Genomic DNA, 71,818 nt, shown 5'->3' with positions numbered 1-71,818 from the left:
ATATTAGTAATTTCGTAATCAGCAATCATAACGATCAATTCAGAAGAAGAATATGCCGTTTGGAAGGGGGATCAATTGTACCCAACTACCCATAATCAACATTTTAGAAAACTTTTTCTGAAAAAAGTTGAGTGTTTTCCATTACTTTGAAAATATGGCATTATGAAGTTCATTTTACGCTCGAACGATTGATACATTGGACGAATATATTTTTCATAATTTTCCCATGTAAGGAACATTTTAAAGTGATGAAAAAAGATCTTCAAGTTACATTTTGTGAAATTTTTCAAACAAAGTTCAATTACTCAAACAATTATTTGTTAAGATTTTTTAAACTACAAGCATTGTTATTTTGCTCATTTTGGCACATTTTTCTAGAACATTTGATCTTTGTAAGACATTCCAGTTTCGAGATATAGCTAAGGAATCAAGTATCCCCAGGGATCAAATAATCTCATTCTCCCCTACTTAAAAAATTTAACCACAAAAAATTAACCTTTGCCTTCATTCAATTCCCTAGGCCCTAGGCACTATTCCCCTTTAATTTTTTCCTTCAAGCTTCACCATGTGAAAGAGTTTCTAGCCTGGCTTACTCTTGGAAAATGTCACTATTTTTTAAATATCGAAAATTTACCTCAAAATACAACAAAAACTACAACAAAACTATACATTTACTTAGGAAAAAGTTGAACTCTCATCCCCCGCTATGAGGAAATTTCCGCGATAAAAACTGGGAGCATCCAAGGAATATTTAAATAAGGTAGTGCTGAGAGCCATATTGGATTTTTTATGTGACGTCACAAAAACGAATGTATCAAAAATTGATATGCGAATGGCAGAAATTTTAAAGAAGAACACGTTTTACAACAAAAATGTATTCCAATTTCATTTTGATTGTGTTGTAAGGCCTCTTTTTCACTATGTTATGAAATTTTTTGGTCCTATGACGATTGCATTATGTTTTTTTTCTCATTTTATTAATGAATGTAATGTTATCATGATTTTTATCCAACCGGTTTACCATATTCAATTCTTATGTAGAACAATTAGCACCAATTAATAATTGTCAACACGATTTACTAAAATGCCAACAAATAATTGTGGTTTTGTATAAAAGTTTGTGTTTTGATTTTGATTACTTTATTGTAATAAGGATCTCATACTACACCGACTTGAATATTTTCATGGAAGACTTTGAACTAATTTAAAAGTTTTGCAAATTTGAGTAGGAAAAATTCACCATTTTTTTCAAACTTTAATGGCCTATTCTATTTGAAAATTTCTCGAAAATCCCACTTTTTTAATGAACAAGTCCGGCTGGAAATTCATCTTTCAACCATTCCTTATCGATTCCACCATGTTACCCATGCTAGTTATGTTGCGTTTTTTGAGTTATTGATAAAATCAGATATTTTCACGTTCATTTTCACTCGAACTGTAAACCGGGTTTTAATGGGATTCGACGAATACCTCATTGTGCGAAAATTCACTTGATTAACGTGAATCACATAAAGCAAACGGAAAATCGCTAAAATTCACATAATTGTTTGTGCTCCAACAAAATACATGTTTGATTAACGTTAAAATACAGTAAACTGCTTAGCAGTGGATGTTTTGGTGCTCTCTAGCTGGTGTTTTAGTAATTCAAAACTGGTGACTGGCTCGCTAAAGTAACAATTTAACTTTAAAACTTCGTTATAATTCGAAATCTAGTTGTATAAACTTCTGAAAAACATCAGAATGTTTTATTCAGCAAAATCTAAGTCTATAATAGAACCTTAGAGTTTCAAAAGGAATTTACCGAAAGGTATTCTAAATAATATCCTTCATGTATTCTTTTTGTGCCTTTTCTATTCCATCAAATTATTTTGAAGTGTAATTTTTCTAAAACGAAAAATGGAGACGATGTGGAAAAAGGAGACGATTCGGCTTTCCAAGTTTGTTATTAAATTCGTCAGAGTCAGTGTTATTCAGGTTAATTATTCCCCAAATGCTCAACTTGACATAGGGCTAAGTGGGGTAATTATGAACAAAATTACTTAGTTGGGATAATCATGAACACTGTAACGATTCCTGTTATGTGATGAATTTGATTCCTACTTTGAAACCACATTTAAACACTGCATTTTAGTGAAATTAGTTGAATATCAAAATTTACTGGGAAGCTATGGGTTATTTTCTGTTTAACATAGGTGTAAGGCATTTTTTCATATAATCACAGATGCACAATTCTAAGAAACTTAAAAAGTAATGACAATAGGCTTATTTTCAAGATTTGATAAGTTGTCGTAAATTTGACTGTTAAAAGTAAATTTTATAATTCAACCAATGCTTGGAAAACGACAGTTCATATTTCGAAAAAAAAAATGGTCCAATTAAACTGCTTTGTGCGTTAATGAAATTATTTTTTAACAGAAAATCATATTACACCTCATGGAGCATCAATTACTGAACGTTTATCTTTCAAAAGCAACACTTTATCTTTATTCACATTGAGGAAGGAGTCAATTGATCAGACAAGCCTTAAAACGATTTTCGTTTCTCAAAGACATAAGTTTTATTGTTGGCTGTAACTTCAAAATTTATATATTTAGGTTTGCAAGTTATACCTGTAGCTTATCAATACAATGATTAAACATTCATTTGAAAGTTTATCGCTTTTTCATTCAAGCTATAAGTGCTGAATTCTGAACAATGGGATGCTAAAGTGATACTTGAAAGTAACCCGCTTTCGAATGTCTAGAATCAGTTCTGATGGGTAAGACTGATCGTCAAGAATGTTCCTAATTGACTAGAAATAGCCGATACATCTTTTGACGATAACCAGTCAAGAAGTGCAAAAATTTATTCCAAACCTTTTATTTATTTTGACTGCCTCAGTAGTGCAAAAATAAAGGGAGTGAAATTCTGTCCAATCAAAAGTAACTCTTCTAGCAATAAATTGAACCCGTCTATTTTAGAGCGGCATTTGTTTAATTATCAATGAGTTCATTTACGATTACGCCTTTTCGAAAACTAGGCACTTGAAGATTTGATCTATAACTTTTGAACGGCGCAATAGATGGCACTGTTTCGAGTTAATTTTCAACGTATTTTTTGGATGTCAGCAATTGAAATTTTACACACTTTTTTGAGGGTTTTTTGTTCGAGCTTGTACGTCTGTTCTCTGTGGTAAAGGTTGAATTTCGGATGTAGAACATCTTAGGGTTGACAATACTTCTCCGTTGTCAAACGAGTAATCGTTTCACTTCAAATTAACACTAAACATACCGACACTTTGTAAATACCTATATATACAGACGGGGTTCAAATGACCCCTAATACTTTTCCGCTAAAACTCTCTTGTTTCTGAACCAGTTTTCTCAAAATTCATAGTTTAGGAAAGCTTGTAATGTGTCTCAAATGTGAATTTTTGACAATATACGGCTACAATAATTTATTTTAAAGTTATCAAAACGAAGAATTTGTTTTACAGGAAATCTTCGGAAAAAACTGTAAGTCAGTTATTACGTGCTTGAAAAAAAAATCAAATGCCTCAGAAAGCAGAAGTTAGATGTTACACATATTGAAATTTTTTTTTTTAATTTCTTAAGATCAAGGTCACAAAAATGTAAAAACGTGGTGTAAAAACTGTTGTCATGATCGTAAAAAATTATAAAAATATGATTCTATATAATCAACATATAGCTTCAAACTTCAGCTTTCTCAGGCACTAATTGAATTTTTTTTTCGAGCACTTAATTACTGACTTTCAAACTTTTTCCCGAAGCGTGGTTTTTCAAAAAAAATCGACTTTGAATAACTTTAAAATAAATTATTGTAGCTGAATATTGCTTAAGAATCATATTCGAATCACGTTACAAGCTTTCCAAAACTATGAATTTTGTAAAAACCAGTTGAAAAACAAGAAAGTTTTAATGGAACAAGTGTTAGAGGTCATTTGAACCCCAGCGGTATAAATAGGTATACCTAAGGTTGCCAGAATTTTTTCCACTCCCATCCGGGCCTAGCAATTCCGGGCTTTTTTTTCCAAAAAAAAACCTGGCAAAATCCGGGCATGGATTTCAATTTTTCAAATCCAATAACCGGGCAAAATTTAGGTGTTAATATATTAAAAAGCACAGAAAAAAATGCAAAAAAAATTAAATTAAATTAATGTAATTGCAGGCTTCCAAAAACTTTTTGGAACACTTAACTATTTAAAGGTTTATAAAAGTAAATCAGCGAAATTATTTGAAACAACAGTTGAAAATTCCCATACCGTTAATCGATTTTGCTGAAACTTACTCAAAAACTTTGATTTTTTATGGTTTCTTTGTGAAAATTGTGAAGAAATCCGGGCAATATCCGGACTTTTTTCACGATATCCGGGCAACCGGGCCGGACCGAACTTTCTCGAAATTTTGTATCAAATATCCGGGCAAACCCGGATAAAACCGGGCAATCTGGCAAGCTTAGGTATACCACATACGTTTTTTCGAAATATACAAATACGTGCATTTTGAAAATAAATATAGTCATGAAGAAAAATTTGCGAAAAAAACTATTATAATAGGAGTTATAGTCGTTTGAAGTTCAAAAAATGTCACTCTGCCCTCTCCAGTACGTTTAGTGTTAAGGATGATGCTAATCAGTAGCAGTTCCCGAAATTGCGGCCCTAAAGTTGTGCACGTTCGCTAGCAAGTTCAGGTATCACGAACCAAAAAAAAAAGCATCGGATTCCAACTGTGGGAACGAGATAGACATTACCCGGTTAGAGGGAAACAAATCAGAAAGAATTGAGGAGGTGAATAGCCCAATTTAGAAGAACCCCTTGCGCCATCTAATAGCCTCGCACCTAAAAGAAGGAACATCAGCGCCAACCATCATCCCCCCATTCCCCGTGGAGAAGCCTTTTTTTTGTTCTTCTCTTATGTAGGTTCAATGTGTGCTCGCGGGCACGCAAAACTCGCGCAAATAAGTCATTATAAATTCTAAAATGCAGTTGTTCCCTCTTCTGTGCCCGTTTGGTTCGTGTTCTGGTTGTTTCTATTCTACTTTGTTCATTTATTCGCTTTAACCCTGATTTCGCTTTTGTCCTGCCTTGATCAGATTGCAAGAAGGAGGAAGTTGGCGGCGAGAAGAGCAGATGGAAACTGAGCGGGGCAAGTGAGTTGATTTTGTGTTCTTTGCCGCCACGCAAAATGCATTTCCAATTTTGGGAGAAATACATATTTCACATTAATTTTAATTTAGATCCCTATCTCATCTCCCGGCACGAACAAATTATATTCCTCTTCTGGGCAACGTCAGCCATAACAAAAGTAGCTCGACAAGCCGTCCCGAAGGAGCTAGTGAGAGGTCCCAGGAGGAGGAGGATCTGATGACATGCGACCGATCGGACAGTTTCAACTGTAATAACTTATCGCGCAAGAATTTCGTCACCTCATGAGATGAGAACAGACACGAGCTGCCGCCATTAAAAAAATCCGGTCCATCATTTGAGGTCCATTCGCGTTTTTTTTCTTTCTTATGCATCTATCAGAAACTTCCCTGGTAAGTATTTGCCGAATGACAGCTGCTAAACATGCGAAAAAAGAAGCGTCCCGCTGCCAGAGGATCACTTTTCTTTTAAATTGCATGAAATCGCTGTTCTGGTGAAAATAATTTTATTGCGGAAATGGTGCGTTTACCTATATACTTCAAATCAAGTGCAAAGCTGAAAATAAGTGTTAGAAAATCTGAGGAATTGTAAATTGACAAAAATTGCATAATACAGCTACCTTTAATAATTTGTCAAAAATTTGGTGTTAAGAACCAATGCCAAAATGGGTCAAATTACAAAGTTTTTCTACTGTAAGTGAAATAACTTTGACGGTTCATTGATTGAAAAGTATGGGAGAGTGGGGAATCATGGGCCACTTTTTTTCGTTGTTCCATAACTTCTTTATTATAAATGATAAAACGAAAATAAAAAATGGTATGGTTTTCTACATTTTCAAGGCATCATAAGGTTTTTTTTTTAAAATTTAATAAGTTATTTTCCTCGAATGCTAACTGTTTGAAAAAAAGCAATATTACTTGGATTTTGAAAAATGGTGGGGAATCGTGGGCCACCAAATCCAAATTGACCAAATAACATGCAAAGTTTATGAGTTGACCCAAAACTGTAATTCCCTAATTCATTTCGTTATTTAAAAGCAATTTCAGATGATAAAATAAAAAAGAGAGCTGTGTATGATCGCATAGATTCCAAAACCTGGCTCGCGAACTTTTTGACAAAATTTCGTATAAAGGATGGACAAAATATTTTTCATTACTCTTCATTTGGCATAAGAAAACTTTGCAGATAGGTAAAACGTATTTTATGTTCTGAATGTGTATAAAAACATTAAAAATATTGGTGATTTAAGATGTGTGGCCCACGATTCCCCACAAGCTATGGTTTGCAAATTGGTTGCATTTGTGTGACTTATTGAAGTTTCATCAAAAATTCCTTTTCCGCGTGAAAGATCATGACAAAATTAAGATCATAAGCGTATGAGCATATTTTTGTTATGCACTTTAGGTTCCTCATCGATGAAATAAGCGGGTGTTTTTTTTTTAATTTTGTAAGTAAATTTTTCTAACTTTTTTTAGCTTGATAAATAAAAGAAGCATATGATGCGTATTTCAGTCAACAACATATAGGAATATATGCTCACGCAAAGCGACGACGATGACAGTTGGTTTGAGTTTTTTATCTCTACACACATCTGAGATATTAAAAGTGGCCCACGTTTCCCCATGGCCCACGATACCCCACTCTCCCCTACGATTTTTACACCACCTTTTTACATTTCTAGTGATCATGATGTTAGCAAAAAATTTTAAAAAAAAATTTGTGCGTAGCACATAGCGCCTAACTTCAGCTTTCTTAGGCACTTAGTGAAATTTTTGTTGTCATTTATTAGGTGGTCTATACTCTATAATCTATCTTCCGAAGCATGTCTTCAGGATAATTTTTTCTTAGACTTTGAGTATTGTAAAAATAAATAGTCTCTACATTTTCAATACAGTTCAGAAAAAGCATGGTCGGACCTAAAAATTTAGATTTAGATTTAGATTTTTTTCCGAGAAATCGAATAAGCCACCCGCATTGTAAAAATGGAATTATGGCTATGTTATCCTCAATTCCCCTACATTTTTCAATGAATCAGAAAATCGCATGTTCGGACTTGAAAAATTAGAACCAAATCTGACCTGACTTATGTGATTTTTCCGGGAAATCGAATGAAGGCTATTTGAGCCACGGCACGCATCGGAGACTGAAGTTATTGCTGTTTTACCCCCAATTTCCCTACATTTTCAATATAGTTCAGATAAAGCATTCTCGGACTGAAAAATTTTAAGCAAAAGAGACCTATCTAGTGTGATTTTTCTGAGGAATCGAATGAAAGATTTGGGAGCCACCGCTCACATCGGAAAATGGAGCTATGGTTGTTTAAACCTCAATTTCCCTACATTTTTTCAAATATTGCAGAAAAGCATGTTCGGACTAGAAAAATCAGCAATAACTCTATTTTCTGTTGCGTGGAAGCTCAAATAGTCTTTATTCGATTCCTTAAAAAATCACACATGATAGGTTTGTTTTTGCTAAAAACTTTGTAGTCCAAACCAGTGTTTTTCTGGATTGTTTGCAAAATATAGGGGAATTAGGGGTTAAAAGATACTATGGGCCCTATTACATAAGACGAGTCACGAGCAGGCTTGGCAAAAGTCATCGTCATGAGGCGTGAAGCTGTGACTGTGAAGCCTCTTGGTCCGTCAAACTCAATTGACTGTTTCTTAACGACCAGTCACTTCGTTTGCCAGTCATTTGAAGCTAAAAGAATGACCTATTCAAGCAATCGCATTCAAACGACCGATGACGAAAAAGAAACGCATTTATTATTATTGTTGCTCCTGCCAGCAAGCCCGTTTTCGGTTTTTTATTGCTATTGTTGCTCTCTGCCAGCAAGTCGTTCAATTAGTTGTACCTGCCGTCAGCAGCCGATCGAAGTGTGAAGAGATTTGCCAGTCACTTTCAGGAGAAATTTTGACCTTGTGTAGTAGCTTCGCCAGTCGATGATGGAGAAATGTTGATTGTTGTCGTGCTTTATCCGTCAAGCGAGTAGTGAGGCTCCGTCAATTGAGAACAGTGCCAGTCGTTTGATGAAACAAAACTAGTCGGGTCAAGCGTGACGGGCGAAATTTACCATCACTGGTCACGAGTCATTTTACCGACTACCGTAATACGACATTTCGCTCGACTCGACAGTGACTGGAGTCGAGTCGAGTTACTCGACTCGTTTTATGTGCCTATATCTCCGTTTCTAAGCTCGTGCAGCATCTGGCCCAATGGATTTTCTGAACATTGTCACCCTATAAGTGAGATTCGTTTTTCAACATTTTTCTAATTTTATTTCAACATTTTTCTGTTGATGATTATAATTTTGATAATAGAAACAAATTGCCAAGAAACGTTAAAACAAAACAAAATTAGTAGGGGAGATGAGGGCATAACGAGCACCCAGGGCATAATGAGCACTACTCTTTTCTACGAAAGTACGTATTTTCTTATATAAATTTTCATGAGGATTTGTTTCGTACTTCCTATAGTATTAATTTTTCACAAAAAAAGGAATCTCCTTATCATCTTTACAGAGATATTTAAAAAAAACTAGCTTGGTTTTCAAGTTACGAAAATATTATAATTTTTGAGCACCACGAAATAAGCTCTTATGATCTTAAAATAACCTTGATCTATAATGTACGCACTGCAACATGATGTACACATTGTTTCTCATTTTTTACCATCATAAAATTTTTGATTTTTCACATTTATCAATTTTAAAACACGTTTTTACTTAAATTTGTTGACTAGGGGCATATAGAGCACCATATTATCGAGGCATAATGAGCATTTTCTGCCGTAGAATCTAGCAGCGAATTAAAATTGATTTATAGCGCCACACCTTGATTAGTTTTCATCCGACGATTTAGCCTATTGGTAAGGTGTCGGAGAGGTAATCAAAAGACTAACGTTAGATTTCTGTTCGAGGTGATTTTTTTCCATTTACAATTCATGATCGATTTTTTATTGTTACATTATACGGCTAGTAGTATCATCCTCCGAACAAAGCACATAATGTATGAGCGTGCGTGAATTGTTTGTATTCTACAAACAGACCTAGATTATATTGTTATTGCTTTTTTTGATGAATCTACGACTCACCTGACTTCATCGAATTGAATTCGCTGCTAGATGCCCCGGCAGAAAACGCACATCTTGCCCAGATTAATGGTGCTCATACTGCCTCAGGGGGGGTTCTCATTATGCCTCCACAGTGGCTGGTTTTCAGCTTTTGGCAAAAATTTTTAAAAGGCATTTTTTAACGTTTTCATCTAGTTTTTCACGTTTCAGCCCGTTGGGGAACAGGCTTTTCAAGTGTCTGAACACGAAACAATAATGTAACGTCCATATTATAGCTATTTTCTATGGTTAAATAACCGCTTTCCTTAAGGTGGCCATTATGCCCCCATCTCCCCTAAGTTTATCATGTGCAGTAGCCAATAAAAGTGGAAAGTAATTTTCCGGCTCTGAAAAAAGCATTCATGAATTAAGACGGATCAGAGGAATACGACGGACGTAAAAAAAAAAAATTTGGAAAAGCAAAGCAGGCGATTAAAATAAAATATGCGTTTTCCATGGTTCGAAATTGATGCTGTAGAAAAGTTGAAAGTTAAATAACGGTTGAATGAAAAAGCACCTCGACTGGACGACTGTGACGAAGGCACTTAAAACGCACACTTGTTGCTATTTCGCCAGTTTTGAACTTTTAAAGTCCGTACAGAGTTCAGAACTAGTTTAAATTGGAATATAGGGTGTCCATTATGTCTAAGCACGATTTTGATACAACCCTGTGCATTGTTGTTTACAGTTCAACTTAAAACTCTGTGTATCGGGCGGGAACTCCAGTGTTCATAATTTCCCTGAAAATAAGAAGCATTTTCCCGGAAAAGCGTTAAAGTATCGTGCACAAATGGTGTACTTTCCCCAACATTTCGCTGTATCAGTTGGCGAAAATGGAAGAAGTAAGCATTGGAGCATTTCGAAATGCGATTTGGAAGTAATGGAGCCTCGTGGAAATAAAAATCTAGACGGAAACCGGATCCGGTGGACAAAACTTTGGACCGGAAAATCATGCGTGCTTACGCTAAAGGGTGGTACGGTCAAAATTTGGTCAATATCAACTTGACGTATTTCTTTCAATTTTGCATTTAAAATACTTGAACACCCCTCATTTTGAAGGTGTGTGTGTGTGTGTGTGTGTGTGTGTGTGTGTGTGTGTGTGTGTGTGTGTGTGTGTGTGTGTGTGTGTGTGTGTGTGTGTGTGTGTGTGTGTGTGTGTGTGTGTGTGTGTGTGTGTGTGTGTGTGTGTGTGTGTGTGTGTGTGTGTGTGTGTGTGTGTGTGTGTGTGTGTAGAATGTTGCTCCTTTTTTAATTTTGGAATTCACTCTTCAGTTGTCAAAATGCCGTCCAAGGAAGAAGAGCAGCGTATCAAAATTTTGCTCGCGCATCGCGAAAATCCGAGCTACTCCCACGCAAAGCTGGCAAAATCGCTAAAAGTAGCCAAATCAACCGTTACTAATGTAATTAAAGTGTTTAAGGAACGTTTGTTGACAGCCAGGAAGTCTGGATCGGGGGGAAATCGAAAACCGGAAGCCGCTGAGACGACAAAGAAAGTTGCCGGTAGTTTCAAGCGAAACCCTAACCTCTCTCTCCGAGATGCCACAAATAAGCTGGGTGTATCGTCTACAACCGTGCATCGAGCCAAAAAACGAGCCGGACTATCGACTTATAAGAAGGTAGTGACTCCAAATCGCGATGATAAACAAAATACGACGGCCAAAGCGCGATTCCGGAGGCTGTACACGACGATGCTGACGAAGTTTGACTGCGTGGTAATGGACGACGAAACCTACGTCAAAGCCAGCAGGCAAGCAGCTTCCGGGACAGGAGTTTTATACGGCAAAAGGAAGGGGAAAGGTAGCAGATATTTTCAAGCACATGAAACTGTCAAAGTTCGCGAATAAATATCTGGTTTGGCAAGCCATCTGTACCTGTGGCTTGAAAAGCAGCATTTTCATAGCTTCCGGGACTGTCAACCACGAAATTTACCTGAAAGAGTGTTTGAATAAACGTCTGCTGCCTTTCCTGAAGAAACACGGTTGTTCCGTACTGTTTAGACCGATTTACACGCGTTTTCCCTTGACCAAATTTTGAACGTATCACCCTTTAGTAGGAAGACTGCCTAAGTTCGGGATTTGGCCAAAACGCGGGATCTCTCCTCAGCTCCGAAGCAGAAGAAGCCGAAGTGGAGTCAAAAACAAGCTGCTTCTGTCAAACCATTAGTTCGTAAATTATATGATCAACTTCTGTGTGAAAAATCGTTGTGCGTTATCATCGACAACGAAACCTATTGCAAGTTTAATTACAAAACGCTTGCAATATTACACTGTTCGGGACAACACATATCTAAACTTATATCGCCTGCAGATTCTATCGGAAACTTTGCAAAAGACCAAAAAAAAAAAAAAAATCAAATCATCGTAAATTCTGTGCTGAAGGTAATGAGCTGTCTTCGATCACTGGCTTACGATTGACTGGAATCTAATTTTTTATTGATTCACTGTAGCAGAAGACAATAGAGAAGATACAAGTGAAAAAAAAATATTAGATTTGCTCCTAAGTTGTGTTTTTACTCTTCATTTTTTATCGTGCTTAGACATAATAAAACACCATATAATGAAATGAGCCAGATGTGAATTCTGAATGCTACTGTTTAAATTGTAAGGTTGGTTACTTGGGTTTCCGTTAGATTTCATTTTTTTCATAGCTTCACTTCGGGATTCTTTTACACGGCATCGGGAATGAACATTTACGTTTTGTTTTTTTAACACAACGTACATGTATATGCAAGTATATCTAGATTTAAAATCAGTTGATTAAAACAATGGATTTGCAATAAAATTTTGGTGTCTTCTATGAATCAGTTCCAGGTGAAGTTTTATAGATCCCTCATAATTTATAAAGAATTTACAGCTCCCTCTTTTGGTTCTCAGAAAACTTTTGTTTGCTTTAATTATTTTCCTTAACTTATCCATTCGTGTGAATTCATTGAAAATTCGAAATTGAAATCAAATGCAGATTATGTTTCGAGTAGCAAAATGATGCTTCTTCCGCTTAGCTTTCCTTTACTTTAATCAGTGGTCGATAGTTTTTCTTAAGATCGAATCCTTTCTGGATGCATATGTTACGTCATCAGCAACTGGCTGATATCGAAACGGCATTCCGCTACGGATTTAATCCCGAATCATCATCGTCACATGTTGTCGATATTGACGAAACGTTTATGCTAAACATCATTATGTGCCCGGCGGCATGGCAAAACACAAAACTGCCCAATATTATGACGAACGATGTGGCAATTAGAGTGCGGTCCTCGGCGCCAGAAGCGATTTTTTGACCGGGGTTATTCGGGAAGATTATTATCATTTCGGCGCAAACACATAAACACGACTGGGTGGTGTGAGCAGAGCATCGCTGCAAGTATTATTGGATCCTCACTTGGCTTTTCGACAACACTTCAACACAAACCTCCTCGTTTCTGATGAGCTGGGCAAAATTCGTCCTATGGGTGGGTGTGTGGGGAGTGTTTTGTTTTTGCTGTCCCCTTCCCATAAGAGGCTGTGTCATCATTTTAGAATTTCAGATAGCGCCTCGATTGCAATTATACTCAGAATTACTCAAGTTGATAATATCCGAGTTCTCGGATGCTTTCGAAATTCAGTAGCAGATTTCATTTAGATCATGAGATCATTTAATAACAAATAAATTACATTAAGTAGTGCATCATCGACTTTGTCTTCAAAAAACGAGACAGGTAGATTGACAAATGCTCAGCTGTTGACGTTTGACGAACATGATTAATCCTAACCGAACCAGGCGGCTTGCTCGCAACCTTACACCCGGAGACCACCTCAAATAAATTGCAACTGTTTATGGCGACAAATTCCCGGAATTGCCGCATACACATTATATTTACAACAACACACTTGGCGGTCTGATCGGAGTTTAGTCGTGTCGCCACCAGTCGATGATGGTAGCAGTTTGTGGCAGTAAAAATAAAGATAAATAAACGCTTAAAACGAAACCATGGACGGACAAACATTGAGCTGATGGCCGGAGCCGGAGTGCCTCCTCATTGCTTACCCCAATAATGGGCCCTACCGTTTGGCTGCCGGGGCCCCTACGAGTGACAAAACATCATCACGAATCGACTGCTCGTGGTCTTGCACCGACTTGCAGAAAGTTGCTAGTGAGAGAAAAAAAACAGCACTTCCTATAAAACGTCAGCCAATCGCTCCAGGAAAGGGGGGATGAATGTGGCATCGGATTCACTTTTTTCTCGGTTTGGTAAATAATAACTAGGCTTTCGTATATAAATCAAATGCGGCTGGCGTTTCGAAAGATAGACTTGAACTTTTCCCGGTTCTAGGAATGTATTTCATTTGCCCACACTCCAAATTTTTTGTTGTTGTTGTTACAAGTACTTTTCATCGTAAAAGCAGGAATCCATGCCGGGGAAAATCCGAACGCGGGCCCACTCACAAATCGGGTGGGGTGACATGTGTGACGGACTACATCATATGTACTAAGAAAAAAAAAATACACCTACGTTCACGTGGGATAAGGAAAATCAGGTGATTTCATGGAAACTTTCGATTCGTTAAATTGTTTTCTGGCGTCATGAGCAGCGTGGTTTCGTTTTCGTTTCAACTTTCAAACGTTCGACACGGAACGGAAGTATTGGAAGCAATTATAAAACATGGATATCGTCAAACTTTCAATCAGCAATTTCAACGTAGGGAGTACTAATTTTTCCGGCATAGGGCTGCTTCCCGTGGCGAAACTATTTAACTTTAAAAGACTTCTTAGGTAAAATACATCTTACGATAGTGATACCTTAGTCCGGTGGGCGATGACTGCTAATCGGTGATTGGCTCATCCGAGAATGAAGAAACTCGCGAGTGATCAGTTCTGTTAATAGAATTTCGATCTTTTTTCCTAACTGTGTATTCTTTTTTAATTATTTGTCAAGTTACTTTTGAATTGTAGAACAAAAATCATAAACATGCATTGTCAGTTTGAAAGTAAATTAGGCGAACCTCGCGCAGCGAAATGCATACCAAAAGAAAGCTACAAAACTCTAATCAAGCTGTAGAGAGCAACCTTGGGATATGTTTTGTTTAGCTTAATTTCTTCTCTGTCGCTTCCGAAATTCGTTGCTAATGAAACTGAGCAGGAACCCGAAACCCTTTCCAAAGTTGGACTCTCAGCTGAACGAAACACTTCCAAAGGACGGAGCCACTAGGTATCCAGAGACAAAAAAATTTGGCCGAACAGTCCGAAAGAGAACTTGGGAGAAACGACTAAATATGCAGTTTTTCATGATTGGCAAAGCTAGGAAGGAGGGGAGAAATAACATGTGCGTTCTGCTGTGTCGATGTTGTTCGTTCGGAGAGAGCCAGCCAGTTCTATGCAAACTTCGTTGCCGCAAAAGTTTGGAGTCGTAGGCCCCGTTCGCCGGCAACTGTCAAGGAAGGTGTGGTTGACCAGGAGATACACTGTATCAAAAAATTGTCCGTACAGCACGTACCTTGAAGTCCAAACAATCAAAAAGTGCACTTTTTCAGTCAATAAAAATACTACAAAAACATCATTTGCTGCAGAAATTAGTCCTTTTTGTAGATCAGTATTAAAAATGTTTATAAATTAAACCTTAAAAATAATCTAATTCATTTTGTATAGAAGGTCCCAAAAACGACGTCAAAAAATTGTCCGTACACTGAGGCCTTTGTCAAATATTAGTCAAGTAAACAGTTTTGTGTCAGTCTGTCAAACGAAGAAACGTGAATTGAATCTCAGCAAAGACAATTTCCAGTGGTCTGAGCGATAAATACGGTAAAATGAACTTTATTTAGCATAAATCAGTAGATTTAAACAATTTGTGGATTAAATTAACAGGAAAATGTCTGCTCTTCACAAAAAAAAACCCCGTCGACATCCGGAAACTGATTGTTGACCTGAAGAATGACGGTGAAAGCTTGTCCGAAATTCATTTATTTACTTGTCTTCGAATTACGCATAAAATAGTAAAACGGCCATGATCGTCGGTTCAGTATGTCCTTCAGAATTTTAAGAAGACTAACTCACTGGGGACTAATCGTATAAGCTGATGGTTGGTTTGATCGTATTTTCGGGTCAGAACCAAACAATCATATTTATATTCCTGTAGACGCGTAATATGACTGATAAATCTTTTTATTTTGCTCCGTAAATAAATGTCAAGTTTCCGGTGCAATTTGCGCTGAAAGCATACCACACCATTACATGGCCACCACCGTGCTTAACTGTCGGTCACAAATTTTTCGGATCCAATTCAGTATTTGGATTACGCCATACTCTTACATGTCCGTCAGACCCAAAAATTTTAAATTAGCTTTCGTCAGTGAATATGACGTTCTGCCAGAACTCTTCCGGTTCCAGGACATACTTTCGAGCGTATTCCAGCCGCCTTTTCTTTTTTTTAGCAGATATAAACGGCTTCTTCAGAGCAACACGACCTTGGTTTTTTTTTTCACATGAAGTATGTTCCGTACCGTTTGAGGATTAACCTGTATATTTTCAAAATTCTTCAGGCTGTCTGCTAGTTTCGGGGCTCTGATTTTAGGAATCTGACTGATTTCCCTGCTAATGATGCGATGGTGACGACCCGTAAGCTTCAGTTTGCGGCCTCTTCCTGGAGTGGTCTCCAGGGAGTTAGTCTTTTTAAAGTTCTGAAGGACATACTGAACCAACGATCGTGGCCGTTTTACTATACCTGCAATTTCGGACAAGCTTTTACCGTCATCCTTCAGGTCAGCAATCAGTTTCCGGATGTCAACGAGTTTTTTTTTGTGAGGAGCAGACATTTTCATGTTAATTTTTGTGGATTTAATTAACAGGAAAATGTCTGCTTTTCACAAAAAAATACCCGTTGACATCCGGATACACGAAAATCTACTGATTTATGCTAGATAAAGTTCATTTTACCGTATTTATCACTCAGACCACTGGAAATTGTCTTTGCTGAGATTTAATTCACGTTTCTTCGTTTGACAGACTGACACAAAACTGTTTACTTGACTAATATTTGACAAAGGCCTCAGTGTACGGACAATTTTTTGACGTCGTTTTTGGGACTTTCTATACAAAATGAATTAGATTATTTTTAAGGTTTAATTTATAAACGTTTTTAATACTGATCTACAAAAAGGACTAATTTCTGCAGCGAATGATGTTTTTGTAGTATTTTTATTGACTAAAAAAGTGCACTTTTTGATTGTTTGGACTTCAAGGAACGTGCTGTACGGACAATTTTTTGATACACTGTACATTTCAACGGTGCCAATCGTTATAAATATGACAGGGTGTAACGTCTACCCCGGCAGGGACAAACTTACTGGGAACATTACACACTTAGATTATTTTACTCTTTCTTATTAAAACAGCTCTTCGATTAACTGAAGCCGTACGAGTGCAATAGCAGTATACTATAGTATTTAAAATGAGCAATAGGGTGTTGAGAGACTGAGTATCGTCTACAGAAGTTCCGGCTCGGTTGGAGAATCTTGAAGTGCTATATAGGCGCACTTTAGCTAAACTCAGGCCGAATTAGAAGCCGAAGGTTGACGATCCGGAAGTCATTGATCTTCAAATCAAGTAGTGCGCTCAACGAAATGTTACCGTGCCTTGTCTGGGGATTGGGATTTTTGCCTTGTCTTTTAATGTAAACAACTCGCTATCGTGCACCCTACACAGAAAAAAAATCGGAATCCTTAACAACACTGAAATTGAAAACCTTTATCATTACATGACGTGTAACGCGATTTATAAATGTAAATTTACAAATTCAAAAAAGTTGAATCCTTAACAGCACTGAATTCGTATGACACAAATATTACTTGACACGGAACGCGATTATTTGATTTAAATTTACATCACATATGGTGTAAATAAAAAGAAGCATCACATATGACGGAATTTTCAGTGCGAATGAAATGTTACACGTCTTTAATATTTTACATGTCTTTCAATTTTACACGTCTTTCGAAGTTTACAGACGTGGAATAATCAACTCGCACTGAAAATTCCATCATATGTGATGCTTATTTTTCGTTACATCATATGTGATGTAATTTTACAATGTTTTTTGGTCGCGCAAAACTCTAAACAACACTGAAATAGAAATTTCTTAAAATTACACGACATGGAATGTTATAAGGACATTGAATTTTAATTTAATCAATATTACACTACACTGAACTGATAATGTCATGTAAAATTATAGACTGCCAAGAACTAGGAACAGACAAATGTAAACAACGTGTTAGTCAAATCGTGCACCAATGTATTTCGTTTGAGCAGTTTCCCCGCGAGTGAGTTTATCGGTTTTGTTGGTTCCCGGAGATCTTCGAGAAGCGCGGATGCGGTTCTGGAAGCAGCTCCACTTTACTCAACTTTAGATCCGGTACTACGGGGAAGAAAATAAAAGTAAATGAATGTGACTCCTAATAAAATTTGTGAAATAAAATGAATTATATTAAATATAGAAGGATTTTATTTTTACTAAGAGATGAGAAAATTCCCTTGTTGAATAATATTAGCAATAAATAAAACAAAACAAATTCCAATTGGAAAGTTTTACTTCCAATATTCAGTGATTTTATAATTTACATCATTTTTATTTTAAACGTTGCAAAATTTTACATCAATTTTTATTTTACACGTTGCAAAACTTTACTGGCGTGTAATCTCCAACTAGCACTGAAAATTCCGTCATATATGATGCTTCTTTTTATTTACATCACATGTGATGTGATTTTACAAATTTTTTTCGTAGTGTGTATGCTCTCAGTCCAGTACGAACTTCCCTGCTTCTTCTCAAATTCACCTTCCCGACTTCCTGTATTCAACAAAACACTCGAGCATAGACTGAACTTTCACGACCTGTTCAGTTTGTTAGTGCATTCTTCCAAGAAGATCCACTGAAGTTTATTCAAACGATTGCGGCTAGCACCAACAACTAACCTGTACCCTGGAATCAGCTTGAGGATCACTTCTAGAATCCGTGGTAGAAAAATTGGAAGCCAACGTCTGGATCCTTAAGCAGTAGGGTGAAAGGACAGAATACTGGGATGTTCTTATTATTGGCATGTTGAGTAGCATTTGCCTTGATGCCGAAAAACACGAAGAGATTGGGACGAATTTTCGTCAACGCATTAAGCAACTACGTTTCCGGATTTGGTACTGCTCCTCCAAAGAAAGGCTACGTTTCTGTGGAGTTTCAGCAATGGTAATCTAGACACTTCGTTGATCCCTGCGTCGGAAAAAAACCCGTTCAATGATCGTTAGTAGTCAGCACCATAGAGCCACTCAAGTTTCCTGTCGGATCATCATCCGCTTTACCAATGCTTTCGGAGAAGAACACCGAGGACAAGAAGAAGCTCGTACTTAGCCAACAGCTGTGTCGGAGTTTTCTACGAAAAGGTCATCGATCCAGAGTTTGTCAGTCTAAGAGCACCTGCTGCAAATGTAGAGGGAAGCACCACAGTCAACAATGCAGCCAGGACACCGTTCATTTTGAATCAAACCGATCTAAAGCATGGTGTCAACCAGTCTTGTAAGCGATAAGCGACATCGTAAACTGTCGGAAACTCTTGTCATTTGACCATCAAATCATCGCTTTCGTGTACCATGACACGAAATTTCGTTCGACAATCACTCATAGAAGCAGGGTTGCCGACATTTTTTTTTTTTAAATCAGGGACTGGTAAAATAAAAATCAGGATATGTCAAAGTTTGTTTTTGGCAGTCGATCCACATTTGCACTTCAGCAACGGTAACTAATGCAGTTCTTTACTACCCATTTGTTCATCACATTCTCAAAAAATCAGGCGAAATTCGGCTTATTTTCAAAAATCAGGGAAATCCAATGACTTATCAGGCTGTCAGGCTGAGTCTTCAAAAATCAGGCAAATCCTGAAAAATCAAGCACATTGGCATCTCTGATGACGTTTCGTCTGATAGTAGTCGACTATTCCGCAAATGTTTGGTCGCATTCGTTTGATGGCACGACTATGAAACTGATAAAAGCAGGCTGTGCGACTGTCAGAAAAAATTTCGATGGTTTCAAGTCTGATCTCAACACCTCAAAGGATCGCATTCTAACCGGTGAAGAATGTTCTTCGTTATTGTCCGCAGCAGTTCAAAAGCTTCCTAGTGGATCTCGTTCTCACAAGGCACACCTTGCAACGGCCTTGATTTATTTCGTCGATGAATACGGCAATACTCATCCAGCTAGAGCCTAGAGCACTGATCGATTCTGGGAGTGAGTGCAGATTTATCATCGCAACACTTTCTCAACGAATTAACACGTTCGTCGCCACGTTCATTTTGGTAGTTTTACTAGTCGGGCCCAAAGAAATTCTCGGAGCGAGACAGAAAAGAGGGAGAAATCCACCATTTGAAATGTGTGGCTAAACTGAGCGGCTAACTTGAGTAAGAGAGCGTCACACGTTTTTGATGTGACGGGGCCTCCCAGGAAATACACCCGTCACACGAATATGGGTCCCATGGCGACGAACGTGTTAAGGCTCAATGCAACAAAGTTGCATTCCGGGACCGACTGAACCCGCTTGTGCAGTAATAACAAGTTCACAATCGACGGCTACGAGCTGGAGATAGTCGGAGACTTTGTCTACCTCGGCTCACTGGTGACCGCAGACAATGACACCAGCCGTGAAACCCAGCGGCGAATGATCAGCGGAGTTCGTACCTACATGACACTCTTTAGACCGGTTGTTCTCTACGGGCACGAGACATGGATATTGCTCGAGGAGGATCTGCGTACACTCGGAGTATTCGAGCGAACCATCTTTGGCGGCGTGCAGGAAAACGGAGTGTGAAGGTGAAGGATGAACCACAAGCGACTCTACGGTAAACCCAGTATCCAGAAGGTGGTGAAGGCTGACCGGATACGCTGAGCAGGACATGATGCAAGAATAAGAAGGGGCGAGGTGGTTAGACCAAGTGGAGCGTGATCTGGTTAATGTGGGATGTCCGAGAAATTGTAGAAAGGTTGCCATGGACCGAGTGAATTTTAGGAATTATGTTCATTTGGTTAGGTAAATGCGATAAAGTTCATCTGGCGATCACTGGATATCGGTCAGACCTTACCGTCAACTCCGGTTTATCATGCATTCCCGAGTTACAGAATACTCTACTGTTGTTGAATTGTTTGTGTACCAAATTCAAACATTTGGGACATGCCAAAGGGAATTTAGATTGCCGACGTAGTTCTGGGGGTCGACATCTTCTTCGAACCCTCCAAAGCTCCCTTCGGAGCTGAAATGTCACAACTGTCGCAGATGTGTGCCGTTTTATGCATCGTTTTTGAGCCATCGAGGAGGATGATTCATCCGATTAATTTGTTTCAAGAAAAGTTTTAACGTAAAGTTGGTACTATCTTGCCCCACATTACGGTGGCTATATGTGGGGTGGCACGATTAAAACGCGAGCTAAATACATCAACAAGAAAACAAAATCAAAAGCTCAAACCGAAATATAAAAAAGAGCCATCGACAGTCCGTGTGCGGCAAACAGGCCAGAAGAGCCATCCACAAACCATTCGGTGGAAGACGGTGGTCATTCCATTGCCGAAACCGGTTGCGTGTGGACGCAAAAGCACCACATTCCTGGGGCTGCAAAACGGCCATTCGTCGGTCGGGGTCCTTCTTTGCTCGCGGGCGGTTACCGTGGTCCTGCTGCCTGATTTGCCCTTCGGGAGGAAGATCTCAGGTTGACGAAAGGACTCTCTGCCCTAGATGGACCTCTGGAGTTTCTCGCGAAGGTGCCTGAAGGTGGCACTGGAGGTGGTGGCGTTGTCGATGAGTGATAATTAGTGTGCTGCTGTTGCTGGTTTACGATTTCAAGTGCATTGGGGTAAGGAGCAGTAGAGGAAAGAAAAAAAAGCCCAACACATATGGAGTTGGGTTGTTCTGCAGGTTGCATTCATCAGAAGAGAGTGAGTTCAGTTGCAGTTTAAATCTCGTCCGGAATGGACGTGATTAGCCTTGGTCGTGCGTGCGTGGGGGATTCAACTCAAGCAAAAAGTGTGATTCCGTTCTGCAATGTTTATAAACGGAACCGCTGATCGAGTTACGAGTGCCAAGTTGCTATTAGTCATATGGAGGGATTTGCAATCTTTAAATAGATCTTGCATCCCATCTTAATGATCATTAAGAACGAAGCTAAAAGCTTTAAAGTTTAAAATATCGTAGTTTAAATTAAAACCTGTCATAATAAAAAAAAGTTATTTCAATTCACAGACTCGGGGAAACGGCATAAAACCCCTAAATAGGTGGACCAGCTTTTTGCAAAAAGAAACTTGATTCACCAATGATCGAAGGAAAAAAAATCCGAACAGCAAGGAAATGCAATTAACGAAGAATTTCGGTGCATATATAAAGTGAAAACGCGTGTTTCAGTCGGATCGATTGATTTATGAGGTTTTTTGGGTATTGGCTAAGCGAAGGATCGAAATATTCGGTTAAAAAAATAGTGCAACGTTATCGCGTTGCTCAAGTAGCGGTGTTGAATCCGATTTTGTAGCTCAGCTTACTTTCAGCGGATATTTCTTTCGTCAAGTGAAATATTGTGATTTTTCAACAGAAAAAGACCAACGATATAAACGAAATCGGTAAAGAAAAAAAAAACTAGAAAATGATTGTATCAACTCAATGTGTTAACTCAAGTTTGGGTGTTTTGAAGTAATTATTTGAAGAACACCGTCCATGTGCTACGATTTCAACGGTTTATGATACAACAAAAACGGTATGTATAACGCTATAAATATTTCCTTACTTAATAATGGAGGTCTTCTTTTCAAAATTGAAATAATAATGACAAGTCAACAATATTGAAGGCTCATTTTGACTTACTTGAGGACGTGCATCAAAACAGGAAATTATTTAGTTTAGTACTATCAGCTCCAGTTTTCGAGATTGGATGGTGCAATTCTGAAAGCAAGAATGGAAGAATTTTTACATTTAGAGATTTCAATTTTGACTTCAAAGAAAATAGTAACAAAAGTTTTCTGTTGATCCTATAAATATTATATTTTAATCAAGTGGACCTTTGTTACATAGGTCAGAACATTTTGAAGTCTTCAACAAAATGGAATTAAGAAATAGTACCGTAAACTGGGGGAACTTTGATCACTTTTTTAATTCATTTTCGAATATTTTGGAAGGAGTTGCTTTTTTATAACACTAAAAAGTTTTAAAATAGTTACTGAGGTAAGGAGTATGAAACATGATCATTGATAGCAGAATGTTCAAACAACATTAGTGACTATAACTTATTTTTTGTTACAAAACCAGATTTTATGTTTCGGTGTAACTTTGATCACTATGATTTTAACGTATCTCAACATCTTCAAAATTATTCGTTTGATGCCAATTAGCAGTACATTTTTGTTTGAACTCAATTGAAATTTTTCATCGTTTTCTTTCAAAAACAAATATACTCAAAAGATGGACAATGTTGCTCCATACATTCAGGGGCAAAAGTTATAAACATTTCTCAATATTTTTTGGCCTAAAAAACAAATGAAATTGTACCTTCATGCAACTCCCTAGGTCCTCCCTCTGTTCTTATGTTCTTTTTTATTCAAACTTAACTATTTGATAGGGTTTTCAGCCATTTGTTCTATACAGGCTTCCTCAAACAAAATGTCCTTTTTTTTCAAATATTCAAAAATTATCATAGAATAACCATAAAATAACTCTATAACTAAACCTATACAAAGGAAAAAAGTCAAACTTTCATATAATATAACCCATTTGCTTCAAAATGCTATCATTTTATCAGGAGAGGTGTTTGTTTGTGAGTCTCCGAATAAACAGATATTTAAGAACTTTAAAACTACATTTTAGGTAATATAAAAAAATCTCCAACTACAAACCAAATTTTGCAACTCAATTTATAGACTTTCAAACGTGGAAAACAGTTTTCAGACATTTTTATTTCAGACTTAGTTAATAATGATTATCTGCAAAAAATTCATGTTGGTCAAAGCTACCCCGCTGATCAAAGTTCCCCCAATTTACGGTATGTCAAAAACCTAGAAATAGTAAAGACCCTTTTAACAGAAATGTCTAAAAATTGCAGAATTTTTCAAAGCATTGTATGTAAATCTCAAAACGTAAATCTTTAATTGAATCTATATTCATACATTGGGGTGGCAGCCAAATGGGTCATGTCGAATTTCGAGAGCCGACCATATACTTTTTCGTAGATTGACCTAAAAAACTGACCTGTGCAATATTCAGCTCAATCGAAATTGTATTTTATTTTAATTTATTTTTTTTATGTACACATCATTTGCAACTGTTTGAAATGATTTTTGATGAAAAATAAAAAAAAATCATGAAATGGAGGGTTAAGGAGGGACCAAAGTAAAACGGAAAATCGAAATTTTAATGCCAAATGACCTTAAAAATGCATGAAACTTCGCAATCTGGTGTTATCTTGAAAAAAAAATTTGTCGACTTAAAAATCACCAAAGGGGAGAAGGACAAAGCAAATTCGGAATATCAAAATTTGATTTTTATGCCAAATTACTTAGAATGCATGAAACGTCAAGATCTAATGTTATCCTGAAAAAAATTTTTTGGTCAAAAATAGAATTTTTGGAACTAAGTCAGTCTTCCGAAAAACGGCCGTTTATGCTTTTCTTAGTCATTTGGCTTTAAAATTAAAATTTGATTTTACATTTTACACTTCCTTTGATGATTTTTCAATTTTAAATCAATTTCGACAAATATTTTTTTCAAGAGAACACCAGATTTAGACGTTCAAAGTCAGTTGGCATCAAAATTAAAATTTTGATTTTTCCGATTTACTTTGGTCCCTAGATTTTCGGGGATTTTCGAGGGACGAAAAACCGAAACTTTGAGGACTTTCAGGAACCCCTAAATCAGTCCGCAATCAAGCAGAAATTTTATACAGGGCTGTTTTTTGAACCTATTAACAAAATGTATAGGGGAGAGTGGGGATACTTGATCCCCTTTTCTTATTTTCACCATATCTTTTTGGAAAAATTTAGCAACTCGCCGTCTTTGACATTTTCTGACAGCTTGTAACTTCAAGTTTCTATGCTCCAAAAATTAGAACGATACTTGAACCCGTTGATGAACTAGAAGCATTTTCGTGGGAGTAAAAAAAAATGCTATTTTTCTGAAGTTATGGGAGACTTGATCCCTTATGAAGGAGACTTGATCTTTTATTCAGGAAGCCCTAATATTTGTATAAAAATCAAACAAAACCCCAAGATAGAATGTTAATTGATTATTTTGGTCATGTCTGTTCTCATTTCACAATTTATAGCAGACATAAGAAGAAAATTTTATAACTTTGTCACAACGCTAATAACATTGCATACTTAAAGGCGCTATTTTTTATAAGTAAAAGAAAATTAATTATTTTTGCTCTTTTCTTCAGACAATTGTTTGATAAATATTAGTTTTTGGATCAATATTAGTAATTTCGTAATCAGCAATCATAACGATCAATTCAGAAGAAGAATATGCCGTTTGGAAGGGGGATCAACTGTACCCAACTCTAGGGGATCAATTGTACCCATAATCAACATTTTAGAAAAAAAATTCTGAAAAAAGTTGAGAGTTTTCCATTACTTTGAAAATATGGCATTGCGAACTTCATTTTACGCTCAAACGATTGATACGTTGGAAAAAATATTTTTTTCATAATTTTCCCATGTAAGGAACATTTTAAAGTGATGAAAAAAGATCTTCAAGTTACATTTTGTGAAATTTTTCAAACAAAGTTCAATTACTCAAACAATTATTTTGTTAAAAATGTTTAAACTACAAGCATTGTTATTTTGCTCATTTTGGCACATTTTTCTAGAACATTTGATCTTTGTAAGGCATACCAGTTTCGAGATATAGCTAAGGAATCAAGTATCCCCAGGGATCAAGTATCCTCATTCTCCCCTACCTATCGCCAGTTTCCAAAATTGGATCATGAAACTTTTTGGATACATCCATTGTCACCCTAATACATATGTGTATAAAAATAATTTTTGTCTGTTTGTCTGCCTGTCTTTTGAGTGAAACTTGACAGGAGTGGTCTTTGAAGGCCGTGAATGGTTTCTATAATGGTTTGAGATCCCTCCCACTCTCTGGAAAGGGAGAGGGGGTCTTCAAAACAAAGCAACATGTTAGCAAAACTCAAGAATTAATCTACCAATTGAAGCTAAATTTGTCAGGGAAGATATTTGGGAACGGAAAATGCTTTTATGAAGGAAGGGGGGGAGGGGGCATGCGATTTGTTTAATAACTACATAACGAATCGAGATAATTTAACAGAATTTGGCATGGGAGGGTATTTGGATACGAATGTTTCTTCCATACAATATGTTTTGGATAACTCGAGGACCAATCGAGAAAATGGAATCAATCTAGACATGGGAGCGAATATGTGTACAAGAAATGTTTCTCTGATTTTTTGAGACTCCCTTCTTTCTTCAGTGGGGAGGAGGTCACCTACATAATTTTTTTTAATAATTCCAGAACTTTTCAAAGAAATGGAAACAAATGGGCACTGCATCGTATTTGTAAACAAGAAATGTTTCAATGATGTTTTGAGATTTCCCTCCTTCAATTAATCAATTAGGAAGATAGAAAGGGGAGGGAAGTCTCCCATATGATTTTGGGATAACTTGAGGAATTATCGAAAAAAAAACCAAATTTCGCATGAGAGGGACTTTATTTTAATACGAAAAATATTACACGATCGAAAAATAAAAATATTGCGACACGAACGTTGCGTATCGACCCCGCACCGGAAGCGGAGGAAACAAGTAAGTTAAAAATCTTTCAACTATTTAGCGGAGGGCACCGGGGACCACGCATCCTGAAAAGGCAAACGCTTTTCAGGTGACGTCTCAATGGCGCAGGGACGAACACTTGGCCGCTTCTTTAGATATGCGCAGGGTGGTTGTACTCCATTTACCCGAAAACCATTGCCCAGAATGAAAAATCCCCAGAATTCCAATCGCCAGAAAGAACCATTCCCCAGAATTTTTTTCCCCAGACGAACCATTCGAACAGAATCTGCAGCTCGAAGCGCCAACAGTAAGTCGCATAAATGGCGTCAACTCGGAAGCGCCTTCGCTGGCTGAAATAGAAGCGGCAATCAAAACCATGAAATCCAACAAAGCACCTGGGATCGATTGCATCCCTGCTGAAATGCTGAAAGCCGACCCTGCCCTATCAGCACAAATGTTGCACCGTCTTTTCGCTGACATCTGGGATACTGCAACATTCCCGGCCGACTGGATGCAGGGTATCCTCGTAAAGGTCCCGAAGAAAGGAGACCTGACAGAGTGCGGTAACTGGCGAGGCATAACGTTGATCTGTACAACCCTTAAAGTACTCTGCAAAGTGATTCTGAACAGGATCCAGGAGAAAATAGACGCTACACTCCGACGGCAACAAGCTGGATTCCGATCTCGACGATCATGTGTGGACCACATCACAACGCTACGAATCATACTGGAACAAATCAACGAATTCCAGGACTCTCTTCTGATGGTGTTCGTTGATTTCGAAAAAGCATTCGACCGACTTAACCATGAAAACATCTGGGCGGCTCTAAGGCGACGAGGGGTCCCAGAGAAACTAGTCCATCTCATCGAAGCACAGTATGAGGCATTTTCGTGCAAGGTCTTGCACGACGGTGTCTTGTCCGAACCAATCCCGGTAACTGCTGGAGTGAGACAAGGATGTATTCTATCACCGCTACTTTTTCTAATCGTAATGGATGAGATTCTGATTGGATCGATTGACAGTGCACCGAACCGAGGATTGCCGTGGAATCCTTCAAACAATGGAGCAACTGAACGACCTTGACCTGGCTGACGATATTGTTTTGCTCGCCCAAACACAACCAGATATGCAGAGCAAACTCGACGACCTCACCGAAAGTTCCAAGGCAGCAGGTCTCAAAGTCAATGTCGGAAAGACCAAGTCGATGGAGATCAACACAGGAAATCCCTCCAGTTTCATGGTAGCTGGGCAACAAGTTGAGAAAGTGGAGTGCTTCCAGTATCTTGGTAGCCAGATTACGCCTGATGGTGGTACCAGAAAAGACATCGAAACACGGATCAGAAAGGCCCGATTTGCGTTTGCGAGTCTCCGAAACATCTGGCGGTCACGCCAGATCTCTCTACGAACAAAAATCCGAATCTTCAACTCAAACGTCAAATCCGTATTGCTGTACGGGTGCGAAACTTGGTGCACATATGAGGTAACGACGCGAAAACTGCAAGTATTTGTAAATCGCTGCCTGCGGAATATCATCCGCGCTTGGTGGCCTGGCAACTGGATCTCGAATGAGGAACTACATCGCCGGTGTCATCAAAAGGCGCTAGAAATCGAGATTCGGGAACGTAAGTGGAGATGGATTGGGCACACACTGCGAAGAGATGAAAACGAGATTTGCAGAGAGGCGCTAGATTGGAATCCAGAAGGTCATCGAAGAAGAGGCAGACCCAGAAATTCGTGGCGGCGAAGCCTAGCCGCTGAAATCCGAACTGTCGACGAGAATCTTGACTGGGACCATGTGAAGACAATGGCTCCGGATCGTCAACAGTGGAGGTCTTTTACCACGGCCCTATGCACCGGAGGATCGGCGCGGGATCATTAAGTAAGTAAGTAAAGACGAACCATTCCCCAGAAAAATTTTCGCCAGAATGTACCATTTCCCAGAAATTTTTTCACCAGAATGAACCATTTACCAGAAATTTTTTCGCCAGAAGAACCATTTCCCAGAAAATTGAAAACATTTTTCCCTACTAGAAATTAATAAAAAAAAAGGAATTGTTACAAAAAATGGGGTTTCATAACTTAATTCTTTTGCGGCAAAGCCGCAACCAACGAGGATGAAGGGGCTGAGGCGGCACAAAGCCGCCGAAGCTCCCAAATCCGAGGTGGCCGCCGACCCGCCGTCGGAAGCGGCGGCCCCATTACATTGGTCTAGGTCTGCCGAGGCTTCCTAGGTCTGCGTGAAAGCTAGGGGTGATCCCTTAGCCCCGTCCGCCACGCGACAGCGTGAAGGACAAAACGTCTTTCAAGTTCGAACGCGCAGCGTGAGGAGTCGGATACCAAAACGGTTTTTTAAAGGACCATGGTGGTAAGCATTGAATCAATTAAAGTTCCATAAACCATAAACAAAGCACAATATTGGTTCTAAAATAAATTTAGTTGGAAAATTTCAAAGTTGTAGTTTCATTTAAAAAAATCATTTTGAAGAAATGAATTTCGAATCATATGAAATTTACAAGAATTCATTAGAAAAAAAAAACAAATAAAAATACAAGAGGAAAAAATCTGGGATTTGTGCCATTCTGGGAAATGTTCCATTCTGGGGAAAAAAATCAGGGAAATGGTCCATTCTGGGAAAAAAAATTTCTGGTAAATGGTGCATTCTGGGGAATTTTTTTCTGGGAAATGGTTCATTCTGGGGTTTGATTTCGGGTATTTGTCATTCTGGGAAAAATTCATTCTGGGCAATGGTTTTCGGGTAAATGGGATACAATCGCGCAGGGTATCCTCGTTAAGGTCCCGAAGACAGGAGACCTCATGATGTGCAGTAACCACCAGTACCCTGTAAAGTGATTCTCAACAGGATCCAGAAGAAAATGTTGGCGTCTTTTCTGATTCAATCCTGCGACAGTGAAACAAGGATCTCACAAATCAATACTGATGTTATGAAATCGCTTGGTACATCTTTGTACCGGAAAATAATCACATTAACTGCTCGGAACCTTCAGCAGCACTGATTGCTTCTTCATCTGACCGTAAGTTGCGGCAAACCCGAAGCAATCGACCATGTGCTCGCTCGGCTAAAATCCCGAGTCGATGGGTGGGGTTAGAGAAACAAGAGAGATCAATAGCGCACCCATAGAAGAGGTTGCAAAAATCCAATGCCTTTTTAGCAAATCTCTGTGCCGATAATGCTCTGAAATGTGCACTGTGCCGAAGACGGTATGTTTGAAAAACCGTAACTGGCATAAGGACTCGGCTCCCAACCAAAATGATGACCACTACATTCAAGCGAAACAAGAAAAACATTTTATGGGATTTCCTTCCTATTGGATAATTCATCCCAGAAACAAGAAAATAAAAATTAAAACCACAGCGCTGTAGTGAGAATCGAACTCACATCACCAATTGTATCGTCTTGCAAGTCCGACATTTTAACCAGTGTACTATTCGAGCTTCATGCAGGACGAGGTATATTTATCATAGGCTTTCTGTTACCGATCAATCACAAAAAACGTACAACAGCGGCTTCCCGGCGTTTGGCCTCCTTTCAATGCATTCCTTTGCCTTAAGATGGAAACGGGAAAGGGAACGGGAGTGAAGGAACGGGAAACCCATTGAATGAGAACTGTGCTTTGCTTACTGCCTGCTATTACATACACACGCTACATATACACAGCTGCTAAAGCCGGGCAGCTTGGCCGGTGTTGTTTGCCTGTGAATTGAAGGAATGTTTTTGTTGTTGCTTTTGCTACATACACACGCGCAGCTTAGCCGTGTTTGCCGGTTGATTGAATTAGAAGGATGTTTTTGTTGTTGCTTTTGCTACATTCACACGCACAGTGCTCGGTTCGCTGGCTGCCTGGTGTTGGCCGGTATTTATTTCCATCCTTCTTCGGCTTGTGATGCGATGGGGAGGGACGCGAAAACGTTTTTATTTTGTTTCATTCAGACATACGCAATTCGGTTGCGCTGGGAGGTTAATGCCGGTGGGCGCAAATCGAATCAGTGCCGGTCGCGTTATCTTCTTGTACCAATGATGCTATGAAATTGACTACACGCCATTGGCACAGAGGCTGAATTTTGGGTGCGGGAAAGATCACATGTGGGATATATATGGTGTTTTCGATAGAAGGTCCAGGTCCAGCAGTTGATCGGCAGAGCTCGATTGCTCGTGTTGGCCGGTTTCATCATGTTCACCGTGGTGAAGTTGGCTAACGCGCCGTTGTACTGAAGCTGAGATTGCAGGTTCAAGTCCTGCCGGTGAGCGGTTGTATCTTTTTCGAAAAATTCATGATATTTACGGCTTCTGTTCTTTCGTTCTTTGATAGCTTATGTTTCTCTAATTCTTTCCATCAGCTACGAAAAAAAAAGGAACTCACACTTTTCTCATCGTAATGGATAAAATGTTAAGTGGATAGTTCGAGGATTACCGTGGAATTCTTAGACAGAGTTAGATCGGAATTTGAGGTAACATCACTGACTACACTGACATGACACTTAGAACAAAAATTCAATCATTTTCAATACCGCCGGCAGGTGGCGAACCTGAAAAATTTGACAAAAAATGCCCTGTAGGAAAAATGGTCCTGTTTTGCCCGATTTTATCGTAGAAACTTCGAGTTTTATTTTAAAAGTTGGGTGGCATTTCCTAACTGGGATAGCATTTCTTCAAATCGATCGATGCCACACAAATTCTGCTCGCCATACTTCAGTTTTGATTTTGAGCTTTTGATTAAAGCTAGATGTCGATTAAAGGGTGTCCACGATGTAATTGCCACACACAAAATCGATTCGCGAAATTAGAGTTTTCATCCGATTGCCATCAAATTTTCAGGGATTGAAAAATAACTATTAAACTTCATTTAACCATTTTACTTATTTACAGTCCATACGCAAATACCCACACCTTGGCCTTAACCCCGGCCATTAGATTCTACATAACCTGTGAATCAACCGTTTTTATACTTTCTTCAGTTCCTCGACTGTCTTCACTACACCTTGGGTCGTTTAAGAAGGTGCTGCTTCATAATCGCTCAGTACTTCTCGTTTTGGCGGAGCTCCGGAGTGTTGGGAGGGTTGAACATTTTCGGCACGAAATTGACCTTATTGTCCTTGGAGTAGTGGCATGAGGCCAAATCCGGCCAGAAGATCTTTCATGTACAGGTACACCTGTCCGTGCATCGTGTCTTGAGTCACGAAAGGTGCACTCCGCTTCCCGCACGTGCAGATGGCTTGCCAAACCAGGAATTTATTCGCAAACTTACTTACTGGACTTATCCTTGGCCGTGAAAACAGGTTGCCGGGGATCTGTTTGAAGTCGGCCTTCCCATATGTTTCGTCGTCCATGATGCAGCATTCAACTTTCGTCAGCATGTTGAGGTGCAACTTCCTGGCACTGGTTTTGGCTGACTTGTTCTGCTTCTCGTCGTGTACCTGGAACGTTCGAAGCCCAGCCTTTGTTTTGGCCTTCTGGACAAAACTGCGGCTTAGGTGCAGCTTCTCAGCCACATCCCGAACGGAGGCATTCGGGTTTTGGTTGAAGGCCCCAACTACGCGGTTGTGATTTTTGGTGTTGTACGGAATACTTTTTCCTTCACTTTTGGGCTTCCGATCGGTGGTCAATCGTTCCTCGAACCGCTTAATCACTCGCGACACCGTGGAATTCGCGATTCGCAACGTTTTAGCGATGGAACGATGGGAGAGATCCTTGTTCTCGTGATGAATGCGCACTCTTCTTTCGACTCAATTTCCGCGAGTTTTGATCATAGGACTTTAAAATTTGCAGGATGTAAACAATGCACTATGAACTAAATCCACCCAAATTTTCATTAAATTCTACCCGACGGTTAAAAAGTTACAGCAATTTCATAGTGTGGCAATTTCATCGTGGACACACTTTAGTGACACTGATTGCCACTAAAAATAATCCGTCCCGATGTAATCACCGGTCTTGGACCAGCTCCACGCCTTGCGGTTTCAACAAATCAATTATTTTGAAACCATACTTCCGAAACACAGTCAAAGTCAGGATCAGAGGTTTTCTTTCTTGCTCAAAGTGGGACTGTGCTGAAACGCTCGACAGAAGTAAATAACCCATAAAAGGAAACTTAAATAAACTTGCCCCAAACACCCGGCAATGAGAAATGAGCCGCTGTTCGGTCATTTATTTATTATTGATGTTGAGGGAGTTGGACAGCTAGAAGAGGGTGCAACGCGGCCGGAATAGAGGGAAAAAAACCTACAAAAAATAAATAAAATGAAAGTAAAATAAGGAGTCGACAATTTCGCCGTTTTGCGTCTGATGACGGTCGCTCGGTGCCAAACGAAAACCCTGACCCAGGACACAAAACTTTGCGTTATTGTGTCCGGCTTGTGTTCGATTTGCCGTTCTTTTGTTGACAGAGCCTGATGGCCTCTTTCTGGGTCTCGGCGAACAGGATCGAAGATGGCCGGCTGAAGGGGGATTTGGAAGAGGGTGGTGGCCGCCGTCCCCGAGGGGAAAGAAATGGCTCGCTCCGGTGTTTATTTTCATCATCCCACGTCGTCGTCGCTGCTTGCCGTCGTCGCCATCATCCTTGTTATTGCCAGCGACTTCAATCGTTGTTGGTCCATTTGTGTAGTTGGTGGGGAGAAACGGCTACCGGTTAATTACAGTACTCCGCGGTCAGGTTTTCATTAAATAGTACTTATCGGGTTTTTATTTTTTATGAAGCGGTTTGATTGAAGTTTTTCTTTTGTTTTCGGGGCGAAAATAATTTGGTGTTGCAGATATTTTACAAAATGAAGGGTGTGCGATTATCGTAAGTGCAGTGTGCCTGGTTATGAAAGATCAGACCGACTTAAGGTGGAAACAATTAAAAGATATCCGTCGCCCAACCCGTACCTAACGTGTTTTTTAACGTTTTATCAATTGTCGACGTGTAAATGTGCGGAAATTACGAATGATAAAAAAATTATATTCAAACTAGAAGATTAATTATATCATACCATGAGAAAGTCTTTCAAATTAAAGTTTTAGTTAAGCAAAAAAAATGTATAGCAAACAAATTATATGCACACACAAAGTTTGTTTACATTTCTCATTCGCTTACAATCAGAATAACTTATTGCTTATGAGGGAAGAGCTTAACAGTTGGCTTTATAACCAACAAACATTTTGGCTGAATCAAAGCGATAACTCGCTGAAAGGAAGCTAAGATAAAGCGTGATTGCGGTTTCAGCTTGTTGGCTGAATAAAGGCAAGCTAAAGTGCTGTTTCAGCGTTTACAGAAGTTTTGGTGCAGCCAATGGGAGAAGTTAAAGAGTTGATTTGTATTTTTACTTCAGCCTTTGTTCTTCAGCAAAAAATGTTTGTTGGGTAGGACATGTTTTTATAAGTATTCTGTGTAATAATCATTGGAACTTTTAAAAAAAAACCGGGGATTCGACGACAAAAAAGTTTAATTTATATCCGTTTTCGAGTGACATCCTGATTGCTGGACGGAAAGGACTTATCAGGGGTCATCTAGGTGAAGACCGTACTTGGAAGGTTACTCCAAATAAAGCTACAGGTGGAAGCTTTCTTATGCCGTTTTCGTTTTTCTCCACTAGCGCGGGGCAAAACTTTTTCTGAATAAACAAACAGAATCGTTACCCGGGACGATGCAAATATATGGTTGCTATACTCACCCTTATGTTTACCCCCAACACTGACAACTTTTACGGGGTGCAACCGCCTGCTTGAGGTTCAAATCTCGGGCAAAACTAGTGGACTTCTGAATTAATAAACGAACATAATAACAGCAGTTAGGGCAAAACTCGTGGGTTACTAGGTTGCCACTGCCAATAAACGAAAACACTATTAGAATTGAACCGAGACTGAGAAGCGTCATCGATATTTCGGAATCAAAGAGTTTTTTTGCGTCCCCAGACAATTATTTGGTGGGTATATCAAATTTGCAACACAAATATACGTGCAAATATACGTGTAAACAAATCGTATATAATGCAGCAAAACCAGTATATACGTATCATTTTGGAGGCCACATAGGTACATTAGCTCACATATTTTTGATTTGGATTGTTTTGCCGTAATAAAATCATGCAATGTATATAAATACGACAAAGAATATGCATGGTACGCACATTGTAGGTGCATATATACGAATTGTCGTAATAAAAACATGCAATGCATTCAAATACGATAAAGGATATGCATAGGCCGCACATTGTAGGTGCAGATATACGAAAATGAGTTTAAATAGCATTCATACGATATCGTCTGTAAAATAATATGCGACTTCTGGTTGTCTGGGTCATGTTCGAGACCGAACACTAGTCCTACTAGCCAGACCGGCAGCAGTTAAACGTATTCTTCCATACTTTCGAGGACCCACCGATACGGCGTTGGTATACTGCAGAAACGCGAAAACGGAAACACTCATCGCATAAGCTTATGCAGAATTTTGCTACGGTTTAAAAGGTCAATATCTGTATCGACCCTCGAATCTAATTTCGTGATCAACTAAACGTAGATAGTATGTCGTCAACAGAGTCAGAGATTGAAGCCCTGTGCCATACGACAAAGAAAGGTTTGTGATATAAACAAATCCTTCATGAATTGGTGGTTGTTCTCAAAGGAAATTTGGATAAAACCAGCCTACTGGACATTTCATCCAAAGCTTCTTTGAGAACAACTACGATATAAAATATATCGGCTTTTATTGCTCGGAAAAAGATTTGGCGATTCATATATGACCCAAGGCATTGAGTAGAAATTTCACATAAAAAGACTTTATAAAAATTAAAAAAAAAACATGTGTCTAGGTTTAAACAATTTTATGAGTGAGATTGTAAGTTATTTGCCAGCAAAATAATTTGCACGTAGCGGCTACGTGAAAAACACATGATTTTTATCCAATTGATTTTCACGTAAATGCTACGGAAAGATTATGTAAATGCGCCCCTAGACGAATTTGTGTATCATAAAAGTCACCTACATATTACGTGAATTTTCAATGAATTCAATGCGATGTGATGATGAATGCTACGTAAAATGTATTTAGTATTGACATGATTTATTAGGATTTGTTCCTTTTCTGTTTTTGTTCATAATAATGGAAATCCAACTAATTTTCTTCGAAAATAAGATTTATGTTTATTATCACTACATTAGGAAGTAACATAACTGTACACTATCACTACACTGATTTCGTTATGAAATGAATTCTCAATTCTTGGCGGAGGTGAGGGTTTATGCTCTTGCCAGCGAATTGGAACGTGAAATTCTGTAAAAATTCAAAAATAATCAAATAAATAAATAATAAATAATTTACGTTTTTAGTACCAGCAGCACATATTTCGATGTAAAAAGCGTTCAGCAACATATCGATATGACCTGACCAAATAAAACGATTAATCAAAAAATAATTTAAAAATAATAATTTAAAAATCGCAACACTTACATATGTACCTATCAATTTTCTCGAACGTATTATTAGCCAACGAATTGTCGATTCAGCTTATTTATCCTACGGCACCATATCCAGAGACAATGCTCTGAAAAATTTTCACGGCTGTGAACAAAGTCTGACTGACGATAATTTCCTTTTTAATAAAAATCTACTACTGCACGCTTGTAAAAAATGCAAAAAAAAAACATTCCCCTTAGATTTCAAGTGAAATTCATGTGCTTATTACGTAGAAGTAAAGGTGTTACTAAAAGCCACACGTAGAGTCGATGTGATGCAACAAAATCCAAGTTTACGTGAAAAATCCCATAAAATTATTTTTTCAATTATTTTGCGAGTGGGTAGAATGTTTCAGCCTTCTATAAAACTTAGACCCGACATGGCATCGTTTTCATTTCGATTCCCCAGATTTTCCCCGCGGGAATTTGATGATGACCGAAGAATAAATATTATTTAAAAAAAGATTTAAGAGGTTTCAAACACTTCGACTGTAGGTTGGAATTTTATTTTTAATATACTTCTCATCGATTCCAACATTCCAACAAAACCTTGCCTTGTTGCGTCGCGTCATTGAGTTATTGGCCTTCATTCTGCGCCGCACGTGAGGTGACGATAGTCGAGTCACTCGATTCCAGTCGAGTCGCTTTAGGTGAGGAACGTCACATCGGAAGAACTTTGGGAATTTTTTTTAGGGATTTTAATGCCTTGGTGTTATTCGTCCACTAACTTTGGGAATGGACATATGTCACTTCACTTACACCGACTATCGGAATAAGGTGACTAAAGTCCCGCGACGGTAAGGTGACTTGACTAACGTCACCTCACGCGCAGAAGAGAATAAGAGCCTATCAGATAGATTCAAAAATTTGGATGGATTTCAACATTTTTGATATTTGGAAACTGTCGTACAGTCCTGTCGTAAATCTTCAATTTCAAATACAAATTTGAAACCTTGCATACCTTGCATACGTAAACCTGATTTTTTGGAAAATATCCGCTCTTAACACAGTTGTAAACATTGAATTAATAAACTGCAAAAGACACATTCCACGCGCTTGTACCGCTTAAAAGTGATTTTTATCCGTTCGCATATCACAAAATCTCAAACTTGTCTATAATTTTGATAATTCAAATCACACAAACCCAAAGCAAAAAAAATTTGTACACATGTTTTATATGGTTTTGAAAATCATTTTCTTTTGTTGGCAAAAGTGATTAATTTGACAACTTTTACAAAATTATTAATTAAAAAATATGGATGAATTCGTTTGGAATTTTTTAGTAAGTTTTGGAGCCAAAAAACACTGCTTCATTTTGTAAAAAAAAGAATTTATTTACCTATATCCAATGTGGTTGTTTTGAAAAGCGAACAAAAACAGTCGCAAATGAGTGAATTCACGTCACAAAAAAGGGAAATTTTTTATTTTAAGAGAAAACTTTGACATTTTCTGACAAAAAAAAATGAGATCTGCTTTGAAAATGATAAGAAGATTCTAAAACACTAAATTTTATAGAAATCGGTTGGAATCCAGCTGAGTTACAACAGCGCGAATGAGTGAATTCACGTCACAAAATTTGATTTTTTGTAAAATTTAATATGGAAAATATGCTCTGAAAGCTGTTTTGACCCTCCAGATGGTCGGATTTTTATAAATCGAGAATAATTTAGTTGATTTTTTAAAAAGTTCATGATTTTCAAAGAAAAATACAAAAAGATTGATTTTTTTTTCTGTGAATCCTTAAATGAAGACACTAGTAATTTTAACGTATGATTCCTCAATATGCTTCTATTAAAGTGCCAATCAAAATAAGAAAAAAGTTAGGTGCTGATACTGAAAATTTATGATTGTAAAAGTCGGAACAACTAAATTTCGTTTTTGAAAGTGCACATTAAATTTGAAGGCTCTAAAGAATGGTTCAGTATAACTTTATATTTCGTGACGTGAATTCAGTCAACTATCCTGTTCTGTTTAAACTTAGTGAATTCACGTCACAACTTAAAATAAGCATAACTTCGTTCATTGTTGTTCAATAGAAAAGCTACGTACATCAAATTGTTGATAATTGTTTTTTCTACAACTCATTTGAAGACACCGATATTCTAATTCCACAGAGAGAACAGGAAATCAAAGTTGTATGTACTAAAGTAAAAAATAGTCAATTCTAGTGTGAATTCACGTCACAAAAGTAATCGATCACAACAAAAACAACTTAAATTTTATAATGACCAAATTATATTCATTTTGAAGGAAATTCAATTTGCCTCCGATTGCTTATTTTTTTCATTTTCAATTAAATTGGTTGACTCCTAGAATGATAACAGTGCAGAAAAGTTCGAAAAGCTATTTCACGTCACGGTGGAATGTGTCAAAATAGTTTTGAAATTGAGATGCCGATATTGCTTTTCATTTTACAAATCGAGTTTCTTTTAGTTTTGTTTAATTCCTGTTTAGAATTTATTTTTTAAATGTTTCAAGTAAGGTTTAATACTAATGAAACAAGCTTTTCCGTTTAGTGTTAATACTATCGTACACTGTAAATTTTTGCCTCGATTTCCAGCAAAAAAAATTGCTGGAAACGTTCAGCAATCCAAATTTTTGCTGGAAACCAGCAATCGGTTTTCGAATTGCTGGATTTTTCAGCATTCGGTTATGTGCTTGTCATTTTTGCTGAAAAATCAGCAATCGGTTTTCAAATTGCTGGACTTTCCAGCAATTGATCTAGTTTGCTGGAAAATCAGCAATCGAGTTGTCAATTTGGAGTTTGTTTTTGTTTCGTACGCTGAAGTAAGGTGAGATTCTATTTTACGAATTAAGGTTAAATTAATATAATTATTTTATTTTCCTCTATATTCTAGCAACCAGGCATCAAGTCAAGGGTAAGTTTTTATTGTACAGGTAGATATTCCATAGAAGATACTCATCAAAACTATTTTTACAGGTGGCGGATGATCAACATTTTGGCACAAAGCTGCCACCCCAGAGCCGGTGTGAAAGTTGTGAAAAAAAAAGTTTTTTTTTGGAAAATAAATTAATCCCTTATTGAAAATGGGAGAAAATAATTGTTTTTATTGCTTATTATATGCACAGCCAATATTAAACTTTAATTTTGAATTGAATATAAATTTCATACTAAATACTGCCGGTTGTGTTGAAAGAAATAGCTGGTTTCCAGCAATCTGGATTGCTGATTTTCCAGCAATTTGAATTGCTGGAAACCAGCATTAACGTTTGCTGTTTTTTCCAGCAATTTAAATTGCTGGAAATTTTGCTGGAAAGTCAGCGGGACAAAAACCAGCAAAATTTTGCTGGTTTCCAGCAAAAAAAAAATTGCTGTGTATACAATATATCATCAAAAACCCCTCTGGACATGCAATTTTCAGTCAAAATTTGGCCTTGTCGGTACTTGAATCCATACCGACAATCCTCACCTAAAATCGTCACCTGAATGCGACTTTTCTCACCCACGGTGACTACGAGAATAGGGAAAGAACTCACAAAGTTCATCCAATGTGACGTTCGTCACCTAAAGCGACTCCTGAAATCGAGTAGCTTGGGTGACTTGACTATCGTCACCTCACGCGCGGCGCAGAATAAGGGCCAATATAATTGTTGTCGGTCCTTCAACGTGACTTTGACTGACCGACCATTCCACAGGACTCTTTTAGCAGTATTACTACACAATTGTCATTTCTACAACGTCACGTAACACAGGGGATTTCTTTCCTGTATTTTATCGACTTCCTGAACACTCGAAAGAGAATTCCTTCGAATTTCAGAAACAATTTATTGTCACAAGATTCGCCATGGAAGGCACCATTTCTTCAGAAACTTTCTTTTTCTTTTCGCAAATAACAAAAAGTAAAATTTTGTTTAGTGGATCAAAGACAAAAAATTAAACATGAAACCTCGTACCGGAAACCTCATGGTCGAACTTCTCGGAAAAGTGTTCTTCCTCCAAGCAAAATGGTTTGTTCCAATGGTTACCGTACAAAAAATGGCACTAACAGCTCCATCAAGAAAGATGGTTCTCGGATGTCACATTACTTGCATTTTTGCGCTGTTATTGTTGTTGTAGTACCGTTTTACCGGTATGAAATGTGAGGGCAAGCCGACACTACTCAATTACAAACGAAATTCACGGCAGTCAGCACCACCGGTAGGAATTTACATTTACACCAGCAGAGGGTCACCGGAATGAGCAGGACGAATCGGCAGCAAATTGATGGGAAACCGCATCGTTGCTCGATTCGATCGAAATGCGATACATTGTTGCAGTTTATTTTTTTCTTTTGATCAATGTGCCAGTTGAGGGTATGACTTGAATTTTCTTTTGGCGCACCTGTAAATTCCAATTTTAAAATTCCAAACCGAGGTTCAGCTTAACAGAACTGGTTTGAATCCTTCGAAAATTCAACCTGAGAATTAACTATAGCTCGAAATTACTGGACTTTAAATTTGAGCAGGTGTACAAAAGTCAGAAAATGATATTGATCGGTAAAAGGTGGGAGGTAAGAAATCTAGCTCTGGAAGCGAGAGAAAATGTGTCATTGGCCGAGCATAATCGAAGTGACCGAGCATAAAATAGTCGTGTCCAAAGTATTAAGAGCATTTTTCCCTCTTGACATCGTAACAATTTGCGACCGGCATGAAACGTCCAAAGGCGTCCATTACAGGGTGAGCCTGAACACTCCTTTTTTTAATTCAAAAATTTCAAGTTTTCCCAGTGTAAATATTTTTTCGGGTTTCTTATAATAAGTTTCATCTTAATTTCAAGCATAATTATACTGGAATTTGGCACGAATCATCACAAAATTAAAATGAACTAATAGAAGAACCTTAAGAGTTATAGAAAAAAAATGTAAATGTCTTCCACATACTACACAGTTTTGTTAAAGCAGTTTCAGGGCTTGTGATATAGCTCAGTTGGCAAGTCTGTTGTCTTCTGAGTCGATGTCCGCGAGTTCGAGCCCAATAGTAAACATCGAATGCAGTTGTACCGGATAGTTTTTCAATAACGATCCGCCAACTGCAACGTTGATAAAGTCGCGAATGCCATAAATATGGTAAAACGACTATAATCGAAACAAAAAAAAAAGCAGTTTCAAAATTCGAATTTTGAGCGACGTTGCCGCCAGAAGCACATGTTACAATTTGTTCGGTACTTTTTACCGAACACCCTTTATTATGGACGACCCGTTTTGCCGACTCCTTACATGAAATTTGACAAACAATTTAGCCGCCGACCGTGGCCTAGAGGATAGCGTTTCAGTTTTCTAAGCCACAGGTTATGAGATCGAGTCTCGGTCACTGCATACATAGTACTTTTTCTGTGGGCTGGTGGTTTTAGCATTAGTAAGATGCTAACCATTATATCATTGAAAGATGCACGCTTTAGTCATAAGTATAATTTAGATCTCTTCAAAAAAACCTGAAGTTTCACTGAGATCCTATATGTGTGTGTTCAATTTAAAAAAAAAATCACACACACTTGTCTGTCGCTAAGGTACGATTCCATCTAGATAAAAATCATGTCTGTAACATTTGCAAAGCTTAGCGAGCAAAATCTTATGGTTGACACGATCGAAGGCTGATTTCATATCGGTGTATATTGTACCGATTTTGTAACCTTTTTCCATGGCGGCATATTAGCCCTAGCAAACAAAAAGCAAATAAAAAAAACATTTTCCCCATGCATTTCAGAGAGAATGACATGCAATGCGTTAAGTCAGTGCTAATGAATCTTCCGGGAAAAATCCTTGTTTATCAGTATACAAGTAGGATTTTGCTTTGTAAAGTCTGTTTCACATAGAATCTGATCGGATAAAATAGATCATTTCTCCGCAAAGAAATAACGTACAACAAAAGTAAAAACGTCATTTTTTAGGGTTTTTATTGCACTTTAAGTAAAAAATACATAAAAATCATTCGTCAGCTTTTCGGATGAATTTTCGAACTGTTTTTGTGATACCACCCATCATTTTTTTGCACAGTACTGCTGGTAACCTCATTCGCCATCTTGTTCCACCACTTTTGCATTTGAGCGGGTTTTTCATGGTTCTGCCACATTTCTTCAGTTTGCTCTTAAATATTGCCCAATATTTCTCGATGGGACGAAAATCCGAACAGTTTGGTGAGTTGATACTTTTTTCAACAAAATCGATCTTGTTCTCCTTATACCACTGAATGACATCCCGGCTGTAGTGGCAGCTTGCCAGGTCCGGCCAGAACCTCACCGGTCCTTTGTAGGACCGAATGAATGGCAAAACCCTCTTCTGGAGACATTCTTCTTTGTAAACATTCCCATTCATTGTGTTCCCCCCAGTGATCTTAGTCTTCTTCCCACAACTACAGATCCCTTGCCAAATCATCAACTTACGAGCAAGTTCTGCGAAAACAAACTTGAATCTACCCGCAACATTCCCTTTACGCTTCGCAAGTAAAATTTGTTACCGGGTATTTGTCCAAAATCCATTTTGACGTAAATTTCGCCGTCCATCGAAATGCATCCGTTGTACTTGGTCAACACTTTCTCGTACAACTTCCTTGCCCTGGTTTTGGCAACCAGGTTTTGTTTCAGCGTCCTGTTGGGGTGTTTGCTTGCATGATACGACCGCAAGCCTGCTCGCAAACAAATTCGTCGAGCTGTACTGTGGTTCGTCTTGAACTTTTTCGCCAAATCACGCAAGGAGATTCCAGGATTATTGTGAACTGATTAAATTACCTTTGCTTGCAGCTTCCGGTCATATGTTCCATTTTTACGCCTGGTTTGTTTTGCTCGATCCACCGTAAGGGTCTCCCGGTAACGTTGCAGCACCGAATTTACAGTCGATTTTGGATATTTCAGGAATTTCGCGATCTTTACCCCTGACCACGTCGGTTTCTCTACGTAAGTGTGCAGAATTTTCTCTCGCCTTTCGCGTTCCATCGCCGATAACTTTTGACTGACTGCTCCAATCTTGATGAAATTTTCACCACTAAGTATACAAACCATCCGAATCAAAATACTGTCAATAGATTTGCGATGTGACAACTAGGGCGCTGCAGTAAATGAAAAAATGCGACCAGATTTTATGTAAAACAGACTTTACATGTAGCTTTTCGATAGTAGAATTTCAAATAGTTTTGACCCTGCCCAAAACGAAGTAACTCCTTTGTAATTTTTTCCATCCTACTTGTTGTTGATACCACCAATCGACCGATAACTGTACCCTTAAGAAAGGTAAAAAAGATATCGCCACCCATGGCATCACGGGTTTGATGGAAGGATTAATCGAATCGGTTTGCACACCCTCCATTAAAATATACAGGTTCCTACTACAAATGAGCACATGTTTCCCTCGACGATGTATCGAACACTTCATTTATCATGTTTCCTTTTCCCTTTTCTCCCTTTTACAGATGAAGACTGTGCCGCTTTTCCTAAGGATCCTGCTGCAGCAACAGCTGATCATTGGTCTTCTGGTGTCCTCGGTGCTGAACGGAGGAGCTGGTGGAGGAGGAAGCGGGCTGGTCGCTGCTGCCGGTGCCCTATCGTCGACGATGGTCGCCGCGGCCAAATATCGGCGGCACACCGACAACCTGCTTATCACCCGGTGTCGTTCCAAATGTACGAACACATTCGACAAAATGACGGTACTTTTTCACCCTGAATATAATCCCTCTCATTTCACTGATTGTGACCGTATTTGGGTTGTGTGTTTTCATATGCAGGGGGTTCAAAAAGTTCGATTACACTTTTTAACAAGTTGTAGTGAAGCCATAGCATATACGTACATCAAATATTTTTTAAGAATTATCTTTTTTTATCATTTGACAAACTTTTCGTAATGTTGAAGAGTCCACTTTCAGTAGGTATTCGTTTTTTATCGGCCTTTTCAACGACAAGTACTGTTACAGGAGAAAAAGAAAAACATTGTTTGGACCAAATTGAATGGCTCCCAGTTTCTTCAAATATGACTCCTTTGGCTTAATTCTCAGAATTAAGAATTCCTACAGAATCTTTGGAAGAGGAACTGTCACAAACAAGTTTTAATCTTGTTGAAGCTTATGAACTTCTAAAATGACTTTGATCTATTCATCATTTCAGGTCTGGCAAAAGTTGTGAAAAATGAGGTGTTAGAAGTGAGATGGGAGAAGTGAGATCATCCCAGTCTCTCTTTTCATTTCTCACTTGAGAAGTGAGACGTGAGAAGTGAGAGACTTCTCAGTTTCACTTTTCATTTCTCTTCTTCTTCTTCTTCTTAGTTTTGACGATATGGCCAGAGAATGCTACTCTATAACACCACTAACTTTTCATTTCTCATTTCTGTTGTCTCAATTTCCACTTCTCACTTTTCATTTTCCACATCTCACTTCTCACATCTCACTTTTAATTTTTTTTTTACTTCTTACTTCTCTTTTTCATTTCTTACTTTTAATTTCTCACGCCTTATTTCTCATGTCTTCGCCTCACTGCTCACGTCTTACTGTCATTTCATTTCTTACTTGCCTTCATGTTGAGTTCAAGAGCTTTCCTCCAGTATGCCGCAAGTCTCGATCCGATAACTTTGAATGTTTCCGTTCCGGAACCGGCCAGATTTGCAATGGCCACGACCCGGTGTCCACAAATTGCTTCTCATATTGATTCTTGTTTCTTTGATGTTTTTGTTCAGCAACCGGTCAAATTAGCCATGGCCACAACCCGGTGTCCCCGAATCGCTTCTACTATCGATTCCCTTCACGTAAACATCAAGAGCTTTCTTCCAATATGCCGCCATTCTCCATTCCATAAGTTTGACATATTTCTATGCGGAACCGGCCAGTTTGGCTGTGGTAGGGTTACCATACATACTCTTTTAAGAGTACATGTACTCTTTTTCGATCGAGAAATGGGCGTACTTTTCTTTTTGTGAAATTTCACCAAATGTACTCTTTTTTTTTTTGTTGGAAGACATTTAATCAGAAAAACCTATGTATATCTTCCATTTTATGAGGTTGTATCACATTTTATGCAAAAACTACGAAAGGAATAACAGCTTACAATAAATTACTTCAACATCTTGTTTTCATTAACATGCATATTTAGTCGTTATATAAGCGCCTGGTACACAATTAAGTTAATATGCTTAAATGCGCACAAATCTCAAAAAATGATTGTAAACGAAATGTACGCGTCAATAATTAAAAAATGGATTGTTTTATAACTTTTTTTGTGGTTTTTCTGCATCATCAACATCTAAATACTGTTATCTTTTAGAATAATCAACTTTTGCATAACCTAAAAAAATTGACAGAATTTGATTGAATTGAAATATCTCGGTATCTAATTACAGTAGAACCCCGTTTATTCAAGGTAGTCGGGGCCTCCTCAGATAATACGAAATATGTACATCCTTTTCCTTCTGTTTTGCATATCACAAGGGCGCAAAACTCGATAATTAAATGGATTTTGCAACAACCTGATGGCTGGGAGCTCAGATTACTGGAGTTATGTACTTTCTCCTGATTTTTTGGGTAAATGATATCAATGTACTCTTTTTGGTGTTGTGGGATCTGGTATGGTCACTCAGTGTCCTCGAATCGCTTCTGCTATCGATTTCTCTATGTTGAGGCACAGAGCTTTCCTCCAATATCCCGCCAGCTACGATCCGATATCTTTTTTCTTCTCTTTCTCCTATTTCTACTCGCCGATGGTTTTTTCAGCACGACTCGGAACTGCGTTATCGACTAACTCCTGTTATGGTCCAGTTACTGAGACTATATGACCAGCGTATCTGTTTATACTCCGTTGAGTTTCTAATCTTTTTACACTCCGTAGAGATATTTTGCATTCTTTTACACTCAGTAGAGTTTACAATTTTCGTTACATCGTTACATTTCGTGGTATTAGTGTTCATTTTACCTACTTACGATGACTTACGCAATTTCCTTAATCTAGGTTTCAAAATTACCTAGGTTACCTAGTTAAAAAAATTCCTTAGCCTAGGTTGGTGGGATTCAATCCCTGGACCTCTGGTTTATAAACCAACGACGTCCACCATTGGGCTAAATAACCACCCCAACCGATACCTTTCATGTGATTATCCCGGAAGTGCTTATTTTTATATTTTTTAATAGCGACAGATACATGTTATGAACAAATAATGCCGGAATTCCTCAGTAACGAAATTTGTCTTAATCGTTTCGAGTGTGCGATAACGATAAACATTTATTTTATTTTGTCGAGAAAAGTTCGAGAAGAGACAATGATAAGATTAATGTTTTATCTAACAAAACTCATTAGTTGATTTGATTATGTGATGTAACTTGAACTTGGCAAATTAATCTATCTAATCTCAGCTAATTCTTCCTCTTCTTTTCATAACTTCGACAGTGCGAGAGTTCCTGCATCCAGGACTATCTGGAAAACTCCTCCTACAAAAAGTACGGCGATTGCCCTAAGGACTCCCTAAATCGACTGGAGACCGGATTGTGCTTCAACACCTGCAGCAGCATCGATTACCACTGTCCAGGGGTGGAAAAATGTTGTGCCCATTCGTGCGGCATGAGTTGCCAGGCCCCGGTCGGACTGGACAAAGTGCGTGGCTTACCGCCTTTACCGCATCACGTAACCCTGCAGGAAGCGGGCCGCAGATACCGGATGGCGGAAATCCAATGGGACATTTCGCTGGAGGAAGATATCCAGTCCAGTGCGATCTATTTCGTGGTTGAATCCCGGCACCACATTGGGGTTAGCTTTGCCGAACGCAAGCTGGAGGATGATTGGCAGAACCACACCCCGATGGTTATCTATGAGTTGAAACGACCCGGAAGCCAGAAACGGTACGTCGGAGAGTTGAAGCTCAAGCCTGGTCGATGGTATCAGGTCCGAGTGGCTGCTGTCAATGAGATGGGAACTCGGGGTTACTCTTCGGTTTCCAAGGAGTTTCAACTGAGTAAAAGTATAAAATTGTTCATGGGAAAGGTATTGTGAAATTTATAATTTTCTTTACATCTAGCAGAACCAAATCCTCCGCAGCCTCCGAGGAATCTCACTCTTGGGGCACTGATGCCTAGCTTAAACGGCACTTACTTTCGAAAAATCTACTGGATGCTGCCACGATCGGACCTTCCGGTAGAGAAGTTCAAAATCAGCTGGAGCCTATACTTAAATGCAAGTAGCGGTGCACGGATGGGTAATTCATCGCTTTTCAAAGAGACAGCAACCGTTTCAGCTGTAATTATACAGTCATTTCCACAAACGTCGAATTTCTTTGAAGAAACCCTATTTTTTGTTTCCTACAGCCTACCAGACATTACGAAATCAGAGGACTATTGCCGAACAGTATATACTACCTACAGATTCATGCCATTAGTGTTTACGGAAAAAGGCGACTCAAATCTATGGCCACCAATGAGCTGATGGATACAACTGTGAACGCTAACGGAGTCGGAGTCGATGTACCTTCAGCCAATCTGGACAATATGCTGATGAGCGATGCAAGGTAAGACGTCGTTTCTGTTGTGTCAAAGTTCCAACGCATCACTCTTTGAAAAACCGATGGAGCATTTTTTAAACCAAACAGGATGCGAGTAAATTCGAAATGTCTGGTTTTTCTTCGTTTCAGCTACCCGCGCCGTACGAAATCGGGTCCCACGTCGCTGGGGTTGAACTATAAATTTGTTCCTCGAGAAGGGGGCCTCTCGGTACGTCTCAGCTGGCCCGATAGGGGTGCAACTAGCCGTTATCGGTTGCATCTGTGTCGCGGCTCCCGGGAATGTCTCACCAAACCGATGGCGGCCAGCTCTCACGATGTCACGATTGTCAAGGTATAGTTTAATGCCGTTGAATTCCCAAAAAAAACAACACTCTAATAACTTTCGAAAATTACAGAAAGCTTCCTACGAATTTGCGCGGCTTGATTTCGACACCAAATATACGGTTGGACTGCGTCACAGTCGAAAAAATCGTCCGCTGCAGCCATCGGATCATCATACAAAAGAACACAATCACCATCATAATCACCAACACCACCAGAACCACAATCAACTAGCAACGGGGTACGACAATGTCCGGACATTTACGACCCCGAAATGTGAACACTTCCGCCGGAACCATCCCAATCTGCAGCTAGAATGTGCTTAATGGAACGCCTATCCATGCCGGTTCGTGTAGCAAAAATACAAATCCACTCTTAGTAGACGATTTTAATTTGTTGTAAGAATTAGAGAAGTGTTTTTTATTATTTAGTTTTAGTTTTAATCGTATGCTGCCATTGTAAAGTATCTTAACATTGATCCTTAGCAAAAGAGAAGGAAAGAGGGAGAAAAATTAACACGGAAGAACTTTACACTAATAAATAAAGACAGCTTGAATTTATGTGCCGTACTGTACACTTATGGTAGTTATTTCGGAGTTATTCTAGCTTCCCTTGCTTAACCTCATTTAGATGACGTCCAACTATGATTTGTGCCCATTGGTCAGAATAGTAGGGGAGAGTGGGGATACTTGATCCCCTTTTCTTATTTTCACCATAAGTTTTTGGAAAAAATTAGCAACTCGCCGTCTTTGACATTTTCTGACAGCTTGTAACTTCAAATTTCTATGCTCCAAAAATTAGAACGATACTTGAACCCATGCTTGTCCAACACCTCGCAAACAGAACAGAGCAGAGAACGAATTACACTTTTATCATCTCGGTTTCCGAGTGCACTGCTCAGCCGATCAACGTTCACTTATCTTTTTGCCGAGTGCGTCCGATTGCGGTTGCTCTGACGGTCGGGTGGACGTCGCTCGCTCTAAAGAAAAGAGAAGGAGCTGGCTAGAAAATTGTGCTCTAGCGACGCTGCTGTGTCGCTCAGTGTATCAAGCCAGAAAGATTTCAATGCAGGAATGTTTTCTACTAAAAAGCCGCTATGCAGTGCGGAACAGTGCATCATTTGAAGACGTCGAATGTAGCTATTTTTGTACGTAGCCGGGCCGGGCACTTCCTGGCAAATTATTTGAAAAACATGGTGAAAACCAGGTAAATAATCTGAAATTCTCTATTCCATAAACCAAGCAATATCCGGCCAAATCTGAGGAAATTAAGGAAATTAAGGAAAAACGACTTACATTTTTTTTTGTCGCAACACATCAGCAGTGTCAAATTTATTTTTAAAGCATACGAAGGAAAGTTTTGGTTTGATATTTGATGAAATAAACTTTCACAAATCCAATTTTTGACAAACAATTTTAAACTGAATTCGATTTTCTTGTTCCATTTTCCAAATAATGTGGAAAAAAACTGGGCAAAATCAAAGTAGTTTTTTCACAATATCCGGGCATCGCCCAATTGCTGTATACTTAGGTTTATGTCCTTTTAATATCGTACGTGGGAAGCATTAATTTACAAAAGCATCAATTCGAAAAGTAACATTTACTAAAATTATCCAAAAATCTTTGCCTTTTAAACAAACCGCGAACATTACGCAAGAATCTAGGACAAATTTAAGTAATAAAACTTCGAAACTTTCACAAATAGTAAAATTTAGGATTTATCTTCCTTAACCGCTACGCTTTTGATATTTTTCGACCGAAGAAAGCTATCGTAGCTAATCATTTGTCCTGGTGCAGAACATCAATCTAGAGGAACTCGCTCAGGAATGAAAAGATAGGTGTTTTGGGCAAAGTTGTTAATTCGCATATTTTGATATAAAATTTATAGGCGAGAGATTTAAAAATAGCGCGATAGTAACAATAACTTTTAGTAGAGCATTTTTCAAGTATTTTTTTTTAATTCAACCGTATCTCCTTGGGTTAAGATTGTAGAACTTTGGTATGTTTAGCAAAGTTGTGTATTTTGTTGAGATAAATAACTTTGTAGAAGAAACTTAAGCTCTAAAATGCTAAACAAGAAAGTTATGATTTATATCTCGCTATTGGTGGACTTCTAAACTTTATATTTCATATCAAAATATGCGCTTTATTATACAGAGCAATGTTGTCGAAAACACCAGCATTCTATCTTAACTACCTTTGGCGTTATTAATTTAGTTCCGTTAGATTTATGTTCTGCATTGTAAATTCTGACGCACTTACAAACGTCGATCCAGACGCAACCGATGAAGACAAACCGAGTATTCTGTAAAGCTTCTCTTTCGCCCGAGTGCGAACGAATTTATCTGCACCGAGAACGCACTTCATCAGTTTGCTTGCTTATCTTGCCCACACTCGGGTGGACGCTTGGTCGCTCTGGAGGTAACGGAGCATTTTTTAAAGATTCTCTGTTTGGGGAGAGCACAGCGAAAAAAATACACGCTCTTACTCTGAACGGGCAAATCTGAGGAGCGATGCCAAGCATGCTTGAACCCGTTGATGAACTAGAAACATTTTCGTGGGAGTAAAAAAATTGCGATTTTTCTGAAGTTAGGGGAGACTTGATCCCCTATTGAAGGAGACTTGATCTTTTATTCAGGAAGCCCAAATCCTTGTATAAAAATAAATCAAAACCCCAAGATAGAATGTTAATTGACTATTTTGGTCATGTTTGTTCTCATTTCACAATTTATAGCAGACATAAGAAGAAAATTCTATAACTTTGTCTCAACGCTAATAACATTGCATACTTAAAGGCGTTTTTTTCTATAATTAAGAGAAAATTAATTATTTTTGCTCTTTTCTTCAGACAATTATTTGATAAATATTAGTTTTTGTATAAATATTGGTAATTTCGTAATCAGCAATCATAACGATCAATTCAGAAGAAGAATATGCCGTTTGGAAGGGGGATCAATTGTACCCAACTCTAGGGGATCAATTGTACCCATAATCAACATTTTAGAAAACTTTTTCTAAAAAAATTGAGAGTTTTCCATTGCTTTGAAAATATGGCATTATGAAGTTCATTTCACGCTCGAACGATTGATACATTGGAACAAATATTTTTTTCATAATTTTCCCATGTAAGGAACATTTTAAAGTGATGAAAAAAGATCTTCAAGTTACATTTTGTGAAATTTTTCAAACAATGTTCAATTACTCAAACAATTATTTTGTTAAAAAATTTTCAACTACAAGCATTGTTATTTTGCTAATTTTGGCACATTTTTCTAGAACATTTGATCATTGTAAAACATTCCAGTTTCGAGATATAGCTAAGGAATCAAGTATCCCCAGGGATCAAGTATCCTCATTCTCCCCTATAGTTTATTTTTTTCGTTTGTTGGCTCCCTCCTTTAGAAGAGAGCCCAAACCAGCCGTACCGGCCTGAGCCTCCAGTGTTGACCTACGGTGTATAAAGTGTACTACCCAAGAACCTTTAAGCACTAAAAATGGCTCTAACTTGGCATTGTAGTCCGATATAAAGGGCGAACAGGAAATTATTGCGACACCGAAAATGTCATGCCAATTTTCTTATAATGTTTAGAATCAAACCAAAATTTTAGGGTAGTTTTATATATATATTTTTAAGGACATACAGCGTCTTAGCCGATTTAAGTTTTACAGACTGAATAAATGACGTGGACAACTTAAGATTAACATTTAACTGGGAATCGAACCATGCCATCAGTGGACCAGCGATTACCGTCTTACCACGCTAACCACTCGACCACCGAGACGTTACTTCAAAAATCAAAAGAAAAGTTAATCGATGGAGCCTTGAGTGTAAAATTCAACGCGTTTTCGCTTGATGCCCTCCATCAAAGTCTTTACAGTGTCATCCGGTACCAGTTTTTTTTTGTTCTATTTTCTTAACATGTCCTTCTCGTCTTTGACTGTCTTCTTGCTCTTCCGAAGTTCCCGCTTCATTATTACACAGTACTGCTCCACCGGGCGCAGCTCCGAATAGTTTCATGTCCTTTGGAACAAAATGGACAGAATTGGCCTTATACCACTCCAGGACACTTTTAGGATAGTGGTATGATGCCAAATCTTACCAAAATAGCGGAGCTTCGTCATGCTGCTGCAAGAACGGCAAAAAGCGCTTCTCAGATAAGTAGATGTCGCCATTTACTGTGCCCTTTGTCACGAAAGGCTCAGTCCGCAAGAGCAGATGGCCTGCCAAACGAGATATTTTGAGGCGAACTTCGACATTTTTTCTTAAATTTGTCATCCACATCGAACTTGCTCTTGTCGGCGAAAAACTCCAACACCGGAATTTGCTTAAAATCGGCTTTTATATACGTTTTGTCGTCCATCACACAGCAATCATATTTTTTCAGCGTCTTCTCGTAGAGCTTCCGTGCCCGAGTTTTAGCCATCGATTGTTGCTGCTCAAAGCGGTTTGGGAGGTTCTGTACCTTATATGTATGTAGTTCAGCTCTCTTCTTTGCATTCTGGACGTAGCTCTGCGACATGCCAATCTTTTTAGCCAAATCCCGGCTTGAGACGTTGGAATTTGCTTCAATCATCCGCTTCACCATTCCCTCCATCTCTTTTTTCTCCGGTCTCGGTTTTCTTCTAGATCCTTTGCCGTGGTCCGTTCCCAACTGCTGGTGTCAGGAAATCCCAGGTGTTTGGAAAGAATTTGTTCTCTCCACTCACGTTGGTGCACCTCCATTTTAGTTGAATCGAAAAATACGACTTCGAGTTTGACAGCATGTAAACAATACACATCAATGAGAAAGTGTGCAAAATTGGGTTAATTTTTAACCAATGGTAAAAAAAGTTATGCCCTGTTGAATGTGTCACAATAATTCCGTGCTTGCCCTTTATATCCCTCCCACCTTTTCCCATTTGATTTCTATTTGACGAACGGAATATTTCTGACAGAATGAGAAATCGAACTCATGATTTTTCATTACCAGTGCCTTTGCTCCATGAACGATATCATCAACGCATTAAAGTTTGAAAATTGTGCTTAATTAAAGTTAAATTTCGGGGCCATCGGTGGCCTTAAATGATATCATGTTGTCAGTTATATGTACTTACTGTAATTGCGATACATTAACGATTACTTAAACCAGAGGAAAAAACATCAGGTGTTTTCAAGTTTTTTTTTTAATTTATGTACCTTCTGTCTTATACCAATTACTTATCTTGGGACCAGCATTTTCTTTCCGGAAGACTGGCAAAGCTAAAAAGTCATTGTAAACGATCATACTTTCTTCGACTTCTGCAAACAGCATCACCAAAGCTATCTTGGAATTTCCCTCGGCCGTAAGTTCAAATCGCATGAAAATATTACGCTCAAGATAGGAAATAAAGTTCAGGTGGACCCAGCACAAGTTTCAAACAGCATCAACAACTACTTGTGCAATATTGACCCCCAATTGGCTGCTAACATCGCAAGCAATCGAGACATTCAACAGTACAATTCACTTCGTTCGCAACCATCGCCTTCTTTGTTTTTGAGACCTTAAGGATTGGACACACCCGTATCACATATGGCGGTCCGTTTCTGGTGGTTGGACGAATTGCGAAAAATGTTGGAAGCTTATGACAGTTACTCACATTCTTTTTGACTGTCATAAATTCACTTCCGCAACATTTTCGGATTGGGATATCAACAAATTTTTATCAAATGATGATAGCAAACTATCTGAGAAAAACTCATTTGTTAGAACAATATTCAATGTTATTGTTCAGCTTTAATCTTAAGACCTGAATGACCATTGTGGTTAATGGTCTATTAAAATATTATTATTATTATTTTTACTGTACACTGTGACTTTCTATATAATTTAAATTCACAAGCTTGATTGTTACAGTAAACCAATCATAACTCCTCAAATTAACAAACGAATCTGATAAATTTTCAATTTGCTACCTTGAATGTCCATAAACATGAGTCAGCCAATAAAGTACACGATTTCATAATACTGTAAAATAAAGCTGTCCTCATCAACTGCACTACATTATAATCTTAAGGTAGTGTTTTTTTAGAAAACAGATAAATGAATCTAACAAACGATAACGCGTAATGTTCGGAAACTTTGAACATTAGTCTGCGCTTGGACAGCAATCAAGCTTTAAACTATAAAATTTCCCAACGCTGGAGAAAAAAAAGGATTTTTCCAAGAAATTCTATGCAACACAAGGCGAAACCATCTGCGGTTACTGAAGTTTTATTCCACACGTCGAGAAAATAGTAGGAAGTTAATATACTTAAGATTATTACTTACGCCAGTTCGCTTTAGGGTTTCCACATTTTGAGCAGCCCATCCTCGCTGTACGTGGCCAGCAGATTCTGATGCGGGTGATGTGTCAGTCCGATGACATCCTTCTCGTGCACATTCAACGTTCGCTCCAACTTACCGGAGGTGACCGAAAAGCAGTACAGCACCAAATCCTCTCCGGCGCAGTAGATGAACTCTCCCCTCGGTGAAATAGTCGCACAGATAAATGCACCACCCTCTCTTTTACCGGAAGAAAACGACCGCACAATTTGACCCTGCATGTTCATGATGACGACTGTGTTAGACCGATTGCAAACGACAAAATGTTCAGGATTTTTTGGAAGCATGAGAACTGAATTCACTGCCAAATCACTACCGAGAGCTTTGAAGGTACTGGTACATTCGGTGGTTTTTAGGGACCAAATTTTGACTGAACCATCCGATGAGGCGCTCAACACACTGTGTCCATCCGGCGAAAAAACTGCTTCGTTGACAAACGAAGTGTGCCCGCGGAACTCTTTCAACATTTTGCCAGATTTCAACCCATACAGACGGATCAAATGGTCGAACGACGCTGTAAGGATCTGGCTGTTGTCGCGAGAAAATTGTAAACAAGTTACACCTTTAGAATGTGCCTTTTCGAATCTTCGCAAGCATTGACCGGTAAGCAGCTTCCAAACTTTGACCTGACCATCCTGGGAACCAGTGGCTAACATTTCAGAATCACGTGAAAATGCCATAGCAAGCACGGCTTGCTCCATCATCATGAAGTTATCTTGTGCTTGGTACTTCAAATCCTTACGAATTTTGCCAGTGGTAAAATTCCACACTTCAATAAATCCATCCACGCTTCCTGTAACCAAATATTGGCCATCAGGCGAAAAGAAAGCACATTCCACGTGACTTTTCTGACCGAACTTGATTTGCCGGGCCAATTGGGTGGGATATGATTCATCTTCCTGGTCCCGAATGGCGGCCTTACCGCGAAACAAATCGATAGTCGTACCGGGTGGCAACAGACCCTGGTGCTGCTGCCACTTCAGAGCTTGTCCCAGCAAAGCCAGCAACCTAGACGAGGGCACCACTGAAACTTCCCCAGCTAGAGCTGTAGCAATTGCCGCCCGTCGCTTTTCTTTGCTTCCACCTTCCGGGTAGGCCTCCCGGGGATCAAAATATGCTCGCTGTAGCATATTCTCTAAGTGGATGTATCTGAAATAAATTAATTCAATAAACAAAAATTATCAAAACCCAAAAAAACACAGAAGCTACCTTTCGGCTTCTTGCTGTTTCAGCATAATCATGGGATCGGTTTGTCGTAGCAAGGACCGAGCTGCTCCCAGTTCCCTTAACTCAATTAACTCCAGCACTACCTGCTCGTAGAGATCGATCAACTTTTTGTCCGGAAGTTTCAACGATTGGATAGCTTTCAGAACAGTGTCCCAGTGACCATTGTGGATATCGGACACGAAACCCTCAACACTGTCAACCGTATTGAGGGACACACCCGTTTCTTCCTGGAGCGTTTGTAAAGTTTTGTGCAAATTCGATTCTTTCAAATACTGCTGGATTAACCGGATGACGCTGGAAGCCAAATGGCAGAGTAATTGGAGATTGATTCTATATGGGAATTTGCGCAAAACTAAGCTACTTACTCGGCAGATTCGATTTCTATGGACATGTTGAACTATTAGATTGAACTTTTCCAATAAAATTCACTTTTTTCGAGAGAAAAATACCGTATACCGTACAGCACTAAAAATTTTGGAGATTTTTAAAAGTAAACAAACAATGACGTCGGAAGGGTTGCCAGTTGGACCGTAAACAAAGAAAAAGCAAAACACTGAAAAAAACCGTCTGTACGGTCTGTACCCAATAAGAAAAATCCATTTTTTCGCCCTACTGTCGCGCAAGTAGAGGGTGTTTCCGTTTGCATCAACACACTTTCCTGGATAGCACAAGCTGAAATATTTTAAAATGTCTGACTTGGTCGTTTAGTCCTCCTACCTTCACATCTTTCCCCCTGTATATGTACCCTATTAATCTTGGCTTTGTTTAATTAATAGAGTAACCTCTCATGCGATGGGTCCGACAAACTCTACCAGAAGGCTGGCCAGGAAGACGATCACTTGGAGTAACTATCAGAACCTCAGCTACAGGAAGCCACCAGCGAACCCAGATGGAAAATTTTTATAGTGAACCCTAGACGTTCCCCTTCCCTCTCCTAAATTATATAAATTATATAATGAGTCGCCGCGACTCTTACGGCTGCCCTTCTACTAACATAGATAAGTTAAGTGATACATTCGGCAGAATGAAACTTTATTAGTAAAATGCCTTAATAAACAAACCTTTGATTAAAAAAAACAAGCTGAAATATATTTGAGAGCCGTTTTCTCCAACACTAAAAAAAGTATCACTTCAACAAGGTTTTGCTTGTATTCAATCATAACCCTACGAAAATTTTTTTTTAAACTTTGGCGGATAACATACTGGCGAACGTGACCAATGCACAAATGGAACAAATTTGCACGCCGCATTCAGTATATGTTAGCCAAAAGCCATTCCAATGGTAAGTAAATAAGATTTTTTTCACAGCTTCACCTCACCCGCATAGCCAAAAACCGTACACTTTATCGTCGGAATTATTTGGTTCTGATTACATTAATAGTCACGATCCGTATTGCGTCTTTGCTTATGGCACAGGTGCAAAAGCTTTGCTGGGATGATAAGAAAAGATTTCTGAAAGATACGATTAAAGAATTTTCGCGTGTCTGACTGAGTGTTGGTGTCTTTGCTGCAGCTGTCACGTCACTTTAGGAAAAAAAACACGAGGCATGTGAAACCGTATACAATTTAGGAAAAACCTTAAAGTTTGGCCAGGAAAACCATTAATGGCCACAAGAGCATTGCAAAATGAGCACACAGAGGCCAACGACAACGTAAACAATAAAGGTAAGTAAAAAAGTTTTGTTTGTTTTGCGAAAATATGAATTTTTTCAACACTCCGTACAGGCTGGCAATAAACAGCAGGATGCGAGGACAAACCCCAGCACCCGGGTTCACCAACACCGGAACAACGTAGACACTGAGCCACGTAGAAGTGGCTGCAACTGTTGTCGGGAAAAATTTATTGTGCGTAAAACAACACAATGACAGCACTGGAGATGTCATCGGCGGCGAATCGTCGAGTTTGGAGGCGGTGGTGGCGAACCTTCGACATTGGTTTCGATAGTACCTTTGGAATGCCGTGGAGTCCACATCTTGATTATGAATGTTGTAAGTTTTATAAAATTTCAATTTCATCAGAATTCAGATCGAGGAATCAGATTTTTTTTTATTAATTTCAAGTCGACGGTTCGGAAATGCATGAAATTTGGATAAAGAACGGTAATCCAATTAGATAATCGACAACTATTCTGTTTTCTTATAGGAATTAACATTCTCCCAGTTCCTCGGCCTAAATTGACTCTAGTCGCCATCGATCGTACCACCATCATCAACACCACCAGCGGCAAAAGCACCATCACCAAATTCAAGATTAGACATCCGCCGGATGTCCCCTCGCATCACTACCTGCTTTCTATTGAAAGAGACGATCACCACAGTACTAGCTGCCTTCCTCACCATCTCCATTAATCGCAAACCAATTCAGCTTTTGCTACAAGAAGTTGTTCAGGCGGCGGTGTGGCCCCAGTATTTCCATTAGTCAGCGTTGGGAACAGCAACACAGCTAGCATTTTCAGAGTTGCATCCGCGACATACATTCCAATGATAACGGCCTTAGAGGTAGCACCAAGATTGCCCCTGCGTCGCCATATTTTGGTAATATACATGTCTGTACTCGGTAATTTTGAGTTTTTCATTTTCATTTTGTTTTTAGGTACCTAGCATTCTTCTGAGAAAAAATACATCGGTTTCTAGGAACTGCCGGAAGAAAGCTGCGAGTATTTTTTGCAACAATGTACATGCACATGGTATATGTTTCAGAAGAAGGAGTCGTATGTTTGTATGGAAGGACAATATTCTAATTTAGAATTCACCCCGACTGACGAGGCCAATAGACACTCGCTACAGCGTCTGCGGTGATATGGTGACATTGCGGAAACTGCAGCTCTGGAGGATGTTCATTCCTTAAGTAAATTTTTAATGCGGTGGAGTTCCAACTGGCAAACGCGAAACATCGGTTTCAACCGAATTATCAAAAACCGTTCTCCCACAAGTTCAAAATACGGCATAAAAACCAGACAAACAACAATGCCAGCAATATAAGAATCGATTCCAGCGATCTGGTTATTAGACTCCCGATATCATCGTATATAGGTAATTTGTTTTTTAAATTTGGTGTTCTATCAGCTGATAAATCATTTTGTTTATTTTTAAGATTGAATAGTATGACAATTTCCAGTTTTGCGCAACTTTTTGAGGATATCAATCAATTATGTCAAAACCTCCAGCAATCAACTGCGGCCTTACTAATCGGATGGATTCAAATTACATGGAACAGGAGGGTCGCACTATTGGAAAGGATTATTGAGGTACTTTTTCATTTATTTTTTAAATTGATAAATAAATATTAGATTTTTTTTTGTTAAACACTGATTACTGCGCTTGATAGCTGTCATAAAATTTAGAAATCATGAAAATTTAGACTGATAGAAAATAGGAATAAAGTTTCGGGTCAAATTTCTAAACCATAATCAATTGGCAGCTTACTGATTTATGCGGGTAGTTTATGATTAGTAAATAAATAAGCGTGGATAAGAATTGAAAATCAAATTTAGTAAAAGGAATCGGAACGTTTGAAATATAATGAATTTCTAAATTTTAAAAAGTTTTAATTAAAAAAAAATGGAATTAGAATAAAGTAAAAATTTTACGAAATAGAAATTTGTATTCCGACTATTTACCAGTTTCAAGCCTCTATAACGGTTTAATTTTTTTATTCCAGGTTCACGGCAGCGATCCAGAACTTTCTTTTATTTCTTTTTGTTTGACCTCATTGACGAACTATGCTTATGCAATCAATATACAGGATCGATATTTTTCATGGTTTCTGGATGCTGAGGGATTTGATACAACCAAGTAAAAATTCGGAGATTGTTGATGTATGAAATAATACAATAACGTAATAACAATCAACGGCTTATTTAATAAATAAATTATAACACGACTCGTCTATTTTTTTTTAATTAAATCGTATAACTTTTTTAAGAAGATACACTGTATATATATTTTAATAATTGTATCTAAAAGACACGATATGTTGTATCGTTATTTTTTTATGAGAAAACCATTAAGTGAAGATTCAACGTATGATACAACTCGCTCGGAGTGAGTAGAAAAAAGCAAAAAAAATGAATGGTTACTCTACTTAACGACCCGTTCCCTGTATCGTAAAGTGCGTCCAAACGATTCCATTTCATGAAAAAATGATAAGCCTTATCTTACATTAATAATCCAAAACTATAGAAGTAATCTTTTGGGAGTCTTGGGAAGAAGATAATGGGAATAGTCAGTGTATAATACTGATTTATGCGGGCAGTTCATTTCGCGTTCGCGTGCACTTTGTCATCGGCCTTTGGTTGCGTTGATCGTTTTTCTTGATGAGGAGGGTGAAACTCGTCTTGCGTTTAATTTCAGTGTATAAAACCCGAAGTTTGACAATAAAACACGATGTGATTGTTTTTAAACATCAAAAAGTTCACATTTTTGTGCGAAACATTCATCCGTATAAGATAATTTTCAAAAAATCGGTGGAAAATCTCCGTTAAATGGAACTATTTTCCTTCCTTTGGATCGTATAATGTCTGAAGGAGCCGGCCCTGGCGAAAATAAGGCTGCTGTAAAGAGCTCGAACAGCAAAAAGCGCCAACAACAGCAGCAAAGCCAGAACAACAATCGAAGCCATCCTGCAGCGGAGGTAAACAAGAAACATTCAGAGCAGGCAGCTCCTGCTACGGGCAACGGCATCTCCGAAACGGGAACCGGAAGCGGACGCAAGTTTAGCGATCGACACTTGCTGAAAAAGCGACCCTTGCCCAAATATTTTACTAGGGAGAACGATATCTACGTTACACATAAGTCGGATTTTACGGTACGAGTATTTTCTTTTTCTAATCCATTCCATATGAAAATTATCAATATTTTTATTAAAGACATTTTACCATTCTTATGGCATTCGTGGCTGTAGAAGAAATTTTTATTTTTCAATTTTTGTTACAGTTTCAATTCAAGAAGTGTTTGGAACTTTTGAATTCCGATATCGGGGAGGTGTTTCTCCATTGTACGGGTCGTGCCATCAATCGGGGTATTAATCTAGCGCTCAAAGTAAAAGCGGAATACCCGGATGCGATTGAATTCGAAGTTAACACTTCTACAATAACAGTAACCGGTAAGGCTAAAAGCGTTTCTAGCTCGATATTAGTTATTAGAGTAGGATTTATTCTTCCTTTTTCCAGACGATCTCCATCCGCTAAAAGACGACGACGACTTTGGGGAACAGAAGCGAATGAATTCTTGTCTCCACGTTCGACTGTATCGTACCGTTAAGCAGACGAAATCGATAATTACAGTCGGTACCCCCGGTAGCAAGTCCATCACCCCCGGTACGGTCTCTTCCTAGGTGAGAGGAGACCGAAACACACATATTCCAAAATTCTCGTGCTACCGACAAATCGGCCCGCATCGATGACGGAAACGATCATCGAGCGGGAAGGCCCTTACAATGAAGTGTCTAGCAGTAGTAGTCCGATTCGGGCTGCCAATAAGTTGGCTAACAGCAGACGCAAAATGTCCGAGGAGGTAGAAATTAAGACCTACTTCAAACTGGTAGATGTGGTAAAATGGATCGGAATAACGCAGTTTGAAATGTTGGTCAATCTGTTGGCTTTTCTGGTGTTCAGCATCATACTGACGATCAAGGCAAGTTCTGGTGCCCTCTCCAGTGGACCGATCACAACCGGCGAGTGGCTGGTAACTTTTTCGCCGCTGTTCTGCGGAGACTTTTGCAATGCCTACTTCTGTGTCATCGTTGGCATCCGGATGTATCTGGGGAACAAACACCGACAGGCGATCCATCGGCTGTCGTGGAGTGTTCACTTTCTGCTGCTGACGGCCGGCTTCAAATATCTGATCTGCATGAAGCTTTCCGGACAGAGTGGTTTGGAATATAGTGAGGTGTTTTCGCCGATTTTTGTACTGCTACAGTTGATCGCGGTGAAGGCTTGCCAATTCAAGCAACAATCTTAGGTGGGTACATTCAATAACTGTCTTGGTTAATATCTTGTAGATTATTAAATTATCTTCAGAAAGGTTGAAGCAACGAAACACTGGTGGAGCCGTGTTTGATATCGATATGTTTAAGCTGGTTCAATAAAACATTGTATCATACAATTAACAGATTTCATCTAGTAGAGAAATTATCCAGTTATTTTTAAAAATGCTTTTCTAGGCGTTATAAGCGTTTTTTTAGCTATGTGGGATGAAGTTCATTATAATTTAAAAAAAATGCGTTAACTGTATTTCTTTTTAAAATTTGGGATCATTTTTTTCACACGTTTTCTGGCATTCCTTTGCATTTTTTGCGATTTCGGTTGTAATTTTTTTTATTCGTTTTCTGCCTTTTTTTGTTGTCTGGAACGCCCTATACTGCCATTATTATAAAAATTCGATCAAAAACAATTCTCACGCCTACAGAATACTCTCAAAAATAATTTTGTAAGAGCCATTTCGGAGAAGAAGTCGGACTAACACCGTTGTTCGACAATTTTATATACCTAATAGAAAGATTCATCCTATTGGATAATTCATCCTAGAAACAGAAAAATAAAAAAAAAAGTTGCCGTAGGTGAGAATCGAACTTTTTCAGCATTCGGATTCATATTTAAAATTAATTACTTAATTTATCGGCCTTATCGATGAAAAGTGATGTCATTTTAGGTAAGAACATCTGAAGTTTATGAATTTTTTATAGATGGATAGAAAGTGATAAGATCTTAAAATGTTCTTACTAAAATGACATCACTTTTCACCGATGAGGCCGATTAATTAAGTAATTAATTTTAAATATGAATCCGAATGCTGAAAAAGTTCGATTCTCACCTACGGCAACTTTTTTTTTTATTTTTCTGTTTCTAGGATGAATTATCCAATAGGATGAATCTTTCTATTAGGTATATAAAATTGTCGAACAACGGTGTTAGTCCGACTTCTTCTCCGAAATGGCTCTTACAAAATTATTTTTGAGAGTATTCTGTAGGCGTGAGAATTGTTTTTGATCGAATTTTTATAATAATGGCAGTATAGGGCGTTCCAGACAACAAAAAAAGGCAGAAAACGAATAAAAAAAATTACAACCGAAATCGTAACAAACATGAATTACGGTCATTAACCTTTTCTTAAAATTAAAACTAAACTAACTAAACTAAAAAAAAAGGAAATTTAGGAATTAATAATAGAACTGTTATTTCTTGTCCACATATTGAGGACGAAATACATGCTAATATCACGTTTTTTCACTTGCCGCTAGACAGTGTGCTACACTAAGAAGCAAAGCTGAAATTTTAAGAATATATTAATGAATCTTTATTCTACAAAATCAAACACAACACTTTCAGTAACTAAAAAAATGCTGATGTTGAAGAATTGGGGCCAGTAGATTCTGAGATATAAAATGTCGAATTTTGTTGTTTCCGGCTTAGATTTTTTCGCGATCCTTAATTTGTTAAGATTCTTTAACAAGATAATAAGCTCTATGTAGTTTAAAAGTTTAAGACTTTATGAAGAAAAAGTTGGCTTTACATGCAACATTTTAGTTTTTGATTTTGGCCTTGAACTACAGATTTGCTGAACAAGTATTATAAAATCAGTCAATATCCGTTTTTTTTTTAAACAATTCATCACTTTGAAATTGGAGATTGTAAGGGTATTATATCCTTTTTAGAGTGTCCATTTCCCGGCCATTTTTAAGTTCCCGAAAATCGGGAACACTCTAATCCTTACACTACACCCACAAATCAGACTCTGCTCCAATAATGAACATCCTTGGAGATGGAATTATCGGCATAAGATTCTATGCCGGACTGGCATTAACAAGCTTTCTCATCGCTGGCATTGTCCTCCCAGCGCAACCGCATTGCATACGTCTGAAAGAAACCAAATAAAATTTATCCCATATCCTATCATAAGACAAAGCAGGATGGAAACAATCAGCCAAAAAGGATATTGTCGAATGATGTACCGCGCTGTGTGTGTGTATATGTAAACCGGCATTATCATTATTTTTTTATTTATAGCTAGTTTGTTAAAGGCCTTTTACTTCAACAAAGTTTAAATCTGCCAAGGTTATTCGTTTCACTAGATTAGTGGGGAAGGGGGCCGTTATTGTCGCGGCGACTCAACTGTTAGAAATATTTAAGTAAGAGTAAGGAAGGGGTTTAAAGGGAGTTATCCTTCGATATCTGGTTTCCATAAGAGTTCTGTGGTGGCCTCCTGTAGCTGAAGTTTCGAAAGCTACGAAAACCAGCACTAGAAAAAAATCTTTGTATCCAACCGGGCGGCCATAGAAAACCGACCGGCAATAGAAAACAGTTTCTAGTTTCCCATTTTCACCCCATTCCCCTCCTATTCTCATTCCTTTCTCATGAAAGACTAAAAATGATCAATGTGACAATAAACTTTCGTTTGCTAACTGACTCAGATGGTGCACTGGGTAAGATATCGGACTGGCAAGCCGAGATGAGATGTTGCAGTGAGTTTGATGCTCACAATATTTTTAAATTCGCCGTATTTCATGCTTCGAATCAGAATTTTGTACATGCGTCTTAAAAATCCATATTACATGCACGCAGAAATAGCAAAATTGTTGAATGTGACGAAATCTATCGTCACCAAAGTAGGTAAAAAAAGTGTTCGTGGAACGTATTTCGACAACTAGGAAGCCGGAATCTGGGGAAAATCGAAATCTGGGACCCGCAGTGACGAAAAGAAGAGTGGCTAGCACTTTCAAGCGAAACTCCAATTTCTCCTCTACACCTTATAAATAAGAAGGTAGAGACAGCTTGTCGCAATGAAAAGCAAAACCTTACGAAAAAAACAAGATCTCGGAAGCTGTGTACAACATTGTTGACAAAATTTGATTGCGTGTTAATGGACGACGAAACCCACGTCAAAGCAGACTTCAGACAGATACGGGACAAGAGTTTTTTTGCAGCAACCGAATGGGGAAAGGTGGCAGACATTTTCAAGCATATGAAACTATCAGAGTTTGCCAAGAAATATCTCGTTTGGGAAGCTATCTGTACCTGAGGCTTGTAAAGAGACATCAACCAGGAAATTTACGTAAAAAGTGTCTTCAAAAGCGTTTCTTGCCTTTCCTGAAGATTTTGAGGATTTGGCATCCTGCCATTATGCCCGTATTGAATTCAGGCCTTCAACTTCTAAAGGAATTCAAGCTACAATGGACTTCCGACTTCGTCGAACTGCAAGATAGGCCCAAATGGGGGTGTTTCGAAAATATCTAAATTTCTCCATAATTTGTCCCCCGCTGAATACAAACGATCGAATCAATCGAAATCTATCCTATAGCCTAGCTGGCGAATCAATTTCACTTTTTTTTAGTTACCGTCTATCCCCGACTACCACACCGCATATTTGCATGACCCCAACCAACCCAACGCATCAGGTCGGCAGCTTTTCCTCGACTTAATTATTCAATCCGGATCAGCAAAAGCCGTTCAGTTTAGCATTGATGATGATACGTTAACGTAGGCATCTATTATGAAAATTTTGTCAACGATTCCGTTGGTATGCGCCTTTAGGATTCATAGATAGACAGTGAAACTTGCCGGAGTAAAAAAAAAACAAACTATTTGGCAAACTCGCTGTCAACGAATGGAATGGGTTGTTTTTCTTTCTTCCATATCTTGCGTCTCCGGGTTTACTGATCGTGAAAACTTGCGTGATTTGTAATTTGGATTGTCTCTTGCCCGGCTCACGTGCACGTGTCATTCAACTGTGGAATGTTCCCTTATTAGTTTGCAGTTGGCGTGCTTAAAATGGTTCACTTAACTATGAACGTTCAATCCTGTAGGTCGTTTATATTATTTTTTTAATATGCGTATCCAATTATTCAATCGATTTCCTCAAATCTGCAGAACTGCCATACCTAATGACGGGATCCATTAACACTCGAGACAAAATATACACAAATCCCAAATATAGCGTATAAATCCCATCCATTCAGTCGGCGGCTCATCAGGGTCTCGGATTCGCAGCCGAGCACAATGGCCGATAATAAATAATTTGCATGTAATTTGGTTCACTGGTTTTGGTTGTTTTTCCCTCTTTTTTCCTCTATTCAAAGCTAAGAAATTGATTTCGAATCTGGTTCAATCGAGCACCACTTTGATCCGCATTTTTTCGCTACGTTTTCGGTTCAGCTCCTCCAGCTACTTAACCCTAGCAGCAAGAGGCCGGGCAGGCGCCACGCGGAAGATCGACCAATAGCGGGGGGGCGAGTTTTGATATTATTTCTTCGAGTTTATGTAAAAAGGAGGCCCACAGCTTCCACTGCCAGATCAATCACCCAGTATAGTATACTACGTCGAGGCACGGAAAAGTGTACGTTATTGGAGCATTACATCATGCCGAGTTTGGGGGTTTTGTGGATCACCTCCGAATTCGGGCGTACGCATGACCCTCGCAGCTCGAGGTTCAAATTTGCGTTATGCTTTGCATTTTTAACATAAGTGCTTTTTAAGTTGAATCTGCTTACGTGCAAATTCGTAATGCCATTGAACTAATGCAAACCGGTGACGTTCAAAAATCATCGAGACGGTTTGATTTCCGAATAAAATTCAAATCTTTCTGCTCTGCGACTTCCTAATTGTTCTTTGCTACCGCTGTGTAAAAATTCTGAGAGTTCTCATTATTGGAAATTTCTTGAATACGACAATTTTTATTGTATATTAGCTGACCCGGTGCGCTTTGCAACACTATCTAAAAATCAATGAAATGTGAAAACATTTAATTTTAAATTGTTTTCAAATATATTTGCAATGAGAGCTGTAACATGAAAATTGAGTAGCAATAAATGCAAAGAAGATCAAATTTTCTGAAATGATTTATTTTTTTAAAAGAATTTCAATCATAGATTTTAATCTAAAATTAAGAACAGGTTTTTTGCCTGCCTGCCTGCAATATGGGGAGCGTCCAAGAAGCGCCATAGAAAAATGTTTCGTAACCAAAAAACTACACATGTCACATATTAACGCAAAACAATGTAATTTTTAAAATATTGAAAGGGTCCATTTTTCAACTAAATGTATCAACGAGATCAGACAGATCGCAGACTAAAAATTTTGATTGTTAGTTAATTCCAAAATTTAAATTTTTTAACCAAAGTCAGTTCTTAAACACAATTAAGCTCTATAGTAAAATGTAGTAAAATTTTCGCTTTTTTGGTAGATTTGGTAAAAGAAAAAAAGGACTTGGTTTTATTTTACAAAAGCTATATACAGGATTTTATTGTAAAATTGATAAATATTTGCTGATAAAGAAACATGCAAACTTCTCGTTAAAAAAATGGCAGGGAATTCAATTTTTTATATATTGGTTAACATTTATCACATCAAAAGGTATTGCAGTTTTTTCATGAGCCAAATTTCAAACTAATAGGTTAAATTTGGATCGAGTTTGCAAAAATCTGATTTGAACTGCCCCATTTAAATCTATGTATTCCTTTTACTTTTGAAAATTTGATTTATTTTCATTGATAGTTAAAATCGTTGAGTTAACTAAAGATTTTGAAAAAAATAGCTTATTTGATTTCAGCATAGAATAGTTTTTTTTTTGAGAAATCGAAGGCGTTCTTAAATAATCTTATTCTAAACACGTTCAAATCAAATAAGCTAAGTTCATCAGATTTGAGAGCAAATTCAATTATATAAAACATCGATGAAAGTAAATTTCCTATTTCATTACTGATGGATTCACATAGAAATTTAGAGTACTATTTCAAATATTTTAGGATGTATTTTCAAAAGTTTATATCTAGTACGTAAATGCAAAAGTACTTTAAAATTAATAAAACAAGACAATAAAATTCAATTTTATCCGAGGTGCAGCTAATTTTGACTAATTTTAAGGGCGCTGATTCCAAATATTCATTTAGTTTTTTCTATCAGTTCTTGTTTTCGAGATATTTTTGAAAATAGGTAAAAATTTTTGAAACAAATCCGTTCACTTGAGAACATTATGAGTATTTTGAAAATAAAGATTTAACTCAACTTTACCAAAGACCACGAGTAAGGCTATGATCATTTAGAATTCAGGCAGTTACAAACGTGTGTATTTTAAAAACTATTCATTTGATCGAACAACTTTATATGGAGGAAATGAAGGTGCTAATATGATATTTAATTTAAAAATATAAAAAAATAATTTACCGTTGATTTCAAAACATACTCTTACTTTATCATAAAATCTCTTTTTTATCTTTGCACACTTTTTTCAGTCATATAATGATCTATTATTTTTACCACAGAAGCAAAACCTTTGCAAAATCTTGATATTTTACACAAATTCACCTGGAATAACCAATCGGAATTTGGATGGAACCTTTCATGAGGCATCTCGAAGAATTCGACCTCTTGATTTCGGTTTTAACATGAATTTCATGGTCCATCAGAACCATCATCCATCAGAACCTGGTCCAATGGTGTCTCATGGGGCTGTTCACTAATTACGTAAGCCAGAGTTGCAAGATTTCAGATAATCATTTGAAATCGATACTCACCGTGATGAGTATCAATTAAGCAACACAATGAATTTCGTTGTGATGCTCAAAGCTTTCGATGCAAAACGAAATTCACTGAGCATCACATCTAGAAAAAAAAATCAGAAATCCAGAATCCCTAAGAGAAATCTTCAGCTATATTCCACACTTTTCCCCCTACTATTTTTTGACAACAGTTAAATTTGTAACGAATCTATGAAATATTTGAATGTATCATATAATAAGATTAGCTTTTCACACTAGCGACACGTCAAGTTGAACGACTCCAAACGCATTGATATAAAAAAAAAGCGCTTTAATGATTGGAGTTCATTGAAACTTTTTAATAATGAAAGTGTTAAAGCTCGTGGTATCTATGTTTTAAAAAGTGTCTATGTACACAACACACTACCTTATAAATGTTGAGAACAACACTTTAATTTTATAATATTATTTGCAAATACGGCGCTTTGGTACTAAACAATTTATAACATAATTTCATAGTCAAGACGACTTAAATAAAAAAAAATATAAAATTCAGTCGTTGACGTTTTGTTGGTTTTCAAAATTAAAACAACATAATATGGGATTAAAAGCAACATTTCTAATCGATTTTCTGGCTTATTGAAATCAGTAAAATATGCTTAGTTAGCTAAGCATAGAATACATTAATAGAAAAATCGATTAATAAAGATCATGTATTCTAACAAATATGCATCTATACATTCAGAGTTAAAACCTACTTTTTTATATCAACTAAATGAAAAAATAGAAGCCGTGATGTCAGTGATAAGCTGTCCTTTGTTTCAACTTTTATTTAAATCTCTTTTCAAACGATCTTTTTTTTAAACGTCCTTGGTCCTTGACATCCCTTCTCTGTTCCAAACTACTGGTGAAATATTCTGCCGAATTTTTGACAGTAATAGTCACTTAGAGACTGTTAAAGGATCGGGAACAACCGTAGAGAAAACCAATTTTCGAAACCAATCTTAACATTCCCGATTTCACAAAAACCACTTCAAAATGTTGTACTAGGTTCTGAATGATCAATTAACAGTCTAAACTAGCCATTTAAATAAAATTAAACAGTGTTTTTTTCCAATGGTTTCACGAATTTCTTTTAAAGAGCATTTTTAAACGTACTCAAAAATCGTTAAAAAAAATCCAGCGTTGACAATTAAAGAACAAATAATCTCTGATGCATGTGTCTAAAAGCTCATAAGATAATAATCAAAAAATTAGAAGTAAGGTCGCTTAACAAAAGAAGCGATTTTACAATTACGCCAAATGGTAGTACATGAATATTTGATCAATCTTAATATTCAATGGCACATTATTATTTCTGTCATATTCATTTTTCTATTTAGAATTCTATAAATCTTCTGGAAACGCTCTTAAAAGAATAAGTGAATTTATCGGACATTAGATAGGCTGGTATGAATCATATCCTACTTTTTGGTGCAACGATCATGTTTTATACTTCAGAAATTTCCCACAGGGAATTTCAAACATCACGCGAGTCGAGATAATATTTGAAAAAGATCTGTGAGCCGGTGCAAATAAAACCGGCTTTCCTTCTCTTGAAAAAGAAAATCGTTAAAATGCATAAAAAATCATTAAAATGTCTTTTTTAAATTGAAAAAAAAAAGGTTAACCGTTAGGATAGAAGCTACAAACCGCCGCTTTAATTTGAAAGGGAAAATTTTGATATTTCTTCATGACTTTTTATTTGGTTCATAAATGCTTTTCATTTGTGGTCGATTCCAGCCGGTTGCATAAGATGGGATGCCATGCGTTTTAATTGGAATGGTTTTTCGTTTGGTAACAATCTTTTTAATTTTTATATTTGAAAATTCAATTTGTTTGGAAGATTAAGAAACTATTTTCTTCATTTATATTAAAACTCTACATAGCTACCTATAAATTTCAACTTCGTTTTTAAGGTTGCCGCTACAAGTAAAAGCAAAGCATAGCTCGAATGCTATAAATTAAATCATAAAACTTTTTTCTGCAAAATTGACAAAAAAAACTTTCGGTAATTCAAAGATACTAAATTAGTAAAAATAGGCCCGGTGGATCCTTATAACTTTAATTCTGAATTTTAGTGTTTCCCAGCTTAGTTGTCTTTGCGGTACTTTTTGTGTTAATATTTATATTAATCAAATATTTAGCAATTCAGATTTTGCTATATTTTTTTTATAGTTTCTTGTAATGTCCAGAAGATTTGAGATGTTTTTTCTGACAAGCACATTAAGCCATTGGGGGTTTTTGAAGAATTTTGAGCTTGGGTATTTCAATGTTTGCGGTTCTTTTCCATGATTGCAAAACTTTGCATCAACGTTTTTAAGAGATTTAAAAGTCCATTACTGTAGGAAATACAATTTCATAACTTGCATGTCTTAAATCCTCTAAAAACGAGCGAGACTCATCAACATATTTGGTCATAAAAACTTTTTGCTCATTCTGTAAAACTTTCATTAAACTAAGACATAAATATTATAATCAGGTTCTTACAAGTCATGATAATACATTCTTCAGAAAGATTTTTTAAAATCAAAACTTTCATTGGTATGTTCAGCTTTTTCTGAACTATAAAACTTGTTTCATTGTTCAAGAGCTTGCACAAATATTATTCCATGGCATCTCTGCCTTCCAAAAAGTAGTTTTTCTGCTCGTGATTCTCAGTCTGAGAAAGCGTTGACATTCAAGACAAGAACCGTCTGTGATACTCACGATGAGATTACCTAGCATCACACTGAGATTCAAAAAGGGAAAATCTCACTCAAAAAATCTCAATCTCATGAGATTTCGCAACCTTGACGTAAGCACATAGGGGGGGGGGGGGTGGCTTTGTCTCACATTTGCTTACGATCTCTTTCTAGGCGGGTAGGGGGGATTTCCAAAAATATTACGTAAGAATTATTACATTAAAAATTCATCACAGCCACAGCCATACGAAACCATATTACTCAGGTTTTATTTTACTCACTATTTATTTGTTGATTTATTTAGATGTTATGTTATTTATCTTCCAAATCTTCCAAAATCGGTTATTGAAACATAGCCACCAAACTGCTGTTCCCATGTTTAATCAACTTATAAATTTATTCTCTTTTATTTCTATTCATGCATTGTATCGTTTGAGCAAAAGAATCACAGAGAAAAAGGTCACCGAAGCCCACCCCCATGAGGAGATTCTTCCTACGGCCCTAATTTATGTATAAGTTTTGATATAAAAATGATTTTTCTTGAAATATTTCGCTTTTTAAAAAGTTAACGGCAACCTTAACACAATGCGAATCTCGTTGTTACGTTTACCGCGAGTGTGTTAAACTTAGAAGAATAACTCAAATGTTACCAATTTTACAAGGAAATTTTATTTTTCAAGAATAAACACAACACTTTCGGTAATGTATTTGTATAATAAAAATTAAAATTACATACATAAAATTAATTTGTATAATATGGTCTAGTGATTTCTGAGATATAGAATATCGAATTTTGTGTTTTTTTTCGCGGTCCTTAATGTGTTAAGTGATCCAGTTATGATTCGGTTGAATCGGTAAACCGAATTCTTCCGATCGATGACTATTTATTTAGTATGACCAAAATGACAAAAGTTAATATTAAAAAAGAATAAGATATGGACATAAATGAAGGAATGGGGTATAAATTTCAAAAGAATAAGCAAATAATAAAAATGATAAAAATTACAAAAATGATGAAAACGACAAAAATGAAAGAAGTTATTGTTAATTTCAAAACGAAAGGAAATTAACAAATAGCAAAAAAGTTACGAAATAAAAAACAGGACAAATGATGACAAAAAATTACGGAACGACAGAAATGTCAAAAGTTGATAATCAGTGACCGACATAAACGAAAATCCGCCCATCGTTTTCATCTTTAATGGCCGATATTTTCAGTTTCTCAAAATTTCAAAATTAAAATTTCAATGAGTTCGTTGGAAAATTGGTTTTCATTGTAAAGGGTAAAGTAAATCATTCAGGGCCATTAAAGGTCATTTTAACTAATGGTTATTTGTTATTTGTTTTTATCAAATGAACTATAAAGTGGATTTTTTATGTCATACCCGTAAAGTTTACAATTTAGTAAATTGATTGCTTCTGAGTTAAGGAAACAAAATTAATTTTAAAAGGATCTAGAAATAATCAGCTTTCCAATGAACTGATTGAAATTTTAAAAGATTTGGAGAAAATGAAAATATCGATCATTTAAGATGAAAACGATGGGTGGATTTATATTTTTGCCAGTCACTGTGAATGACAAAAAGAATAAGAAGACGAAAATACATGACAAAAAGGATAAAAAAACATTCAAAAACAAGATTTAAAAAAATAATTCGTTTTTGTCCGTTTTTCATTGAAAATTTAAAAAAATGTCATACCAAAGGTCATCCCTTCCTTGAAACTTTTACTAGATTGAAACCCGGATTTAAGTATGGCAAACAACACATATAATTTAACCCAAAAACATCCATTTGCATTAAGCTT

The 71,818-nt window shown here is 37.7% G+C and overlaps 4 protein-coding genes and 1 long non-coding RNA gene across 11 annotated transcripts; 4 read left to right on the top strand and 1 right to left on the bottom strand.

Moving 5' to 3' along the window:
• The first annotated feature begins 20,779 nt into the window (after positions 1-20,779).
• LOC129737648 (anosmin-1) lies at positions 20,780-47,819 on the top strand. 5 transcript variants are annotated; one of them, XM_055728818.1, is made up of 8 exons: positions 20,780-21,191; positions 21,839-22,000; positions 42,872-43,105; positions 45,825-46,392; positions 46,450-46,667; positions 46,736-46,935; positions 47,059-47,260; positions 47,325-47,819. In XM_055728818.1, exons 3-8 carry the CDS (start codon positions 42,872-42,874, stop codon positions 47,574-47,576), a joined length of 1,674 nt encoding a protein of 557 aa, XP_055584793.1. In that variant the 5' UTR covers positions 20,780-21,191; positions 21,839-22,000; the 3' UTR covers positions 47,577-47,819. The 5 variants fall into 5 exon arrangements, with proteins under 5 accessions (XP_055584793.1, XP_055584789.1, XP_055584805.1 ...); XM_055728814.1 differs by having other exon boundaries at positions 21,795-22,000; XM_055728830.1 differs by having other exon boundaries at positions 20,780-22,000; positions 45,825-46,386; positions 46,453-46,667.
• On the bottom strand, positions 22,094-55,322 carry LOC129737674 (WD40 repeat-containing protein SMU1). 2 transcript variants are annotated; one of them, XM_055728843.1, is made up of 4 exons: positions 55,183-55,322; positions 54,800-55,111; positions 53,537-54,739; positions 22,094-22,185 (listed from the first exon to the last, which is right to left on the bottom strand). In XM_055728843.1, exons 1-3 carry the CDS (start codon positions 55,206-55,208, stop codon positions 53,548-53,550), a joined length of 1,530 nt encoding a protein of 509 aa, XP_055584818.1. In that variant the 5' UTR covers positions 55,209-55,322; the 3' UTR covers positions 22,094-22,185; positions 53,537-53,547. The 2 variants fall into 2 exon arrangements, with proteins under 2 accessions (XP_055584818.1, XP_055584813.1); XM_055728838.1 differs by lacking the exon at positions 22,094-22,185 and having other exon boundaries at positions 53,466-54,739.
• A 1,027-nt stretch (positions 55,323-56,349) lies between these two features.
• Positions 56,350-57,051, top strand: LOC129757532 (uncharacterized). The gene is made up of 3 exons (XR_008739729.1): positions 56,350-56,482; positions 56,543-56,806; positions 56,961-57,051. It is a non-coding gene; the product is annotated as an uncharacterized LOC129757532 (long non-coding RNA).
• Positions 57,052-59,204: 2,153 nt separating this feature from the next.
• LOC129739154 (ribonuclease P protein subunit p20) lies at positions 59,205-60,152 on the top strand. Its single transcript, XM_055730560.1, has 3 exons — positions 59,205-59,624; positions 59,753-59,921; positions 59,989-60,152. Exons 1-3 carry the CDS (start codon positions 59,334-59,336, stop codon positions 60,150-60,152), a joined length of 624 nt encoding a protein of 207 aa, XP_055586535.1. The 5' UTR covers positions 59,205-59,333.
• Positions 60,153-60,217: 65 nt separating this feature from the next.
• Positions 60,218-60,922, top strand: LOC129739155 (transmembrane protein 203). Of its 2 annotated transcripts, none has more exons than XM_055730562.1 (2): positions 60,218-60,778; positions 60,842-60,922. In XM_055730562.1, the coding sequence occupies exon 1, from the start codon at positions 60,218-60,220 to the stop codon at positions 60,776-60,778; it is 561 nt and encodes a 186-aa protein (XP_055586537.1). In that variant the 3' UTR covers positions 60,842-60,922. The 2 variants fall into 2 exon arrangements, with proteins under 2 accessions (XP_055586537.1, XP_055586536.1); XM_055730561.1 differs by having other exon boundaries at positions 60,838-60,922.
• The last annotated feature ends 10,896 nt before the right edge of the window (positions 60,923-71,818 follow it).

Source organism: Uranotaenia lowii, chromosome 1 (assembly GCF_029784155.1).
Source record: "Uranotaenia lowii strain MFRU-FL chromosome 1, ASM2978415v1, whole genome shotgun sequence".
Taxonomy (NCBI): Eukaryota; Metazoa; Arthropoda; class Insecta; order Diptera; family Culicidae; genus Uranotaenia; species Uranotaenia lowii.
The sequence above is the reverse complement of the archived record's forward strand: the minus strand, read 5'-3'. Positions and strand labels throughout refer to the sequence as shown.

What these genes read in the sequence shown, in the direction of transcription:
- LOC129737648 (XM_055728818.1), top strand. Translation starts at nt 42,872, where the DNA reads ATGAAGACTGTGCCGCTTTTCCTAAGGATCCTGCTGCAGCAACAGCTG. An exon ending in AGACAGCAACCGTTTCAGCT is followed by an intron (nt 46,668 to 46,735) that starts GTAATTATACAG and finishes TGTTTCCTACAG; the next exon opens with CCTACCAGACATTACGAAAT. An exon ending in ATGCTGATGAGCGATGCAAG is followed by an intron (nt 46,936 to 47,058) that starts GTAAGACGTCGT and finishes TCTTCGTTTCAG; the next exon opens with CTACCCGCGCCGTACGAAAT.
- LOC129737674 (XM_055728843.1), bottom strand. Translation starts at nt 55,208, where the DNA reads ATGTCCATAGAAATCGAATCTGCCGA. An exon ending in ATAGAAATCGAATCTGCCGA is followed by an intron (nt 55,112 to 55,182) that starts GTAAGTAGCTTA and finishes TTTGGCTTCCAG; the next exon opens with CGTCATCCGGTTAATCCAGC. An exon ending in AAACAGCAAGAAGCCGAAAG is followed by an intron (nt 54,740 to 54,799) that starts GTAGCTTCTGTG and finishes AATTTATTTCAG; the next exon opens with ATACATCCACTTAGAGAATA.
- LOC129739155 (XM_055730562.1), top strand. Translation starts at nt 60,218, where the DNA reads ATGACGGAAACGATCATCGAGCGGGAAGGCCCTTACAATGAAGTGTCT.
- LOC129739154 (XM_055730560.1), top strand. Translation starts at nt 59,334, where the DNA reads ATGTCTGAAGGAGCCGGCCCTGGCGAAAATAAGGCTGCTGTAAAGAGC. An exon ending in CACATAAGTCGGATTTTACG is followed by an intron (nt 59,625 to 59,752) that starts GTACGAGTATTT and finishes TTTTTGTTACAG; the next exon opens with TTTCAATTCAAGAAGTGTTT. An exon ending in TTCTACAATAACAGTAACCG is followed by an intron (nt 59,922 to 59,988) that starts GTAAGGCTAAAA and finishes TCCTTTTTCCAG; the next exon opens with ACGATCTCCATCCGCTAAAA.